This window comes from Chaetodon auriga, chromosome 16 (assembly GCF_051107435.1).
Source record: "Chaetodon auriga isolate fChaAug3 chromosome 16, fChaAug3.hap1, whole genome shotgun sequence".
NCBI classification, from domain to species: domain Eukaryota; kingdom Metazoa; phylum Chordata; class Actinopteri; order Chaetodontiformes; family Chaetodontidae; genus Chaetodon; species Chaetodon auriga.
Window position 1 is genome coordinate 5,222,182 of NC_135089.1, and position 69,529 is coordinate 5,291,710.

Below are 69,529 nucleotides of genomic sequence, written 5' to 3' on the forward strand. Positions count from 1 at the left end.
AGTTTGTGTGTGTGTTAACTTCATGTCCAAGTGATGCAGCGTGTTCCAGTCGGGCCTGTTAACAGCTCTAAAGGTGTCATCTAATTACTCAAAACAAAGTTTTGCAAGTCAGGGACAAAAAGTTCAGCAATTCAACGGTTAAAAATGTTCCCATACAAGTGGATTCGGGGAAACAGTTACAATGGCTGCCTGAGTCCAGCTCGTGGACAATCCTGTGCTCTGATTTCAACCAAACTTGTGGTTTCACATGCTGGTGCATCATCAGGTGCTTTAAAATGTGTGACTAGTTTGAGGAATGTTGCGGCACAATCAAGTGATTTGATGATTTGATATCAGACCACATGTGTGGACGGCTTAAATTCTGTCCTCTTGTCACTGGAAAAGGTAAATGGTTCAGTAAGGTTCATCCTGTTCAGCTCTCTTCTGATGGATTACTCTCTTGCTGCTGAAGGAGACGGTTTGATGTGTCAGTTTTAACTTGGGTGCACAGACAATGACCTCAGCAAACACCATATTCCTGTTAGGTGCACGGTGTACACGTGCAGCGTCTCAGTTTCTGGTGATGCTACAACCTGACTTGATGGCTGACTTAATCATGTCCATTAATCGACTGCCAGTGTTACCAGTGCTTCAGGTAAAACTGTGCCTTTGTGGAGTTGTCAGTCTGAACATGTTCTGAATATCAACAGCACAATCAGATGCGTTTTTGTGCAGCCAGTGAGAGACAGAACATTGAGTCTGACACTGCAAATGATTTTCAATTTGACAAAATGTGGCTAAAACGATGGAGGGTGACAACACTGACAAAACAATTTCCCCACAGAGAATACAGCCGCTGGATGTTCGGCTCCGTGCGTGAGCTGATCCAGGCCAGCCATGTTTCACCCAGTCACATGTCCTTTGCATGAATATTCCTCAGACTTCCATTAGCTGACATTATTGCTATATTATTTATGAAATTGACTCAAGATGGTGAAATATCACAAATTATCGAGTTACTGAATGTTGCATCACTGAGCTAACAAAGAGCTGATGCCATTCATATTGGCTGGGAAGCATTACACTCGGTGGCAGGCGGCAGGTCCAGGGCGACAGATGTTACTCACACGTGTATAGATTTAGTTTGGAATTATAGTAACTTGAACTGACTTCTCTAAATCTTGGTCGGATGGAGTATTTATGTTGCTGTGAAGGTGTGAAATAATTTGCAGGGGTGAGTCATTGCCAAGCAAATGTTGATGGACAGGGAGGAGAGAAAATTGAGTGTGGCTCCTCACTCTCACCACCTCAGTTTGACACAATGTGGGTTAATCACCTCGTTACCCCGAGGGAAGAGGACCGACGAGCAGGCTGATAAAATACATGAGGCAGTCGGATAGTATGTGTGGTGTGTAATATTCTCAATATGCAGACCTTGTAGGGCTGATGATGGTGATCCAGAGCGTCCAGATGCACCAGGTCACATGACCATGTCGGCCCTCAGCTCGGTGGGATACCCCAGCCCTCCACCTGGCGGGTACGAGACGAGGCTCAGGGTCCACTCGGTTAATAGATGGAGCCGAATTTGATTAAAATGGGTCAGAAAGTGGAAAACGAAGCTAAGTTTGAGTGTACCACGCTTATCTTGATGCAATAAGATGCGGAGGAAAAGTGAATTGAATTCTATTCAGCTTCAACACAAACTCAAATTCTTCTGCTCCGTGTGCACAAACAATCAACAATCAAATAATTTCATTATGGCGTCCCAAATTTCAAGGTTTGCTCCAGCTCACGGTTTGATTGTCTCCTTTCAAGGCGTCGACAGCGAGTTATGGGGAGTTGTATATACAGGTGTGTAACTCATATTTGTTGAATAGAACTGGAAACTATGGACTTTTCAAAACTTCTTACAGTCTGAGCTGAAACTTCAGCAGTGTAAACTCTGTAATGATCGTAGCCTTGCACTCACTAAAGCAGGGCTGTTTTTCTCCCTCACTCTGTCAGGCTCCCAGAGATCTGGTGATAATTCAAGAGAATGAGGCCGACCCGGAGGTTTACCACCACTATTACCAGCCTGCCCAGTGCCTGTCCCGCCCTGCGTGGCTCCTGCATCAGGTCACGCTGGTCTACCAACAAACCCGCCTCTCCTCCACCACCCAGGTGATCAGAGCATGTCCGCTGCATTTCATATGACAACTCATTACCTGCCAGATGAGCTAAGACGTCAAACGCACGTTCATCACTCTGAATCAAACTGAAAAATAATCCCATTTGTTCCCTTAGGAGGCAGTTTGTATCAAATCATCACCTGCTGGCAAGCTGACACGTTGTTTATAGCGGACAGGAGGATTTAATTTGGACCGACAGATCAAATCTATGAGATTTCAATTAAAAGGGAAGCGACATTTTCTATGCAGAGGCTCCGCTGTGTGAGGCAGCGTTATTTCTCCCATGAAAATCTGCTTTTACTAATTCATCACCTTGATGAAACTGACAGTGATTAGCAATCGCTCCAGAATGGAGAGTAGATGTCTGGAAAGGTTGACTTACATTAGCCGTGCCACGCCTTAATACAACTCCTATAAATCACACATTCATTGTCAGTGCGGCTCTGCAAAAGCTGAGGAGGGAGATGCATCGTGTCCTCTGGGCTGTGCTTGAAGAAGCTCTTCTCACCTTTTTAGTAGCTGTCAGTGCTATTAGAAACGCAGGAAAAGTAGCCAGTGTGCATGTAACTTTAAAAATCACTGCGATAAGCTCCTTTCTCTCTGCCCTCCAGAAAAAGGCTCCTCAAAATCTCAACAGCAGCTTTCAGAAAAGTGACAATGGATCAATAATCTATTTATTAAACCTCTATTTTTAATAAATACACTTTTTTAACATTTCTCTTTTGTACCATCTAGATAAAAACATCCCAGAGATGTAAAGCACTGATGAATATTTTTGCGCCTGGTGTGATCAGGCCTGCCGTCCCTCCTCCTCCTCCTCCATCCGCCACCAGTGGCATTGTGGGAGCCGACATCGCTGCCGCAGCAGGTAAAGCCGACCACACATTAACACCCAGCCAACAGCCGATTAACACAGTCTGCTCCCGTGGTGTCATGGGTGCCTCCGAAACAGGTTGACGAGAGGCGACAGCAGCGAAGTTCACAGCAATTAGGACGAGAAGGGTACTGATTGGAGATGCTACTAGTGATTATGGTGACGCTGATTGTGAATGGCTGAGGAGATGAGTTCATCAGATGCTTTAGATCTGTGTAATGTAGTGTAATGTTCAACCTACATTACCCAAATTATCCAGCAGGGAGCAGCAACACATGTTAAGTGGGATAGCGAACAGACCACAGGCTGTACAATAAACAGTATATATATATGTATATATACATAAGATGCATTGTATTGACAGGCGTTCAGTGACTCTTCATGCTGCAGTGCTGATAGCTCATTGAATACCACTATGGGCAACATAGCAAGAGTGTGACACCACATAAGATCAATTGTTGTGTAACACTATGTGACCTTGTCTTAAAATACACCGTGATGAGCAGTCAGAAGAATAAGAGCAGGATCATTACTCAGTCCGCAGAGGTGATGACAAAGCAAGCGATAAAATCATGAAAAGTGCACGAAAACAGTGTGATTCACGAGATGAAGTGAATATTTAGGATATGTTTAAGTAACAAGTGTTTGCCTCACCGGTTCGAACTTGGGTAAAGCGGAAAAGCATTGAGGTTAAGGTTTGTATTAACTCGTTCGCAGTAGCAGATCGGTTGAGTTTGCCAGATGAGATAATTCAGAGAGCAGCGTGTAGCAGAGACAGCTGAGGCATAGGAAAGAACTTCAATGTCAATTTACTAGATTTGTCTGCAGCAGCACACGCTGTCTCGTTTCCCACATTCCTTGGCCTCCGCTGAAAATAGTTTCAGGATTTGGGGGTTCGTTTGGAGTTTGGGAGCTGGATCGCAGCGTGGCAGCGCAGGGTGGGGAGCACAGGGTTTCAGCAGCAGTGTGGGAGGGTGGTTTCAAAGAGAGGGAGCGAAGGCGGCACCCAAAGCTCTCATAAAACATGAGGATTAAGAGCTCAAATGGGAAGAACGTGCCGATACGGCTGTCTCTCCACTGTCTCCAGGGTAATGCCAATGTTTACCCAGCTATTAATATCAAACCACCACACGCCGCCTATCATAGACCCAAGTGAGAGTGACGAAAGAGGGAGAGAGGGACGGTAGGTCAGAAGGGGTTAAAGCGAAAAATATATTCAGGAGGAAAGGGAACTAATGCAGGAGTGATAATTAATACGTTAGATTGAGTAAATTGTGGATTTAGAGAGTAAATGAGTGAGAGGGGGCCGCGCAGCGCATCCATTAAAGCCCTGCACACTAACGAGGGAACAGTGCGCTCTGTGTTGAGAGCAAACACAGGAGGTGGGACGTGAAAGATTAATGAGGGATGTAAAGTGGTGAAGTGGGGATTGTTGGAAGGGTGGAGCTCGCTGTCACACTATGTACAGTATGCTTCCAAGTGATGGGTGACAGATACCCAGCCGCTCATTTCAGCCTGCCTGGCAGCTCTTCTGTATCTACCAAAACTTTCCATATTGTTCCTTTTGCTGCTGCTGTTATTCACGTATTTTCTTCTTTCATTCATATTAATTAGATTATTATCACTTCGTATCATCCTTCAGGTTATAACCTCTTTCTGCTGACGCGATCAGCCCATTTTTTCTGTGTTGGATCCCATTTTGCTCTGTCCACAACTTAATGTCTCGAGGGAACAATAACGTCTAATCCAATCTATTAGACGGTGTTCTACAGTGATGAACCTGCCCAGAGCTGCAAGACTTAGTGTTGCCAGAGTTATAACGCTGTCCTTCCATCTTAACTCAGCTGTAACTGCCTTGTGATGATCCTTGTAAGCAAAGTTAAATGAAGCTTTGAGCGCTCACGCTCTGTCTTCATTGTTCTCCATTGACATCATTTGATTCAGCAGCCTCACTGTGCCATGAAGCCTCTTCCATCCACTGCTGAATATACTCAGAATATGAAAAAAAAACAACAGTCACAGAGGAGTGATGAGCAGCTCAGCTTTTATTAATAAAAATAATAAATATCAAGGAAAATATTCCATTATTGCACACGTTTCAAATTCATTTACAGCACTATGTATTTCCAGTTGATGCAGCGTGTGTTCTTCTATCATTTACATATATATCTTGAGCTGCCACTCAGCTCAGTTAATACTCAGTAAAGAACAGGTTATTAGTTTTTCTAAGTCCTCCTGATTAGAGGCGTCAGTCGGCACACACTCACACATAAAGAGGGACACACACGCACACGCACACACACACGTATGTACAGCTGCAGTGTGCGATTACGCCGGAGCATTCTGTACTCTTCACAGAGATCAGAGACTGTCGAGGACATGTGGAGGCCTGGAAGGTGACCAGCTCCGAGGCATGTTCCCTGACCCCTCTCCCCTCCCCTTCCCCTCGGACTCTCCCTCTTTCTCTCTGTCCCTCTTCACAGTTTAAAACCTGCCTCTTCCTTTTGCACGTCATTTCCCATCTGCCACTTTCTGCATCATTACACGCCTTCGCCGCCTCTCACATGAGCTCAAAAAAACCATCACCTCAAGAACACTTTCATTTGCTTTCCGAGGACATTTGCACTTTTAAATACAAAGTAAAGGTAAAAGAAATGGCATGCAGCGTGGTTGAGGCGCACCAGTGCGTGCGGTCGTTGGGTAGCAGTGATTCCACCGAGGGATCAGCAGGTATGGTGAGGACAGCCGGCCAGCGCAGGCAGCGATCAGCCCGTGGCACAGCTGAGAACACACACCCTGCCTCTCCATCACAATGCCTTCGCACAGCCATTTCTAGTACCGCTCACCACCAAATGCCAGCAATGACAAAGCATGACATTTACCTGGTGCTGTGCTCGCCAAGAAACACAGATAGTGCTAAAGATCTACAGTATTTAGGGATTTAGATGGATGTCACTACAGATAAATCTATATACACCTTGTCATGCTTTTTCCAGACACACTCTGTGATTAGCCTTTCCCAGCTGTCACCCTCTTTGTCTCTTCCGGGCAGCCCATTTTGTTTTTCATCCTCTCTGGGCCTCTTGGGACATGGAGCGACCCAGAGCTTTGGGTGCTTTGGCGAACTCCATGAGGGTTGGCTTGACCGGGGGGAGGTCTCTCGTGATCTCGTCCACGGTCCTCTTGCTGGGACAGGCTCCGTCCGGGGTGGGGAAGGGCTGCAGGTCCTCCTCGGTGTGTGGGGCTCCACGCCCGAGCCTGACACCCAGCTCTGCAGGGGTGAAGATGGGCAAGGGGAGGGTGTGTCGCTTCGGCAGCAGCTGGTGCTCCCTCACCCCTCTTTCCACGGTGCCCACCCTGAAGACACCAGAGGGGCAGGTCTGCACCAGCGGACGGGCCTGCCACTGCCGGGACAGAGTCTCCCTCCGAGAGCTGTCATTCATGTTCATTGCCTGCCTGTGGGCATCGGAGAAAAGTTGAAGTGAGAAGCTGCGGAGCACTACTTAATTAGACAATCGCTGCCTTCAAATATGAGAACAGCTCTACCGAGAACAACCAAGGAAATGAGCAAACAGATCTCAATCCATATCCACTGATGGTGGATATCACAGCCAGGGTGCCCCCTCCCCCCCATTCGGTGACGTACCACATTAAAGGGACCTGCATGTTTTCTGGTCGGTCTGAGAACTCTCACCTGTCCTGAGGTTGAGTCTTGAGAGTGACATTAAGCCAGTCAGCGCTGTAGCTCTCCCTCTGAGCCTTGTTCTCCTCCCGAACAGTGCAGGTCAGCTCGGCTCCCACCACCTCACCGTTGCGCTTCTCCAGGACGGTGCAGACTGGCATCATCTCTGCTGTGTGAAGATCTGTCTCAGATTTACCGTCTTGAGGTCTGGTGATGCGTCTGTGATGAGGCCGTCTGCTCAAACGGTGATGCTGCAGCTGGCTGTATCTCCTGGTGTCTGCTGTCTCTCCCTCTGGCCTCGGTTCTGTCCACGACTTTTATAGACGTCCTGTTGCTATTTCTGATCCATGTTGTCACTCTGCAATCAGTGTTCACTGACATCCGACACCAAGTGCTCCATGTCTCATTCCCAGAGAGCTGGAAGCCACTCTGAGGAGGGGTTAAGGGTAATTGGGCTGAAAATCCCCTGATTCTCAAATTGTATGCCCAGCCACCTCTTTAATCACTCAGCCGAACGCTTTCCACTTCAGGCGGGATCGCAGGGTCTTAGAGGGCAAAGGATCGTGAGGGCGCTCTGCGTGGAGATGATAGAAACATGTGACACACACAACAGGTTTAGTCCACAGAGAGGAGTCTTAAAAAGGTTTTAATCTCAATGTAGAAGAAGCAGCAGGACGCCACAGGATAACAATGATGCAGCAGTTTTCCGTGTACAGGATATTTCAGGCACGGAGGTCTAATATGTGTATGGATCAGACTACAACACATCTGTCAGCAGGAGATAAAAGGTGATCAATGAGAGAATTTCATGGAGTATCCTGAGTTTTAAATCATAATGCAGCTCAGGAGGAGTTTATACAACAGCTGTGCTTTGTGATAACATCGAACCACCTCATTAAATGCCATCGCAGTGCGCTGCTTCATGGTAGCAGTGAGAGCTCCATCCCCAGTGATTCATTACCTCAGTGACAGAGCGCCACGCAAGCCATAATCAACTCAGGTTACAGACTGTGAAGCCGGCACACACACACACGCACGCGCACACACACACACACACACACCTCCGACAGTTGTCTGCTGGTGTGATGTTACGACCGCTCCCTGTCTCTGACTCATTCATCCACATCAGGTTCTGATATCACCAGATAACAGATATCAGATATCACGCACACGCACACAGTTTTATGATCCTTATGACAGGAAGTCTGATCAATCACGCCGTCGTTAAATGTGTTTTTATTAGCTTCACATGGAATGAACAAAGTATGCAATCTGCTAAATCAAATCAGATCTACAGCTGCTCTAAATGACTGGCATTTCTTTCCACACACTACTCACGTCTTGTCTTATACAACAGTCAAATGCCATTTTCCCTCTGACTGTCAAGCGCGACAATATTTCAATTTCCTGTCGAACTTCCCAGCAGGGCGACGTTGCGTATGTAAATTATTGCTCAGAGAGAGAAGAGAGCAGGAACACCACAGGCAGCCCCGGGGTCGTGCATTCAGTCATGTTATGACACCATGGCAGCCATGAAATGCCATTTCAGAAACCCAGTAAGTCACTGTGCAGGCTCCTTCAGCGTTGAGATCATATCTTTTTAGGATTGGCTTGAAACTGAGAACACAGAGTGATGCTTTTATTGTGTTGTTTTTGTTCTAATGCGGATACTCACCTGCTAAACCTGCAAGAGGACTTCACCTATTCGCTGTTTTCAGGTGAGTCATGCCATACTAATGAAGCCAGGGGTGTGGACAGTCTGTCAGGCTGAACAGTGATGAGGTGAGCCCAGTCACAGTGAGCTCCCCCCTCTGTCCTCATCTCATCCCTCCACCTGCACCAAGCCAGGCCCAGCCAGGAGGAACTTAGTGTTGCATAACAACACTGCCACAGCTGCTGGGAAGTGACATTTAAATGAGCTGTCACCGGGAAAGAGACGGGGGAGTGGGAGGGAGAGAGGGAGGAGAAGGGCAATTGCAGGATAAAGCCTGGGCCTGTCAGGAAGAGGCAAATAAGGCAAAACATTGTCAGAGTGCAAGTTTTTGAGTTTTCTGTGGCTGAGGAACGCAAGGGAGGGCAGAGAGGAGCCTCCTACACAGGTCATCCTGCTCAGCACAGAGGAGAATCAGAGGGAAAGCTAACTTTGTATTGATTCATGCACACAATCTTCAGCTTGACTCGAGTGCTTCACCAGTGTCGGGTGTTACCAGCTATATGCGTGTGTGCCAGCGTGCCAGGAGACCGGGGCCGTGCTCGGACATGTGCCCTCAGCAGTGTCTCTCTTACATAACAATAACAACAAGGAGAAGCAGCTGACCGCCAAAACACCATCATCACCTTCCAGCTTGCAACCCGGTCCGGTCCCAGTGGGACGGCCAGACACCGGGCGGGCCAGGATTTGTGGTACGTGTGCGGATCAGAGTCCAAGCCAGCCAAGGGTACACAGCTGATGGTCCACGTGAGAGCGGGAGCAGAGACGAGAAGACCCCTTCGGCTTCACTTTGAAGGAATGTCGCTCTCGTGCTGCCGTTTCTGCAGAATCACGGCTCAGCACTCGCTTCCACACAGCAAATTCTATTTCAGATTTCCTGTCATGCAAATTCTTTTATTGTTTGTGTTATTTTTGAATCGCTGGGAAGTTGTATCACTTCACTCGAGGCGTCGCAGCAACATGTGACACTGTGCACATAACAGGCATCAGACTGGAGCTTTACTTCATCGTGAACCGGACACCAGAACACACACACACACACACACACACAAACTGCCACATGACTTTAGAAATCCCTCACATTTTCTGTAAATTCCTCAGGCATCACCTGAACGACACCTCGGTCCCACACAAACCACTTTAAAACATACAGTACAACCATTGAACTTCCAGCTGCTGTTTTTAAGATTTTTTTTTTGGGGGGGGGGGGGTATTTCTGCTTTATTTGTGATATCAACAGCCAGAGAGAGACAGAAGAGAAGAGAGAGGATGACAGGCGGCAAAGGGCCCTGGACTGGAGTCAAACCCACAGTCCACCAGGTGAGCTCCTGGGCGCCACCTTCCTGCTATTTTTCAGAATGGTTAAAGCCAAACACAGACTTTAATGGGTGTCAATTATACAAACAGGGTCTTATGAAACTCGTAAAAATATGACAGCAGTTTACTGGGCTATTTATTCAGCGCTGTGGCAGATCATGTGACTGGATGAAGTGAGTGCTGATCATCATAGGACAAAATATAAAGAGGCTCTGCTCAAAGGAACGTTGTTACCCTGAAGGTTCACAACAGCTGAACAAAGAACAGGGAAAGAACTTTGACCAGGGAAAACAGAAGGGGGGAGAAAAGATCATTTTTTCAGCCTAAAACATCCAAGAAGAAGAAGCAGCAGCAGGTGTATGAAGCAACAGACACTTGAAGGTAAGAGCAATGCATTTCTGTCATCCAGGTCTCCAGGGTTGATGACTACTGCCCCCTGCCTCATGTCTATTATCACTGCAGCCAGCAGATCTTAGGATCTGTCACTCAAGTTCCCGTCCTCTCTCTCGCTCTGGTCCTCATCGTCGTCCTCGTTGCCTCCCCCGTTCATGGCCTCTACCCTGGCCAGCAGCAGCGGCAGGTTGATGGCGAGGCCCGGTGTTTCCTCGTCAGAGTCTTCCCTCGGAGGATAGAAGCGCTTCGCCTTCGCCACGAAATCATCAGCTATATCAAGGTACAGCAGACGATCCTATGGAGAGGTGAGGAAGAGGAAGAGAGTGTAAGTATGGGGGTGTTAAAGGGGCGTGGTCTTCTGCTTTTCATGCCCAAGCTTTATAGATAAAAGTAACTGGCACTCAATGGATTTTTGAAAATATGGTGCTAGACAAGTTGCCATCACTGTGACCTGAAGCGCAGGCCCCTAAGATGACGTTTTAACCCTAAACTCCAGGTCACAGCGAGGACGCACTCAGTCAGTATGAGTTCATGATCGCTGGGATTCCCTCTGACAAAGCCCTGCTCTCACCAGGATGAATAGATATCTCTCCGGTGGCGGTTCTCTGGCGTTGAAGATGGAAGTCTCAGAGTGGAGCATGTTGAGCATGGCACGCGCCGCCGGGGCGTTTCGCATGCGGTCATGCGAGGCTCCGGCAGACACCGTCAGCAGCGACTCTGCCTCCGCCATGAAACCTAGAGGAGAAGGCGAACCATTTCTGGTCACTCTGTGTGTGTAGAAGCGACAAGTCTGCCCCACATCACATCTGCCCAGCGTTACCTAAGTTCTCCAGGATTGTCTGCCATTTGTCTCTGACTTCTCGACGGGTGTCTCTCATGGCCTCGATGTCCACACTCAGACGGCGGTAGCCCTGAACAGGAAAAGGACAAAGCTTTTAAAAACCATTTCTCTCATTGCAGAAGCTCTTCTGGTCCTCTAATTGGATAATTTCATCATTGTCCTGTTGAGCCAGAGTTAGGTTGAATAACTGACCATAATACTTGACTTATCCTTAATGCTTTCTGTCTGTTGGAAATACATTTCAGCCCATTTTTGCACCAGTTAACATCACAGTTCAGTTCAGTTCTCCTCCTGCGAAAGCTGTTATTGGTTTCTCTTTTCAGCTTTGGGTTAACATGACCAAATGAAGCCCCCAGACTCCACTGTGTGTTTGTAAAATCCCCCTCACATACCGAGGATCCCATGCGGGTCTTGTTCCTGGCCTGCAGCAGGCTGTAAAGGACCCGGTCATCATCTCTCTCCGAGTGGCTGGGGTCTCCTGGCGTACTCCACAGGTTGGTCTCCTCATCTCGACGCTTCTGGACTTCACGGTTAAAGTACTCCAACGGATCCTGACTGTGTGGTCGGCCAACACACACAAGCGCAGTTATTACACGTTCATGCAGTGTTTGCTATCGACGACTGATCAGATTAATCACTTACTGACACTGTAAAACACATTTTCTGTGCATTACATTCTTCTCGAGGTGATGTGCTAAAGTGGAAAACACCTTTTCTGTCTCTGGCCTGTGTAATTTGTACTTACGGTACTAAAGGCTGCTTTTCATCATCATCGTCGTCATCATCGGCGCAGCAGCAGCAGCAGCAGAACTGCGCGCAGAACCTCTTAAAGGCTGAACCCATCTGTTACCAACACAGTCAAATAGGAGTTCACAATGGCAGCTAATCCAGACGGAAGACGGAAGAACGTCCTCGGTTCTTCAGGCGACGGTGAAGTGGCCTCCAGCGGCGAGTCTGCTCTGATGCGTTTGACCTCTGCTGGGTTTCTTTCACTCTGCAGTGCTGCTGTTCCTGTAGATGCTCTGAGGAGATTCCTTAGAAAAAGGGTCTTAATCAAAGCCTAAATTTAAAAAAAAAAAAAAAAAAGGGGGAGAAAAGGCAGCTGTCACAACAATTATGTGGTCCACTAGAATGAATCTTAGAGGAAGAGCACCTCAGGTCGGAAAAAAAAAAAAAAAAAATGCCCAAACTCTACCTAATGTTCAGCTTCCCATTTTCAGGACCGTCCCCACATCCAGCAGAGGTCTGTCCTCCAGATCACTGGCCAGAGCCGGTCTGGAAGCTCAGGCAGATGGCGGCCCAACGACTGGTGTTTCTCATCAGCCTTACATGGAGAACAATGAGAGCAGTGAGGCGCTCGCTCTCTCATCAGCCCAGAAAAACCCTCATTCACACACCCATGGCCTCAGAAGACAGTCACAGCACAATCATGTGAGCTGCTCCGACTCCTGGCCTCAGCATTCTGTTTTGCCCCAAGGACAACACATCTCCTCTCCAACAGGAGGTTTAATTAACGCTCTGTATCCGATCCACCGTGGCTGTGTTGGATTAAGGATTATTTCACTTCATGGTATGCGGTAACTGAGAGTCTTCAACCTTGAATCTGCACAAATGTGGTTAGATAAGAATCTCTCGATGGACTGCTTTAAGTTTCTTAAGATTATCTCAGTATCTAAAAGTCCGGTGGAGACAAAGCAGAACTCTTTGTGATGCTGTGACATAATAACGGCCATGATGTGGAGGGTGACTGTCTGCCCAGAAGCCAGCCCAGTTCAGTTCCAAGTCATGTCCTTTTCTTTTACAACAGCCAGGCTGCCACACGTGACGCAGGCTCGAGTCACAGGATTGTTCATGACATAAACACCCGCAGGCAACAATGGTGGAAAATATGTGGCTGGAATTGACTGTGATAATTTAAAAGTCATCCAGTATCACCTGCTCTAATGCAGTCACAGCGGAGGGGAAACATGTGGATCGCCTCATTACCACCGATGTTAGGATAAACCGCACATACGAAGAGGACACACGGGGTATAAAAGACTCACAGCTGGTGAGTTAAAGGAAGCTGGGACAGTCATGAGTTTGTAGATTTTATTAGACATAAGACACTTGTTAAGACTCAGAAACTGTTGGTCAGTGTGATGGCTTTAAATTAACATGCTTGATGAATGATCCATAGACACATACATTCAAAAACTGTTATGAAAGAAAAGAGGAGCCGAAGCCCTCAGACAGGCTGCATCTGCATCCAGTTCACCTCCGCTGAAGGCGTCGAGCGTCGAGTTAATCGCGTAAAATAAATGCAAAGCAAAACAAAAGGCTGGCGTGTGACGCTGCGATAAAGGCACCAAATTGTTGATATCATTGATTACTTTCATTTGTCATTCCCTCTGTACAGTTTGAGGCTAAAATCCTGAAAAATGATCCAGTTAAATCTTGATAAGGACATAAGAAGGAGGAGTAATTCCAGACTGTGACGCCGGGAGCTCGTGGCCGTGCTGTGAGCGCAGTGCGGTGAATGACCACATCTTAGTCAAAACATCACGGCTGCACCCATAAACAGGCTCCTTCAGAGCTGTCAGAGGAATCAGCTCGGCGGTACTCTGACCCAACAGCGAGAGCTCGGCCCTTCACAGCCGTCATAACACTGAGGTGCAGTCACTGAAAACAAACCTAAAACCAGCTACAAGCATCGTTTCTATACTGTTAAAAACAACATGAAGCTCCACAATGCAAGAAATGACAGAGGAACCTCCATCAGTGCCACATCTTGGAGCCAGTACAGAAGTCAGCGGAAATCATATCCGCACGGTCTTCAGGTGACAAGTAATGAGTTCAGCTGTGTTACCACAAGGCCACTTGAGGTTATTGGCACAAAAGATAGCATTAGGAGGTAAATACAGCATCCTAATGGATGGACGTTATCGCCTCCTGATTTCACCTCCTGGCTGATCCCGAAGTGCAAAACAAAAGCTGTATTAAAAACTTCCAGGAACAGTAGATTAAATGTGAGCGGATGGATGTCTGCACCCGGGGACGGGGGATGATGTCCAGCCAAGAGGCCCCAGTGGGGGTCTCCCTCTAGTGGTGATCAGACAGCGAGTGACGTCAGTGTGGAAAAAGAGGATAAACTGTGTGGAAAGAGCTTTTAAGTGTTAAATATGGCTGTGAAGTGTGTTTGTTTTAGGGCATGAGCACCAGAGGACGTCTCATCTGAGATGGTGCAGTGAAAACATCCAAAAACAAACCAAAAAAACAAAGTAAAGCAGCAAATCAAAGGTGTGTGTGCGCAGTCGGATAAGGCTCAGAGACACAGCTGCTTCATGCCACTGCATTAGTTCATTTGTAACAAGAGAGGCAGACGCCCACACAAGTGAGAATCACTTACGTCCTCAGTCAGGTTTTCTGGTTTCAGTAATGTCCAGCCTGCCGCGTGACGGCAGCTTCAGGAAACACGGGTCTCATTGCACGGTGAAGGACACGGCAAAACAACTACAGGTCCACATAAAAAGATGCATGTGATCACGCTTCGGAAACAACATTGAAGTTTAAGGAGGAGCAGGACGGTCGGGTTCCTCGTCCTCTCCGGTCGCTGAAACGTGGCGGGTACGTGGTCACGTCTCCCACGCTTGGAAGTGCAGTCTCCTCAGTTCGGGTAGCACATCCCTTCAGCTTCGTCGCATCAAAAGGGTTCGCCTACGCCCGTTTTTGGGAGTTCGCTCGAGGAAAACAGCGGCGGCGCCTCTGAACCGGCCGTGTGTCCTGTTCTAAAAGTGTTGGTGGGAGCGGAGGGACGGCCGCAGCTCAGCGATCCGCTGCCGTAGGTGGGCCATGAATTCAAACATGGTGGCGGCCAGACTCTGGTGGATGAGGTAGCGGGGCAGTCGACCCTGATGAGACACAGAAAGCGAGTGTTAGCATGCTGATGTTAGCATTCAGTCCAGCTAACGTGGCTGCAGACTTAAAACCTTCTGTCTGATCTGTTTGTCAGTATTTGCAGCCCCTTTTCTAAAAGCCAATCAAATAACCAAAACTGGTCGAATAACTGCATCTTCCCACCTTTAAGTCTGTGTTGAGGACCCAGATGAAGGTGCACACGGACGGGTTACTGCTGGATTTGAGGACCACGAACCCTCCTGGACCGTTCTCCCCCCTGAGGCCGCCAATAAAGGTGGAAGACAAGACGGAGAAGTTCAAGAAGTGAAACTAACACAGCTGCACTTTCATCAAATCGATGGGATGTTCTAATTTACGGGATCAGTGACAGGCGGTCCGGCTACAGGGATGGTCTGACCTGACGTAGCGACCGCTCGGAGGTCTGGCCTCGTGGTCGGTTGCCATGCCAGCAGACAGGTAGCAGTCTCGTTTGCGCTCCACCCGCCGAACATTAACAAAGTCCCTTCAGGAAGAAAAATCAATCACTCGATCAATTCACTTTCTTTCAGTCTGCATGAGGATAAGATAAAAGGGCAGAAAATGGGAAGAATGGATGACGGATAAGCAGAAGAAGAAGAAGAGGCCCGCCGCACGCCGGCCGGTGTACCTCGCAGACACGACGCCCCCTGCTGCTCCAGAGGAGACGTCATACGACACCAGAGTGTTGTCATCAACCCTCTGAAGGATCTGAGGACAAGCAGAAAGCACAGCTCGACTTCAGCACAGCTCAAAAAAAACAAAAAAAACAAAGAGAAACAGCAAAAAGGAAAGAAAAGGCGGCGTCACCTGGCAGACGGAAACCGTTCTGTTCCACTGGACCATCTTCTCCGGTTGCAGAATCACTTCCTGATAAACGAGCTCAGCCGGACACTGCATGAAGGCCTGAGCAAGAACAACAACACACACCAGAAACGAGTGTGTCCACAGCTGTGAGCCAAGTCGGCAAGAAATGTGCCGCCATTTCAGACCTGAGCGCGGCTCACCAGGCCCCGCACAGCACGCACGAGAGAGGAAACGGCGTGAAAATGTGGACAATTTGACAAAAAAATGACACATCTCATCAGTCCTGATCATATTGACCAATCAGAGGCAACAGCAGAGTGAAACTATAAGATACATTGATGGATTTTTTTTATTTTAGGATACAAAATGTCCTCTTTGACTTATCAGCCAATCACACGCTCTCATCTTTTCCCAGCTCACTAGCTAGCTCCTGTTAGCTACAGTTAGCAAAGAAATAGACTGCATGTTTAAGCTCTTCAGACTTGTGTGTCTCTCTCTGAGGAACATTTTTACGATCAACATGTCGGATTTCTGTATTAATACACAGAGGCTTCACACCCAGGTCAATACCGGAAATATAAACCCAGCAGAAGCGTCTCACAGGAGCACAGGCTGGTTTATCATTGACAGTAAACGCTCCACAGGTCACAGCTGTGTCCACGAGCATCCTGTAAGCGCAGACTTCCTCTCTCAGAAATTACACATACTAGTGCAACAGCACCAGGAAGTCTCTGTAATATCGGATTTAATTTAACACCCCATTAGGCTCCATTATTTCACCGCTATGCCCTTCAGAGGTTGTTCAAACACACGTGTGCTGCAAAGTGTGCTTAATTCAGCTTTGGCAAGGTGTTAAAAGGATTGCGAAAGCTGAGCTGAACGGGGCAAAAATCAACAAGACTGAAGCCTTTTTTTAAGAGCTGCGTCAAACAGCTCGAGAGAGCACATCTGTGTTAATGTTTCTGATGCTTTGTAAATGTCGAACAGCTCAAATATAAATGAATAAACACGGTGGATAAACACAGGATGGTGGCTCTGAACATGACTCATCCGGATCGCTTCCACAGCACGTGTTCGGGTGAGTTTCACCATGAATGCACAAAGGGCTGCTGCTGTACCTTCAGAATGAAAGTCTTTCCATGGAAGGGAATCTCCAGAGTGTAGACAGAGTCGCCCATGTCCTGAGAAAACAGGAGACAAAACACGTCACGACGCTTTCGCTTTCGCTTCAGCCTGTCCGAGGAAAGACGTGACGCCTGTGGCATGTGTCCAACTTTGACTTTTACTTCTTCTCCACCACTGAACTGGATCAATGAGGGTTTAACAGGATTCATATCCAGCACACAGGACAGGCTGAGCAGCGCTGCATTAAATCAGTATTGTTTTTAAATCTGGCACCTGACCTGAACAAACACTCTTGATGCAGATCCCTTAGATTTGTTTATCTGTGAGCTTTCAGTGAAAATCAACCCGTCTATGACCTCAAACCTACTCTGACATTACTGCACTGAGATTTGTTGTTACTGATAGCAACACACCTGCAATGTGCTGAAAAGTCTGCTCGTCCAGCTCCAGTAGACAAATTCAAGAGTGGATTCAGATTCATTAAACTGCTGTCAAACTCCAGCCTTTCATCTGGTTTGAGGCAAAATAATCTAAAGTTTTGGATTTTGATGGCTTGAACTATTTGGGAGCAAAAGCAGGCGCAGAAAGCTGCATTAATCAAAACTACTCTGAAGAAAGAAGAGGAGACACACATGAAATCCACTGAAGCTCAATCACAAACTCACGCTGTTCTTCTCAAACTTCCAGTTGTCCTCCTGGGACAGGATCTGCTCGACCACAGACATGGCCTCACGACCCTGTCGGACGTACTCCTTCTCCTGGAAGAAGAAGAGGAAGAGAACGATCAGTCACGATCAGGTGAGGAGCGGGGCGGAGCGTGAGGACTCCTCAGACGGGTGCTGGTACCTGTGCAGTGACAGCTCTGCGTCCAAGACCCTCCTCATCCAGATCCTCTTCAGAGCCTATGCAAACAGAATCACATCCAAAACTCAGTTTGTGGCTCAAAGGAGAAGAAACACAGTGGAAAGACCTGAGACACTAAGACAGGCATGCAGACGGACGGATCAAAGGAGACAAGCGGGCGTCACCTGCGACGGACTCGGGCGGCGAGTAGAACTGCCCATCTGAAACGGCGCGGGGGTAGATCATGGGGGCTCGCTCACAGGCTGCGTTCACCGCTGCGAGGTACGCTGAGGTCCAACAGAAACATGTTACAGAAAGGGCAAACAGATTTTTGCCGAGTCGTGCTCAGGCTCGTCGGGAATGTTTCCTCTCACCTCTCTCGTCGTCGGCCTCCTGCGTGAGCACCTTGAAGTCAAGGAACCAGGTCTCCAACCAGGCCACCACGAAGGAAGTGATGGGCAACACGTAGCCAAAGGCATTCTGGGACAGGAGCTGTGTCGGGACAGAGAGCGTCACCCAGAACCGCAGTGTATTAAAAGCACTAGAGGTGCTTTTACAGTTTCCGTAAGAGGTGGCAGCTGCTTTTTATGCAAACTTAATTGAAATCCGCTGTGTTGCATAAAACTGTAAAATCAGAAAAGTCTCCACAGCTCATCGTCTGGTCAAAGAACTGGCATAAATGCAGAAGTCAAAAGTTTCAGAAGTTTCAACTGACGCACTTGCAACACACACACACACACACACACACACAAAACTGTACAAGTGCAGAGGAAGGGGACACTCACATTGGATATGATGACCTTAACGACGAGGAAGACGCTGGTCACTAGAGTGGTCACCTGTGGAGGACGGAGGGTTTACAGTGAGTTGGAATTCATGTCCACATGTGCTAACGAGAGATTATTCATTGGTTCATCCGTGTGTGTTTGACCGAGCTCACTCACCGCAATGACCCACCAATGCTTCAGCCGGAAAGCAGCGTAGCCCACTTGCAGACACAGGAAACGAAACACGGCGAGGAGCTGAGAGGAGGAGGAGGAGGAGGTGTCAATAAAGGCAGATCAGCTGTAAAAGCTCATTCTGATGCTATAAGTCAGACCATAAAACAACAGAACCATTTTATTAGTGTGTCATCAGGTGACACACTGATAAAATGCTGTTTTTCTCGCTTGAAATCAAAACGCGCACTTACAAAGATGTCAAAGAAGGAAGACCTGTAGTTATAATGGATGACCTCGTTTTCCAAGCTGTCCTTGATGGAGCTGGAGATCTGCAGGAGAACAGAGTCCACATCAGACAGAGTCTAACTCGAAACTATAAACAGCCTGTCGACCCTGAACCGCACGCTCACATTCAGCTCAATGATCCACAGCAGGGAGATGAAGAGCAGATCGAAAGTCACGAAGAGGCAGAAGGTGCGGCGGACGTCGGAGATGGCCTTGCGCTCTGCGGGCGGCACCAGCAGGTACGGGGAAGGGATGGACAGCGACGTGGAGTAGGAAGCGTTCAAGGAGGCGATGGCAGGCAGGCTGCCCCCGAGCTCCCCGTACTCTCCGCCCGGCATTCCTGCGGTGGGACAGGAAACTCCTGCTGCAGCAAGAGATAGAGCTGTTGGTCCATGTTGGTTATAATTAGAAACAGTGTCCTGTATCGACCAATGAATGACGAGGAAAAGGGCATGAATTGTTCACCAAATATGGATGGAAAAAAACTCAGAAATACTCCATTTCAATGTAGTGTGCTGCAGCAAAAACAGGGAAAAGGGTGGAAAACAGAAAACAGGGAGCATGAAGCGAACTGGAAATATATTAAACTTCTTCAGCGATAATGAAAAAACACTTTTGGCGAGGAAACATCCCGAAGAAGGCGAGAGAGCTGAACATGTCCGCTGCATAAAGCAGGTTTCACAGCACCTCTTCGACAGTAATCTGTCATTTGTTTGTCTGCATCTTGTGTGTGTGTGTGTGTGTGTGTTTGCTGAAATATTATACAGCAGATCACTGCAATAAAAACAGCAGAAGACAACCCGCTTTGCATGTCGTCTCATGGCTTTCCTGCCCTCATCACCGGCCTTTTCATCAGGCCCCAGAGCCAAAAATGATCCGTTTGTTTGGATTTTAATGTTCAGACAAACAGCTGATGACAAAGTGTTAAAGAGGTCACTGTTAGCTTATGGCCTGTGTTACATTTAAGATAAAGTTTGTCCATTTTAGAGACCAGACACTGAGACTATAATCTGGACTAACCTGAATTATTGTGAATCAGTGTAGAAAAATGCTGTGTTACTGGGCCACGCAGCAGGATTTGATCTTATATAAATTTCTACTCTCAGTGAGGCTTTTTAAAAGTACATGTTGTCTAACTACCAGCATACTTTACTATTAGAGCATTTGGTGAAATCTACTTGAACTTTGACCTCTGATTTCTGGCAGGATAATCGCTTTAAACAGGAAGTGAGTCTGTTATTCCCCAACAAGTTTGACCATTAGACCATTGTTTACCCACTGAATGACGATCAGTCACTGCTGAGTGACTTTCGATTGTGTCTTCAACTACTCACAGACAAAGAACTTCACGGTAGCACCTGTCCTGGGGCCTCTACCTACCTAGAACAACTACATTCATTACATTTAGTTGTATTGATTTCAGACCCCATGACTCCCCCGCCCCTCACTTCTGCTAAAACCAACAAACTGTCCGACGGTATTTCTGTATCTGTGAGGCCAGCTAGCAAGCTAACTATCCTCTGTCAACCAGTGTTCAAAAACGGACAGAAAATACCCTCTAGGGTCTCTTAAAGTTAACTTTGGAAAACAATCCCTGATCGAACGAATATCCGCTGGCTAACTAGCCGCCGATGCTAGCTGCTCCGGTTAGCATACAGCGCTAACTTACCTTGAAAGCAAGTTATTCTCATTTGCTAACTGCTACACCATGAAGAAAAAATGACACACACGAGCCATGTGTCAGGTGAACAGCTACAGGAAGTAACGACAGAAAACAAGGGAGTAAAGACAACTCAACCCCGTTTTCCTTTACATAAAAAACACTAATTTAAAGCACGAAACTCACTTGTTTTACCGCATCATCGCCGCCTGCCAAATCTTCCGGGCTAACCATTCAAAGACGAATTAAAGCGGCGAGATGATTCACCAACTCGCTCCCACACGCCGCAAATCACGTGACCGCCAACACGTAGCGTATCCTCACTTTCTCAAATGTATTATTTTTTGTATTCACTGGTTTTCAAAATGTTATTGCATTATATTGCAACTGCTCATCTTATGATGTATTTTATTTTATGCTTAGGGTTTTTAAATTATTATTATTAAAGTGTGCCACACAGTGGAGCAGCGGAGCTGTTGCTGTCTTAAAGTATATTTCGTAGTGTATTCAATATAGTGTTAAACCGTCAGTTACCTTTTTGCTTTGACAGTATTGTATTTGTACCTTTGTCATACGTATATTACAAATTCTGATTGTAAAAATTTAGATGATTTAATCCATCATTTCTGCCTTTGTCGTTTTATAATAGAAGATTAGTCATTTTAAGAATTTCCAGATGGCTTTAGTATTTAAATCGTGGACAGATTGCGGGACTACATCGTGCCACAGTTTATTTTTGAATGCATAACCGGAAGCATCGCTATTATATTATGACTAACTTGACACTAACAGAATGTAATTACGGAATGTGGCCGATAGAGGGCAGGAAACTCACTGTTATCAATGTAACTGAGGGGAAAGTGCAGTCAATAAACACGTTAGCTGCAGTTTTATCGAGTCAGACACTGAACGGAAGAAAGACTTTCCAAATAAAACTTAATAATTGACAGAGTTATAATTACACACTGACACCACCGGAGAGCAGAGTCACGATTCGAAACGGTTTCATGCAAAGTATTAATTTCGCCCTTCGAGTAAAGGCAGATGTAAAAACCTCACACACCAACGTCCGGTAAAGACATTCAAAATAAAGCCCTCAAACTAGACAGACTTGTGCATATGCACTGATTTACGGAAATAGAAATGTGAGCTCAGAACAGACTGCTGTGCTCGAATCAGTATCGTAATTTTAAAGCTGAAGTTCCGTAGCGAGATAAAGGCACCAAATCAACACGTGAAAAACAATTGGACCATCGCTTATACTGTCGAACACTGCGAGATACTAATCTCTGATGTACTTCCGGTTTCGTTAAAAACAGCATTTGTGTGGTGTTTACTGTTAGAAACAAAACCAGTCAATTCAGGAAAAGCTTAAAAGAAACTACATGTGAACAAATAAACGTCAAGTTCAGTATTTATTTAGATTAGCAGCTTCAGCTCGTGTCACATCAGTGAGCACAATCTTTAATGGGTTCATTTAGTTTAGTAGAACGCAATAGTGACTATATGTATGTGAGTTTACCTTCCTCTCTATCTACATCTGTAAAAATAAGGTACTTTCTGGTTTACTTTGCATCAGAAAGAGCTTTTTTCTGATTTCACATGAGAGTGAAGTGATTAACTCATAATTCATAATTCTATGAATCATTCTCAGCTTCAGTGCTGTGTTTTATGCAACTGCAAAGAAACTGAATGGAAGTTCACAATTCAGAGTCCACACACACTCCATACAGATCAGTTTAAAGGAGAAAAGGAAAAACAGTTTATTTCGATATCATATTGTTGCTCACTTCAAAACAACCACATCACATTGAGAAACAAGAGAATGGAGAAAAAAAAAAACGAAATAAAAATAAAGACAGAATAAGCGTAAGAGTTCATACATGTCTTTCCACGGTTGCTTTCTTCTGACCCGGAGGAGAGGGGAGGTGGACAGAGAGCCGAGGAGGGAGGACAGCGTCGGCTGCAGAGCCTCAACACACAACCTGCTCGTCCAGTCGTCCCACAACTTGGGCAGGTCAGAGGTTAAAAAAAGTTTCACACAGTTTTTACATACAAACCGCAGCCCAGATGATACAAACAGCAAGATTTATTCATCCTGTGGCACTACTGGAAACCCTCTTATGCGACAGATGCTGAATCTTCAGTTAAATTAAACAGATGCTGACTAAAAACACTTAAAAGCCGTTGTTGAAGCCAAGAAGTGAATATCTGTGGTAAAAAGACGACAGGAAGTCTGTGCAGTGGCTGCTTTGCGCTGCATGCTTTCTGCAGACGGATGAGCTGGATGCAGACAGTAGAAACAGGACAGAGCTGAGCTACTGGACGTTAGATTAGAAAAATAGCTCTTACAGCAGATCCATTACATACAAATCATGAGCGAACAAGTCCAAAGGTGACAATAGAAAAGTGTTAACGTACAAAAGGGAATCTGTGAGCACTGAGAAATCCCAAATGAGTCAACAGCATTGGAAAAGAGTTTAAATTATATATATATATATATATATTTTTTTTTTTTAATTCCTTAACATGGTGTCAGTTCACAATGAGTTCAAATGAGTGATGCGTTCAGGCAACGTTTGGGTTCTGCAGTTCAAACAAATCAGAGGTAGCTTTGCCCTTTAAAGATTAAATTTAAGTACTCTCATAAATGAAAAGTGTGGTATGAAGTGACCACACACACACACACACACACACACACACACACACACACACACACTTATTCGTGGATTTAATGTGATTAAAGACAAACATTTGGTGCTTTTTAGTCATGAATAAAGCGACACTCCACCCAAAATGTTTTCAGTATTTTTTCATTGTAGATTCATTGACTCTACATTGACTTTTTGGAAAATGCTACTAAGCATGTGGTGGACACAGCAGAAGTATGTCATGATACAGAAATGGGAGCGTGAAAAGCATTAATTTGATCAATGAGATGCTGCATTATTTCCCATGAATCCCACACTGGAACAGACGCTGCTGTACAGAGAGACAGTAACGCAATGCGAACGCAATGAAAAGCTAATTTCCACCATGACGAGCATTAAAACTGATTTAATTCCACGAAAATATTAAGATTATAACTTTAAGCACATGGCACAATGTTGATGATGGGTCGGAGTATCTCTTTAAACATGTCATTCAGGTTTCCACCACAAGATGGCAGTACACGCACATTTAATCACTGGGCCAAAAACATTGAACCTGCTGCAGATCAGAATAAAGACTTTCAAGTGCTGTTTGAAGGACCTATGAGAGTCTTTGTTAAAAAATGAGCCCGAGAGAGTTTATAGGTGTGTATCTTGTGATTAATGTGGTATTTATCGGCCTCTTTAAAGGAACATTTAGCTCAGTGCAGAAGCTCGAAGGTGGAGGGAGGACTGGTCTTACAGGGTATTCGGTCGTGACCTTGGCCCCTCCACTTTCATTACAAACAAAGGGACATACATTAGGGCCAAAGTGGCGTCTGTAGTCTACTCTGTCAGTCGCTCATTCCTCACCTGCTCATAAGGGCTGACTCCTAACACACAAACTGCCTCTCTGTCCTCTGTTTGAATCCACCTCACCCTTTAGAGGTGAAGCAGCGCGGAAATCTTTGCTCGCTCACGTGATTTCATTTCATGGAAGTTATCTTTCATCCCGTCGGCCCTCATCCTCACTTCGTGCACTCAGCCTCCACACACTGGCATCCTCAGAAAACAGCACACCCTCATCTCTTCTGAGTTCTTCAGATTTTAACCCCTTCACAAAAACTCTCCCCAGTTCTTCCCTCCAAACGTTTTCCCTGCTCTCCCTCTGTCTCACTTGCTCCCCCGGCTGTTCTCCTCTGTCGTTTCCTTGATTTTGTCCCCCTCCCCGTCGTCCTCCTCTTCCTCCTCTTCCTCCTGTGCCGCTTGGATCTGCTTGGCCGTCTCTCTCACGCTGGAAAACTTGTCTGACTGGCCGGTGGTCGCCGTCTCTTGGTGATCTGAGGAGACAAAGAGCGACGTGAAGAAAGCAGTGAAGCTGTGAGCTGATGTCAGTGCATCATGACTGTGTGTCTTTGCTTTGGATGAAGATGCTTGTGGGTTCATTCTGGTGAAAGAGAGGCCTTGTGGGCAGGAAAACGTTAATATTCAATTAATTATTTACTTGACAAAAGAAATAATTGATGACTATTTTGATTATCCATTAATCATTCTAAGTCACTTTTTAAGCAAAAACACGTAAATTTCTCTGCTTCACGCCTGTTATATGTGTTCTAGAAATGTAAAAAAGTTATATTTCTGGTGATTTTACATGAATTTCATGTTTATGGGTTCTTTTCTAAGCTGCAGACCCACTTCAGAAATTCAGAAACACACTGAATCAGGCTGGTTATTCATGAAAAGACTCGATTTTCATCATCCTGGGAAAAGGAAAGGAAACCGGACTGCCTCGTATCGAGGAGCTTTTTCAGTGGAGAGTCCAAGATTTTTAATCTCTGTGGAGTCTCTATCAAGGTCATTGATGCCACTTGGGTTGTTGGTGCTCCTGGCTGTGTAACAGCAGTGATCAGAGTCACCTGAAGCCAAGGACGGCACTGTGGGTGGAGGATAAGTGGTGTCGTAGACCTCCTCTTCTGCTGAGGGATGGCATCTCTGTTTGTACATAAATAACCAAACCATCTGTCCCCCCTGTACAAAACATGTAGGTTGTTGTCCTTGAATGTCCCGTATCGTTCAGATGCAGGTAGACTGCCGAGTCTTGACCTGAGGGGTTGGTCTTCCCGTCTTTAGTCTCTCTGATATGAATCCCGAGCATTCCTCCCTGCTTTTCTTGTGTTCTTACTGGATATTGCGGCTGGTATCCACAAGCTTTACGTGCACCCCTCAGATGTTTGTGCTCCTTCTCTTCGGCTTGGACGTTTATTGGTGCACTATCAGCTCCGTGTTACAGGGTTCAGACTGACTTACGCTCCAGTGGGTGTAAGACTAAGCTCAGTCCAAAAAGGCCTCTTGATGTTGAGTTAAAGTGCTCTGTGAAGGCTCGTACCTCGTGGGTTTTGATCCCGACTCCACGTGTCTGAACCCGTGGCTCGGTGCTGTTCTCCTGAGGGGCTCCACCTTCTTCTTCTTCTTCTTCCATGCAGAGATTGGCTCCATGGGAGATAGCAGTGAGCCCAATGCACAGCGACGCTTTTGTCTCTCATTTCTGTAGATTTTTGTTGTAGATTTTCATCAGATGCCAATCTTGTGATAAACAGCGAGCTGATTTAATAACTTGTTTGCTGAGATTTGTCTTGTGTCTGTGATAACACAGGCCGAGCCCAAACTGTGTCGCTCGACTGAAGGAACAGATGAACCGTAATCAAAGGACCCAATCAGGATCCTTCAACATGCTGTTTGAGGCACTTTGTGTTTCTCCAGGCTTCCACAAAGGGATTTATTGAGAGAGTCTGTCATCTGGGCTGACAGAGCAATATTTCTGAATGAAATGCCTCCGGTCTCATGTGATATAATGGAGATTAAAAACCAATAATTTAGCAGCATTAAACAAAATACTGAGAGGGTGTATCTGCAAAAAAGTTCACTTCAACTTGAGATCTGGGAACTATTTGTTTAGTTTGTTTTGCTGGAGATCAAACTATTTTGTAGCAGCACATAACTCAAACTGAATCTTTCATACTCTGCACTGATGTGCAGAATGCAGATCAGGATCGGCACAGACTGCCTGATCTCCGGGCTCATTAGTCCAGTCTGGCCTCCGGTCTGGGTTTGGTGTTGGGTCCAGATCTTTAGTCAGCTGCAGTTTAACAGATTTGGGTTGAGAGATTTGTTCTCAAATCTCAAACTGTGTGAAACGTGTGCGGACAGCATCAGGATAAATACAAAGGGAAAACTGGACCATTCACACAAACCTGAAGGGAAAACACACCTTTAGATACTCTCACAATGCAAAAATCGGCAGCCTGTGATGCCCTCTGCATGATGTCTGAGGACTGACAGTTTAGTTTTCAGTAGAACTATTTTCCTCATTATTATGTGTACATTTGTTTTTCAGCTCCACTAACTTACTGAAATGCATGAAGGCGTTTCACAAAAGCTGATTTTTCTCTAATTAAACTTGTACATCATGCATCTTATCCTCAGTTGTCCTGAGGAGATAAGCTGAAAATACACAACACCAAAGGCCTGGAAAACGAAGGCACGACGCCAGCAGTTCTGTTTTTAGCGTCGTGTTGTTGCTGCTGTTGTGGTCCCAGCCAGGCTCTGCCAGAGAGCCCCCCCCTCACCAGCAGCTTTGGTGGGAGATGTGTCCTCTCCCTCCTCTCCCTGCCAGTGGTCCTCATCCTCCTCCCCTTCACAAGGGTCTTCCAATGGGGGGTAGACACCTAGGTTCTGCATGTGTGCTTCAGCCATCTTCTGCACAGCTGCACACAGGTAAACACAACACACACACATGCACACGCACACACACAGACAGACAGGGAGACGGCCACACAAACACATGGACGCAGACATGGGGATAGAGGGATATGTTGTTTTGGTTTTACCACGCTTCAACACCGTCAGTTTCGTATCAAGCCTCGCAGGGTTTTTTTTAATGCATGCCAGTTAGGCAGGAAGCCAATTAAACACATGCGCTGACAGACAGACAGACATGCAGGCGGCTGCAGAACGGCATCCCACACTGGTTTTTACGGCAGAGCCTCCCTGTTCTCCCATCTGTTTGTTTGTACCCTCGTCTTTCCTGGACTGCCCTCCCTCCTCTCCCTTGGCAGTGCTGACTCACGCTCTCCTCTCCTTTGTGATATTACCTCCACTCCCCCCTCTCCCTTCCTCTGGGTCACCTTGGCTCCTCTCTCTTTCGCACCCTCGGATACACAATGCAGCACCGAGGCAGGTCGCTTCTTCTGGCTTGAGGTGGGTTATGTAATTAGAAAGTAGCTTTCGCTCTCTGCATCCGAGCTGATGAAGGGCAGATTTGCGATGCAGGAGCGATGCTTCCCAGCTCATTATGTCATCACTCGACATGCAACACACACCCACAAATCCCCATTAAATGAAGCCCCGCTGACAAGCTCTACACTGTAGATTTTTTGCTCCTTTAACGACCAAATGCGACACGCGAGAAGCCACATGCATAAAGACACAAAAGAAAGTACATGTTTGTGTTTATGTGTTTCTATCCTGCCTATATACGTGTGTGTTCACATCTGTGTGTGTGTGTGCCACAGCTGTATACACAACTGGCTGTAATCCTGGATGATCCAGACTTTCCTAGACTCACACTCACTGTCTCACAGCTGTCACACTAATCTCTCCCTTCCTTTCTCTCTGTCTAACACACACATATACGCTCACTGTTGTGGAGTGTACACGAAGAGCAGGAGCACACAGAAACACGCCTATGCATACCACACATGCACATGCACATAAAAGAGGAAATAAAGGCTTTTTAATGCATATCTACCCATCTGTCGCATGCATTTTTTTTTTCCCTTTGTCAGCTATCATGAAGCATTGAAAGCAAGGAGGCGATTGACTGCAGCGAAGCACGGTAGAACGAAAAGGACTTGAACACAAGGAAGAATCACAACACACAGCCACCACCTGCAGCATCAGCACTGCTCACACCTACCTTTGAGTGATGGAGGCTGATACACGTTTGGATTGACACGTTTTGGTTTGAGCACCCCGTTCTCTCCCACGACCCACTGCGAGACAAAGACAGAAGCATCACCACTGATTCTCCCCCAAAATCCCCTCCAGACATGTTTTAATTCTCTGCTGGGAATAAAAAAAAATCCAGAATCTTCTCAAGTGAAGAAAGTCACATTTCTAAAGTTAAAGTTATACATATAATTTGCATATTCTGTGCCCCAAAACTTCACAGAAGAAGGCAAATTAAAAGACGATGATGAGGTTTATGATGCAGACATTAAGAGAGATACTCAAACCTAAGCTGCCATACATCAAATAGTCTGCATGTCTTAAACTCCCTTTATTTCTATGGAATAGTCACTACATGTGGCCTGCGAGGTAATATCTGCGAGGTTTGGCCATTCAGAAACGTCAGCACATGTGCAACCTCTCCCTGAAGCCACAAATATTTATAAAAAGTTCATGAACACACGACACGTTTGTGATGATGGACACAACAGAGGATTCAGCAGGTTTACAAAGAAAACACTAGTTGGGAGCTGTTATTTATGAGGAGGACGGAGGATGGAAGAAAAACACAGCGTGATGCTGCTTAACAATGAAAAGACAAACTCCAAAATGCACTTTGTGGGAGATTTTTGTGGTTCATGAGAAAAAAAAAAAAAAAAAAACAGAACTGGAGGACGGATGAGACACTTATTAGAAAAGTGTTTCGACTTCACCTTTACCTGATGGGTGGACTGATCATCCTCAGGAGATGATTGGTCAGCTACTCTGAACAGCGTGGCGGGTGTAGGCCTCCTGCGCCGGATCTATGAACACACACACACACACACACACACACACACACACACACACACACACACACACACACATAAAGAGCCATAAACATATGAATAATTGAACTGGTCAACACTGTATAATTGATAATGCTTAGCACAAATGTTGAGTTCATGCTGCTGCAGGGCATGCTGGGGCCTCGCTGGCTTCATTAGTGCTGCTGCCCATTTTCAGGCAGCTTCAGCGCTCACTGCTGGTCGGGTCAGTGGAGCAGAGGAAGGATGTGACGTTCTGGTTTCATCAACAGATACACTGAAAGGCGTGGTTTCAAATTATAAAGCGTTTAGGAAGAGTTGAAGCTCTTGATATAGGATTTATTGGATCTGAATGACCTCTTGAAACACCACACACCGCAGTAAGTGTGTTTGATCACCTGAGTGCAAAACCTACAGTCGTCTACGGCCTCACAAACAGAGGCACCATGGAAAAGAGGGTTTTAGACTGAATGAGCAGCAGCAATGAGCCCAGACACTCCCCTCCAACCCGACACACTGTCCCCTGGAAGCTCAAGCCGGGTTGGTCTGAGAGCAGACGGCCAGACGGGCTGCAGGTCGGCGCTTCACCTCTCGTAGATGCGAGTGCATACAGTAAACTCTGTGTCTTACAGGAACAAATGCCCGGCTGTGCCCCTCCAGCTCACCAGTATCGCACCGTGCCTGTGGGACACACTTTGGTATTTCTTCTGACAACAACGCTGTTGAAGCTCACACTCAGTTTAACCCCTCGAAGGGCAAACTCCACCAAAAATCTACCAAACAGTGAGCTCTTGAGTTGAAAGGAGGTGTAAAAAGTTCAGAGCTCGCTGACGCGCTTAACAGGGTTGTGCATTAGGACTGAGACAGAGGTCCTGTTTAGTTGTGTTTTTGCAAAAATAGTGCAGAAAGTTAACTATTTTTTAGTCATTAGTGTCAAAATGCTGCTTTTCTCTGATTTCTATATTGTAGATTTTAAATATATTTTGGTTTTGGACTCTTGGAACTTGCTTTGGAAATTCTGATTGACATTTTAAAGACTAAATGGTAAAATGATTAATTGGAAAAACTGTGATGAAAATGTTTGGCTTGAGAAGTTTCTGTTGATGTTTTGTTTCTTTTTTCCGCTGTGAAAACGTCACAGTTGGACTCTGTGGCAACGAACCAAGTGTGAACCCACTGTGACGTCACCCATTGGGTTTTAAAGCTAAGAGTTTGGCACTATGGCCGTCGCCATCTTGGTTTTTTGGAGCCAAGTGACCACATTTGAATGATCAGGTAGAGCTGGGGAAGATATGCATACTCCTCTGTTCTGATTGGATCTGCTGGTCATTAGGAATAATGCAGGTTCAAGGAACTTGCAAAGATTTTACAAGCTACCTTTAAAGTAAACAGGAAGGGGCTGTTTGATGCTCAAAAGGTAAATGTAGGGTGGCATATCCCTTTGATATCCATCCTGAATTACTCTGAGGAGGCTTTTGCTCCATAAAGAAGCAGAAGAACTCAATACTTTGACTCCCTTTCCTGCAATTCTACAAAGTTAATAGCTGACATATACAAAACTAACATTTGGAAAACTGCTGGATAAAAGTGCGCTGAGAATAAAAGCAACTCAGCTAAGTGGACTTGGCAGGTCAGACAAGCAAGGTATTGAGAAGTGTCCTCTGTGGAGCATGCCAACCTTGGCCATGACATGAACCTTGGCACTGCTGTTTACGGCACCACATAACATCACAGGAAGAGAGTTAAGTAGCCTGGCTCTATTTTGTGTAAAACCGCTCCGTACGGAGAGATGTGTTTGTGTTCGGTTCCCCTCCGTCTTGTTAAGCGAGGTGTGCGTCATGGCAGCGCGGCACATGTTGCCAAAGCAGAGGCTTGCCGGGCCGTGCGGTGGAAAGATGCCACCGTCAAACACGACAACACGGAGTAATCAAGCGTGGATTTCACCCTTATTTATGACACCGGGCGGTTTAATCTCCTCACGCAACTTCCAGATTTCCTGGATCTCCACGCTATCCGTCTTCCCTCTTTCACCTTTCATTTCAGCCTCACTTGATCCTCAGCTGACAGTGACATTAGTCCCACTCCTCTGTCATCACTAGAATGAGTCATGCCTGAAATCATTTCATTATCCGTTTGCTTGTGGTCTGTCTTTCCCTTTCCTCAGCTGATGCCTCTCTATCTCTACAGACAGGGAGCATCCACAGGGCTTCCTTCAACCCCCCTCTGCCTGTCACATCTCCACCCCTGGCGAGGTGTGGAGGCCTGGGGCTCCATTCTGCTGTGAACCCTGCTGCCTCTGCCTTCCTGACACCTGCTACCAGCCTTGCAGGGCAGCCTGAGGTGGCTCATACAGAGACCCACAAGAGAGAGCAGACGCCAGATGTTGCCATGACCAAGCCTATGCCCAAGTCCTGTGGCATTAAAGCCATTAAACTGGGAAAACCTCTGGATTTAGTGTTGTGGAGAGGACGGTATAGAGGACAACCAGATGGTTAGACTGGTCATGTACCACGCCAACAGATTCTCACATTAACTCTAGAGCTGAAACAATTTGACCACAAATCAATTAGTTGATCGACAGGAAAATAATAATCATTCATTTTCAAGCAAAAATGCAAAAAAAATTGAGCTTTTCAATTATGCTTTTCTCTACCACAATAATCAATGAATCAGGACAATAATCAGAAGATGACTGATAATGAAAACAATTGTTTGCTGCAGCCCAAATTAACTGCAGTTCAAGTACAAATTTCAAAAGCGATGTATGTCATGTCCCAGGTTTTGTGCCTCTGTCTTGAATTTTTTGCCGTTTTTGTGAAATCTTTGAAAGAAAAGCAGAAAACCTGAAAGCGCTCAAAGCTTTTCCCAATAAAGCGTCATTGAAGAGACAGTTCCAGAGCGAGAGCAAGAGAAGATGAACAGCGCTTTCATTTATTCAGATGAAGATAAAAATAGGAGCGATGAGATGAGATAAATGGGAGGTGAAATGATTTTGTGGGATAATTGAGGTCACTGAGAAGCAAAATCTATTTACCTGAACCTGTGCTCGCGTCTGTGTGTGTGTGTGTGTGTGTGTGTGTGTGTGTGTGTGTGTGTGTGGATGACCGTCCTCCTAATGTCATCGCGTAATCATCAGGGTGGTCTTGTGAAATGTGACGTGACCTCATAAACCATAAAAAAAGACAAACAGTCTACCTCCCAGGTACATCGTAAAACAGGCTGTAAAGTTGACGAAATCACATGCAGACAATGAAGCAATGGAGCAACGCGCACGACACAGGAGTCTCCATCTTTACATGTTTACGCACAAAGTGATGGTGTCAGTGGCGGTGGCGGTGACGTGCTGCTGTGAGACACTTGCAACGCCAGATGACATAAACACACAGAGTAACTCTAGTAATTTTCCAGCCTTAAAACCACCCCACTCTGCCCGGGTTACATAATATGTATGTGACTTCCTCATTTGTGCCAACACTGGGGCACAGCGTGTGAGATTAATCCCCCTATGCTTTATCCTCCCCCCCCCTCCCCCCTCCACTTCTCTAAACCCCCCTGCCCCCAATCTCCCAAACCCTCTCCTTCATTGGCAGATATTGTTTTTGTACCAAGATCAGTCGAGCTGCTGTGGACTTGCACTGAGCGGCTCTAAGTAGGCTGCTGCGGTGGCCTTTCAGCGGCTCCACAGGTGAACGCCTGCAGGCTTCACCAAGAGGCAGCAGCGAGGGGTCTCACACAGAGCTTTGGACTCAATAAAACCGTTGGCAGATGGATCATAGTGCAGAAAAGAGGAGTATCAGTTCATCTAAAGCCGATGAGTGAATGTGAATAACGTGCTGACTCTGCATGGTTCAGCTGAGCTACCTTTATGTTTGTCTTTAGATCTCTTACCCTTTTACTATGTTTATGTTCTTTATTTTCACTGGTTTGTTGATGCTTTTCTGTAAACCTCCATAAAGCTCTTCAGAGGTATGTTTCATACAAATCTTATGCCCAACTTGTATTTTTATAAGTCTGTCAAGTGCAGTTTGAGGCAGGACTCCAGTACCTCAGTCTGTGTGGGGTTCATGACTCACTGGTAAACTTTGCACATGCATGTATGCGTGCACAGATATGTGCTTGTTGCAGTCTTGCGCAGCAGCCTGGGTGCAGATATGATATGGGTCTGCTCCCCAGAGGCCGTCCTCTAAGCTGGTGCTCTCGTGGTCTGGCCTATAAAAAGCAGCAGTAGGACAGCATAAACTAGATCGGAGGGGTCTCTGGGGCCTCTGTGGGATGAGACAGAAAGGCTCTAAAACTTGGCCCCGCACTAGCGCTAACAATCGAGCATCTCGAGGGGAGTCAGCGGCGCTGATCCGGCCTCAACATAAAGCCGACACACAGAGAGACGCACCTCAAATCCCTGTCAGCTTGCAGCTCTTGTGTCCAGCAGCACCGCGTTGCACCAGGCTGTCCTGTGAAGCAGCATCGCTCAGGTCCATATGAAGCTTTTCTGACCCACACTGTCTCCCTCATGGCCCGGCTGTGGCCCAGCTCCGGATGGACAGATATGGATTTGTACGAGATTGATTTACAGTTATGGCATCTGCCCACAGGCGCATGCCACTACATCACCCAGAATTAAGCATTTGTGTATGTGCATGGATTACAGGACACCACTGGGGACATACCCAAAATGTTCAGCCACGATCAGGGGGAAGGTATATGGAGTTCATTTGAAATGCAAAGAAATGCAGGATCACTCAATCAGTGCTTTCTCTCAGCTTCAGTTTTCTGTCTTTAAACAGACTCAGCTGAGGCGTCTTGGCTCAGGAGGCTTTAGGTGAGAGATGCTTGCCTCTCTCAGATCTTTAGCCCTGCCCCACCCAGCCCACTGAGCCTTTTAAAACCACGTAGCCGGGCCCCATGTGGTGCTCTCAGTGCAATCATCGCAATGAGCTCAATAACACAATAAGGTGAAAAATGATCCCTCTCAGCTGTGTGTATATTTCCAGTGCAGACACACTCTTGACAAATAAAAAGCGTGTTTTAAGGATATGTTCGCTGGATACGCATAAAGGTGTTGTTTCCTATATCTTATCTATTGGTGTGAATACGAGCGTGTCTATTTATATTTTGTCAGTGGGAGGCTAAAAGATAACACACCAAACAGATTTGAGCTCCAAGATGCAAAATATCCGCATGGTTAATTGACATCATCATCTCTGCCTTCTGTTTTGTTTGTAACTGGAATTCAAGGAATTTTATTTTAGGTTTTGCCCAAAGAACTGGACTCACTGTTGGCGGCCGACGGGATTAAACCTAAACCTAAATACCAGACCGCACTGCCCCTTCCAGACAAAGCTGGCGGACAAAATGTTTCCCTAAGTGTGACAAACACACAACCAAAGGCCAGTGATCAGATCCATGAAGTGACAAACAGCTCTGTCAGGCTGTATCCAGTCAACACAAACACACAGTGCTGCCAGGCAGCTTTAACAAGGCTTCACTGAGTAACACCCGCTCGTCGACTTTCCAGCTGTTTCAAAGAGGGTCAAGGTCGCGGCTATGCAAATTACAACCCCAACTGTAGCTCAGTGAGGTCCGAGGTCTGTCAGATATGCGTGGTGTGCTCATTCCTATTCAAATTATCAGCAGCATTGAATTCCCATAAGTCTGGGAGGCTGCTGCATGTTGCTTCTCAACATTCACATTACACTTTTGCGGTGACCTCTGACCCCACAACTGGCTAACCGAATAAACAGATGGGCAGGAGACAGCATCTGGAGGGGCTCTCCGATGACCCAAAATAGGAAATGTAATTATGCTGCACCCACGGGCAGAATGATATCATACTCAAATGACCACCCCCAACACCCCCTCCCTCTCCTCTGCCACACAGTACCCCCCAGCATTTACGTAATTAGCTGCTGGTAGCTGTTCGGCCTGTCGTTCCAGAGACTGTTGGAAGAAGGGTTTACCCTCACAACACAACAGAGGTAATGTGCCAGTAGCTGATGAGTGACAGGAAGCCACCTGCCAGGCCACAGCGCACACAGGGCGAGGCGACAACAGGGGAGGTGCCAATCAAAGCCTTCACGGAGATGATGGCACGGCTGGCGGCCCACAAACACTCGCTTAATTCTCCCTTTCTTGTCCATGCGCTCAAATTCAGCGGTGTCGCATTGTGCGGTTGACAAAGACCAGTTCCAGAGGTCAACAGTCAGGTACAAACAAAGGACAAAGTAGCTATAGTTACTCATCTGCAACGTCATGTGTACCCACGGGCGGTAAATTAAAAAAAAAGGTAACTGTTGATGGTTGCCGTGCAGCGTTCAGCCCATTGCTTGGATGCAAAAGGCATGTATGAACTCAGCAGGTGTAAAATTTCAGCATCTCTGAGGATTGTGACCAAGACTTGCTGCACTGAGTTGAAATGGCTAAAATATATTATCTGACTGCATGAATCCTGAATGTTAGCTTTGTGTCTCGGGAACAGAAATAATTTGTTTCTGTGACGTTCGTGCATCACTTGGTTTCGGCTTTGGGCCACTCCTCCCCTAAACATACTGAGGATGACCTGGTGTGCAAGCTCATTGAGTTGCAGGCAGATAAATATGAAAAAAAAAAAAAATGTCTCAACCGCTGTGATGAAAATCAGATTACAACAGGCGCAGCAGCAATAACATAATGCCATGTCTTCTCTATGTTGATGAAACGGGGATCGAGACCAATCCCATTTGCTCTGAGTCACGCCTCGGTGCTCCTCTCAATATGCCTACGTCAGTCTTTGGCGAGAGGAAGGGACCCCAGCTCCTGACCCCGACAGTGAGATCAGGAGGGGGGAAGGCAGCTGAGAGGTGCAGGTCGAGATCCAGAGATCATTTAGAAAACAGACTTAGGATCAGTCCTGATCTTAAGTATGACTCAGCAGAAATGTATGAGTAGTAATTGGTAAAACCTTACTCTGACTTTGTCAAAATGAGGCCCCGGCTCGCACTGACTCTGATGACATTTGGTGACAAGTCAGCTCCAGATCCCGTCCAGCCCTTACCCCCCCCCCACCCCCCCACCCCCATTTCTCTCCCCCGCTGTGCCACTGTTGCCTTCCTAATCCTCTCCTCTCATCACAGATATGATTGCTGCTGTTGTTGCTGTAGCCAGAGTTAAAAGATGAAGTGCTTCAGATGCACTATGATTTCTCTGCATGGTCGCAGATAGAAAAATATATGTGCGGATGTGCAGCTGGAGATGAATGAACGCACCTCGGAGGGCTGTTTCTCTCCATGCCCTGACGTCAGCCTGACTTGCTTTGATTAACGCTGATCCCTAAGTGAGTGACGGAGTGGGATAATGACACCAACTGACAACAAAGGATTTGTTGACCGCAACGTGAAAGTCTAAGAGGAGGGCGTGCTGCAGCTTTGCAGGCCTCCATGAGGTTCTGTGCAGCGCCTGTGCATGCCTGAGGCGCAGCGGGCATTATGGCACATTTTCAGCTCACTGTGTACACTGTCATCAGGTGACAAATCACTCTGCCCATGCTCAATATTTATGTTTTTTAACTGTGTACACATTACACACATCCACGCGCACAGGAGCCAGCAGAGGATGATTGATTGCTACAGTTAATATTACCATTAATGTGCTTTTTGGAATAAAATATAAACAATTAAATAGAATAAATGGGCTTTGGTGCACAGAGGCTGCACTGCTACGAAAGTAGGACATGGAAGGAAACTTTGTGCTAAACGGCTGCAGACAGACAGGCCACGAAAATGTTTCTGTAGTCATTAACAATCAAAACGCCCGAGCCGTCAAAAACAGGGCGCAGCAAACACAACTCACAGAAGACAGAGACCCCATTGAGTGTGTCCAAACCGTTATTACAATCTGTGGCTTCCAGCGAGGCAATCAATCTTTTTTAAAATGATTTCTTTCCCAATTTGTTTTGCCACTACAAACATCAACAAAGTGCAATGGCAGGCAACTTTGAAAGGAACATCGAGATTAATTTTCATGAAGCGTCACTGGGCAGACTGAGTCACACCACTACAGTGACATTCCCGACTGTCCACATGCAAGGGAAAGATCACTGCACCCTCTCGCCCAGTCCCAGCATGCTTTGTGCTATCCGACAAGATGTTCTTTCTGGGAGTGCATGTTGACAGTCCCCCAGACTGTTAATGTTTACCCACAAACACATGCTGCATCAAAGGTCGCTGTTTGACGTTTAACCCAGAGACTGAGACCGCGGAGGATGAGGGACAGGACGAGGAGAGTGGACGGGTCAGGAGAAACTAAATCATGCCCTCCAGGGCCCCGTAAGGTTTAATATAGATTAACGCGGAAGTGTTTGCCACTGGAAGGCTTTGGACCGCTGCCCTTTCCTGTCCTTTGATATTCCCTTTCATATTGCGAGTTTCCTGTCAATTCAAAGGATCAACATGAGCTGACCAGATCAGGATGAGCTGAGAGAGCGGAAACATAGAGACATGTCCACAGGGAGGCAGACTTGGAGGGAATCAGGGATGCAACGTCTGCACCATGACCCTAATCTCTGTCCATTATGCACATTACCCGACATCAGTTGCAAAGCACGCAGGATTGGTGTGTGGGTGTGTGTGGAGTGGGGGTAGGGATGGTAAACACGGCCATGTGCTTTCTCGTCGTTGTTGCGGACAACCACAACTTTTGCTCATGACCTCTCAACGTGAAGAGTGATCACCTTTTAAAGGTTCGATGTGGATTTCATGAAGGGCAGAACAAAAGTGCACATATGCTGAAAGATGGCAGGGACAGAGTCGAAAAATAAGAAAATATGGTCCTGAAAAATTCCGGTGAAAGCACTTGAAGATGACCTTTAATTGGAAGGACTCACACAGTGATCCAGCTGTGAGTCATACTGACTTCAGTTTTCAATAGCTGGAAGGAAATCTGTCAAAACTTCCCTCAGTTTTCAGAAACCAGGAATCTGCTCAGAGTGAGGTCAGTGGTTAATCTGAGGATCCTGGACATAATTAGTTGAAAATTAAACAATAGGTACATTTCAATGCTTTGTGCACCACAAACAAAATCCCATTCACGTTCAATGCGCTGAATACAATGCAAGCAACAAGACTAGCCAAATAAAACTAAGACAGGCTGCACGGCTAAATAAGAAAAATAGATTTCTTTTGTTGTTATGTGGGTCACCTCTTTCCACCGTAGACCTCGCTGACATTAAAGTAGAATACATTCCTCCAGAGTAAACACTCACAAACAGGTGAGAAATGTGCCGCATCTTACACCTTTGAGGCATGCACAAATAGCTGCTGTTTCCTCCCACAATGTGCAATATTTCACCGAGTGGGAGGCGAAGAAGCGTCTCTCGCATCAACAGCCAACCTATCAAAGAGCATTCACACATACGAGTCCGCAAACATGGAACGGCACCGACGTAAACGACCTATCAGACAGACGGAGCTGTCCATTAAAGTTGACCTTTTAGATGCCAACTGTGCGGGAGCTTTGGGCGGCATTAGTTGTGTCTCCATGGTAACAAGGCCCCGGCAGTTCGGTCGATAGCGGGTTTTGGGGTTTAAATGCCATCGGAAAGAACAGGAAGGAGTTACCGGTTGTGTAACAAGTTCGGAAGAATGGTATAGTCATTGCAACTCATTAGCAAAGACGGACTTGTGGGCGACAGTAATTGCTGTGGGAGGGGAAGGGAATGCAATGAGTGCCGTTAACCATCACCCCTGCCCACCCACACGTCCCCGGAGACTCCCATCAGCTGCATCGTAGATGCTATCTGCTTTTAAACACACATAAACACATCCTCCCCTGAGCGCCTTTCGGGTTCCCGTACTCCCCCTCGACAATCAGCATTATCCACCCGCACAAACAATCACATGCAAAACAATTGCTGAAAATAGATCATCAACAGCCAACCTGTGGCTTTAATTTGTTACGCTCGCGAAACATCTGCATAGATCTTTGAATAAAGTGGAGAAACAGAGGCGGCAAAGTGACACAGAAGCTTGAGCACACGCAACCTATCTGAAGGTAAAGGCCAGGGCCGGCCTGCTGGAGGAGCGCTAAATATAGCTGATCACTGTTTGACCATAAGGTGATTGAGCAATAAGGTCCTCCCCAAAACAGACGGAAGTGAGAGATTTTTTTGAAATGAAGGAGAAGCTCACATATGGCAGATTGATATCCTGTGGTTTCTTGGAAGAGACGATAGGGATCAGAACGTGTTGACAGGCCGCGAGAGATAGAGAAAATAAAGAGGTGAAGCCTCACGACACGTTGCAACATTTCCTTTTTAGAAAGTCTTTCAGCCTATAATTCAGTATCAGTGTCTCACGCAGGACCGTGAAATGAAAAGCAGGTCATGCAAAGCGAGAAAATCACACTTGATTCAAGAAAAGATTTGCTTTGGAAAAAGTGCAATCATCACACTTTCTTGCACAAACACACTTGTTAGTGTATGAGAAGATGGAGCATGATTGCAGGTCACTCTGGTTTATTAAAAGCCTCTTTTGTGCAAGCTGTGAAACAAGGACAGTTACTGAGGGAGCTGACCCCAGACAGGTGAGCCCAGAGTTTAGGTTGTGTGTGTTTCTCTCATATGGAGCATCTCTTTCTTGCTTTCCCGCCCCATCTCTCCTCGAGCTCTCAGGAGGGATGAGCCATTGGCCTCGATCTACCTCGGCACCAAACGGTTCCTGCTTTGGCCCACTTTCCCCTGCTCTAAAATAAGAGCCACCGGCATCTGAGCCAAAAACGAAAGATCCGAGCTGTCCGGTCGGAAATGAGCAGAAACACTACGCAGGATGGTGCGGGCCACACTGACAGTCATAAGACATTTCTGTTGCAGGATTGTACAAACAAACGTTCAGAAGACAGAGGTCACTCACATGCAGAGAGAGTGACGAGCAGCCAAAGACAAAAAAAAACTGTAATTATTAACAGTGTCAGCGACAAAAAGTCAAGGGATTGTTGTCCCTGCTGAGTTACAACATCGTCAACTGGCTTCATATGCAAGATAAAGCCTTCCGTGTCAATGTTACACTGTTGAGCAGGTCAAGATGAGATGAGGCAGCGAGGCACTAATCTCATGAGGAAACAGAGAGAGGGAAATGTCGTCAGAATTTCTCAAACGTGTGGCACACAGACCCAGCAGACCCAGCCCTGCCTCAGGAACTTGTCAAAAATTAAGCAAAACAGAGAGAAAATGTGTTGCAGGGTGCTGACATGAAGCCCAGGAACAGTAAAGCACTTCAGAGCTACACTGAGCCGACTGCAGGCAGACGGGAAATTAGTCGGTAAGATGCTGTGAAACCTTAAAATTTGAATAAAACACAAAAAGAAGTCAGAGCTGCAGCTTAAATCTTCAGAGATATGAATTTTTTTTTTTTCCCTCAGGTCAAACACCAATCTGTCCACCGCCTGCTCACCATCTCCACTTGCCGAGGGTCCAGGTTGGTGGGCGCGGAGGCCGGCACAGCAAATTGGATCTTCTTCCTCTCCTTGGGCTCCTCCTCGACCTCGGTCGACACGGAGGGATCCATGGCTCTGGATCCTGGGGGTCTGACTCCCAGTGGAAAGGAGAGGTCGCTGCTGAAGATCGCTATAACCCCCCTGGAGGAACCTCCCACTGCTGGGTAGTCCCACTCCTGAACACTTGCCTTCTCTCTCCTGGCTCACTCCTTCACAGCCTGGCTCCCTTCCTCTCGTCAAAAACAATAAACTGATAGACTGACTGTCTCTTTTTTCCCCCTCCTGTCCTCTTTCTCTCTCCTGCAGTTGCTAATATTCTCCTCTACCTCCCCTGTTCTGCCTCTTTCACTCTTTCTCCCCTCCCTCACAACCTGTGCAGCTGGAGTGAATGAGGCAAGTCCTCAGATCTGGCTGTGAGTGAGAGAAGTGGGTGGGCAGAGGGTGTAGGGGAGGGGCGAAGGTCCAAAAGAAGGTGGAGATATCAGGAGAGAGAGGAGGAGTCAGAGGAAATAGGGGTGGGGAGAAAAGAGAGGGGGTGGAGGGGGGCTGTGTTATTTTTTTCTATCTATCTAAGCTGAGGTTGATTTGTAATCAGAAAAAAAAATAATAATCTCATCACATCAGCTGAGCCTCTTTTGGCCTCTATTTGTGAATGAGAGATTTATGCTGAGAGAGGGAGGGAGCAGCGAGCGCAAGGAGGGATAAACAAGAGGAGATGTGTGGAGTGTGCGGGGGGGAATGTACATGAGGATCCAGCAGCTAAGCCCACGCTTCTGACATCACCAGATTTATTAGGCTGGGTGGTGTTGTACGTGATGCTATGACCGGTGACTTTCAATGAAAGCCCCATCCTGGTTACGGTGAAATGCTGGAGCTGTCCGTTCGTCTCGCAGCCTGCGGGGACTCGTCAATAACTGAGACAAATCCCATTAAAATGTTTATTATCCTGCAAACGGCACATATAAATCTCACGAGATGAATAATAAAACATCGGAATAACAAAAAAAGATGTCAGAGCTGTGATGACATTTGGCTCTTTGACTGAAGAACGCAGACTGTGGTGGAGGTGACGGAGGACGGAGAGAGGAGGCAGACCGTCGGTGGCGATGTGAAGGGAGCGAGAGGGGCAGTTCCAGTGCTATTTTCAGGGCCTTGCTGTTATTTCACTCACATGGCAGAGGGATTTGGACAGTGAAGAGAAGTGGATTTGGCCTCAGGGCAGAGCTGAGCTTTGGCATGGGCTGAGGAGGAGGAGGAGGAGGAGGAGGAGGAGGAGGAGGTGGAGGAAGAGTGTGCTGGCTGGAGGGGCTTGGTGGGCAGAACAGAGAAGAGGGTCAAGGTGTAGGTGGTGCTCTGGGAGTGTGTGTTGTCTAAAGAGTCCAGAAACTCATTAAATAGCCAAGTGAGTGTTTATCCCGCTGGTCAGAGCGAGCCCAACACGCCAGCACGCTATTTATTCACTGTTTCCGAGCGAGGGGGGACGAGGGGGGTCGGGGGCTTGTCTTTTAAAAGGCTGGTCTGGGTGTTTGTCTCTGCTACAGAGCCCCTCCTGTCCAAAGCACTACCGCCGCATGCCTGCAGGGGGCAACTTATTGTTGCATCTCTTCATGCACATGAAGTCTGAAAGGTTGTGGTTTAGGTCAGAACAAGCTGGACCAAATACAGACTGCGCAAGCAGTTGCTGAGGAAATTTAAGCTTTTTCTGTCACATGGTGCCATTTGATTTTGCTCAAGAGTGGTTGCACAACTTAAGAAGGAATTGTGCAATATTTCATGAGGAATGTGTAATAGGCTCTGCTAGAGAGACCAGCTCACTACGAGACACAGCATTCCTGCATTTAATGAAACCAGTGATTGAGTAATTATCATATAATGAGCTATGAAACTCTTTTTTATTTAGAAGCCTGGATCAGGGAGTGAGGTGGAGCCTTTCTCTGTGAAGTAGAGAGGCCTCGTAGAGTCTTGATGGCACTGTGTCTAAGCAGGATGTAATGAGCACAGGTGCACCCCAGTGCCTTTGTTCTCCATCTAAACAAATAAGATTTAGGATTGAGTCTCATCTGTGCAAATATGCTGAACACTTGTTTGGCTTGAGGGCAGCGCACACGGCAAAGAGCTGATTAGCTGGTCTCAGGTCAGCACTGTGGTCGTTCATGCCAGCGAGACGAAAGGCTGAATATCAGAGGAGCTGCTCTATATTCTGCCTGTAGTCACTGAGAACAGAGAAAGCTGGTTCTTAAAAGTTCGTACATATGTATGATTGCAAGGAAACCCAACAACAGGGCAGGCCGCAACCGCAAATATGACATCTATGAAGCTAAAACTAAACTGGCTGCACCTGTAACCACCCTGACAGTGATGTCATGGCGCCCTGCAGTACGTTGGTACATCACAGGAGCAAGACGAGGAGTTAAGCATGACTTTGATGAGTTGCTCTTTAAAGTAATCCTTTGTGCCATCTGCAGGCTTCCCTCTCCAAATATATTTCTATCTATTCTGCTGGCATATGCTGACCAGAATATCGCTTGTGTACTGTCTGTGTGAGCTCATGGAAAGTTTCCACATGTGAATCATTAAGTTTCTACTCTATTCTTTTCAACTTTGTTTGCGTCACAGTATCGAAAGAGTTTGCTGCGCAGCCCCAAGCGAGCGAACCTGAGAGGACGAGCCGAGAGGGAGACCGGAGAGAACATGAAAACAGTCAAACAGACTAAACAAGCAAGTGCAAGGCTGGCGCAGCAAACATAAATAAGATGACCAGCTGTGATGTGAGACTCCAATAAAAGATGAGGCTTTTAATCTCCAAAAATAATCACAATTCTCTGGCAAAATAAAATGCGTCTTTCAAGCCTTGCTTTGTGGATTTAGAGAGGAAAGTGAGTGCAGATAAACACGGAGATGTTTGCTTAGAAAAGGGGTGATGAATAAAGTGAGAACGTGATTACAGGGAAGAGAATAAAACGACTTGTCAGAAAAGAGGGTGCGACCGCTGCACTTGAATGTCAGCTTAATTTAACAGGCTGCACTCACTGTTGCTCAGAGGAAAACAGTTAACTTAAACCAAGTTTGATGCACATAAAAGGATTTATAGAGAAGGACATTAGCTCATGTGGAAAACTGACAGCATGAGCAAGTGCCTATAACCATATTTTACTAAAGGTTGACTGAGAATAGAGACTTTGTGCTGAATAATACATACTGGCTGGATTAGAGCACCAGAAAATCTAATTTACGGCACCAGTAAATCAGATTTTTTTTGTTAATTCAGACAACACATTCTGTCCTTGGACAAGTCCAACAATACTTACTCCAGGGAGCCGCTCTACCCTGTCAGCTCGCCATCTCCGGCTCCACAAGAGCAGTTGGGTTAAATTAAAATGTGAAGCTGTTTGGCTTTGTGCAGTGTGGGAAAGGTGGAAGCTTCTGCAAACATCAAGATGTCAAAGCAAATGGAAGTGGAGAAATTTGAGTAAATTGAAAATGTCTAAAATGTCGCACCGCAAACGCGAGCAGCCTCCGTCTCTGCCGTATGGACGACAACAGAGACACGTTTTCAGGTAAGCTTTCAAATCAGAGACGTGTCAGAGCAGCCAGGCATTGTAAAGCCCTGCCGCCTGTCACTTCAACAGGATAACTCCACGTTGCTGATACACTGACAAGTTGAACAAATTGCTCTAATTAGGAAACTGCATGGATATTCTTCAGTATGGACAAACAAAGGAAATCACCTGCTCTCTCAGTTTTTATGTACCTCAGCTGATCTTGATATTTCCTACATCCTGATGCTGTTGTGCTTTCACTCAGTTCTTAACATTTGATCTGTATGTTGTTGCGTAACATGTTTCCTCTCCACGTTTGTACATTTGAACACCCCTGGGAGTGTGTGTACTTGTTTGTACTTCTAATTAAGTCACCTGCTCCGCTCATGATGCTGCTGTGTGTATTCACAGACATGGGTTAAACCCATCTATGTGTAAGCTCGTGCGTGTCTGCCTCTATTCTTACTGCGCTTCGCTATGTTTATACATTTTGTGTCAGGCATGTCCTTAAATCACTGTGCTGGCAGAACCAGGGGAAAAACCTCTGGAAGACAGGTCACAGTCGCAGCCTGGGAACACCAAGCGTGACAATAACTGAAGCAACAAGCAGGGACAGGCTGTACAAAACGTGTGACATGTGCACTGTACACACACACACACACACACACACACACACACACACACACACACACACACACACACACACGCACACTGGAGACACTCCAAGCCAGCTCCAAAGACAGATTAGGAAAACTGTGTAATTCTATCTCCTAAATGGGACATCTTGTACCATGTGACAGTCAGTGGAGCAAAAGCTGACAAAAACCTCCCTGTTATGAAAGTAATTCAAAGGCCCCTCGGACCCCCTACAGATGATACCTGACCCGCTACGGAGAGCAATGCATTCTGGGTGTGCATTCTGAATGAATTAAAGCTGAAGAACAAAAGCGGCGAGCGACAGTATTGAGAAAAAAAGAGAAACAGACGGAGAGAAAAATCTAAGAAACATCATCATTACAGTCCACTTCCCTCTCTCTCGTGCTCCCTAATTCTCTCCACCTGCCAGGTGCTCCGGCGGTAATAAGCTGATACCTTCACAGGGGATTTTTGGGACAAGCATCACTGTAAAAGGTGAGATATTCCATTAATCAGGATCACAGAGAGGCTTTGTACCGTCATAGCAGCTGTCCTGGCAATTCTGTTGAGGGGCACAGAGAGACGCTGCCCGTCAGTCAACACCTCACTTGACTCGTCCCTCCTCGCCCTCCATCCGGTTATATAACATACTATCACACAATAAACAGGTCCTGTTCGCATGGAGTCAGTCACACACACCTGGGAAAGCTGCACTGCCTGCACTTTCTGTACCAGCTATTGTTGTTGTTGGTGATGAAGGATGCATGTGCACCATCTGCTGTCCTGTTGGTGTAATTACAATTTAAAATGGCTTCATCATGAAATTGTATTTATTTTGTTGTCTTTGCCTCCATCCAGAGATCAGAGGTCGGTTCTTTACACTCATTTCTCAAAGGTGTTTTATTAATGTTCCTGTTGTTTTGATGTTTCACATACTATTTCAGCAGAGTTTCACTCAAAGTCGGGATGTCTGATTGAAGGACGGCTCTTCGACCACTGTTTCCAGTCTGTGGACGACCTGGACCAAAGCGGTGCACCGCAGCGCTGAGCATGAAAATAAGAGAGAAAAGCAGAGGTACAGCGAGGGGATTACCCCCTCAGCTTGTTATCACTGCAACATCAGACACCAGGGAACCAATATCCATCTGGAATGTGTTGGGACAACACAGTGCATGATGGGATAATCCCTGAAAATTTAGGGAGAGAATCACAGGAAGAAGGAGAGAAGAGAAAGTAACTGAGAGGCACGGCGGATAAGAACCAGAAGAAAAAAGGGAAATCCGAAAATTCAAAAAAAACAAAGTTTACGCTAGTTTAACATCAATGATGAAGGTTGGACAGGAAGTGTGGTTCCCAAACTGGGGTCTAAGGACCATCAGATGACCTTGCTGGGAGTCAGTTGGGGTCACCTACAAAATGTTCACACTTTAACCATGAAGCAATTCAGTGGGAACATGCAGAACGATCCTGTTTGACGGCTTCGCTCTCTCCTCGGTTGTCTGTACACTTTGAAAAGACATCAAAAATGTGGGAGTTTGAGATGTATAACATAACATAAAAGAGGGCGTGTGTAACTCCTGCATAATTTAAATCACTTCATAACTCCTCTAATCTTACAGCAAGATGGAAAATGTTATGAAAATGATTTTGCCACCAAAGATTTTTGCTCTTCCTCTTTAGGGCACAAGACCATTGAATGCATTACCTTCCAACGATTGATTCTTCTTGGCATAATTCTATTTATTTATGTCTTTGTTTATTTTGGTCAGTCTATAGAGTTGCTGTCAAATTAAAAAGAAGTGGCATTTTTGATCTAGTGTAAGAACAGACGAAACACTGAGCGTCTATCTGATGAATGGTCGCATGGACACGATGAAGGTGATGATTAGAGATAGATTCCAGTAGATGGCAGCCTGCTGTTACATTTGGCTCTGAGAAGGACTCGTCCCCTGTTGACTGCAAAGAGTTTCCAAATGGGGGCTGAAATTGAAACTGAGGTGCTCATTTAGGATGAAAGCAAATTTAAAACGAGTCACCACCGCGGGACATTGAATAGACGTACCAATCAGCCACCGACAGCATGTGGCAGGATGCAAACAGACGTGCAAAGAGACAGAGAAAATCCTCTGATACATGACTGAGAACCAAGGAGATGAAGCACTGATGTGAGGGACCGATGGCTTGGCGAGTGGGAGACTTTTTAAACATAGATTTGGAGATTTCGGGTAGACCTGGCAGACAGAAAAACAAATACAGTCATTAAAACTGACACCAGAGTGTTTGTGTGAGTGACAATGTGTGTGTATATGTGTGGGTGGGTGTGAGGACTAAAGTGGAGTGGGGTGTTGGAGACGTAGCAGGTGGAAGACATGGTGGAGGCAGAGACAGAGGAGGACGTGGCAGTAGGGCAGTGATTTAATTAGCACCCTCTACCCCCTCCAGCCCTTCACTCATAGCATCAATAATGCATGCCCCCTTGTTTCCACTGCCATAATTAATCCTCTCTTACTATAATTAAAAGCCAAAAATCCCACAAGATGGTTCAGCTTGGCCAGGCACGGGTTGGTTTGGCACGGGAACTGATGAAAAACTCCAGAGCTTCACACACACACACACACACACCCTGTGGACCAAGAGACAGACAGACAGACAGACAGACAGACAGACGTGTTGACAGAGAGATCAATAGTCAACCCAACTCCAACACAAGCAGCGACTGAGGCGTGGAAGGAAGCTGAAAAACGTGGAAAACGCGACGCGCGGGCAGATGAAGTGAATGGATTTGACAGACCGACGACGAGAACCGCTCCTCGCAAATGTGCTTTTGTGGATCATCTTTGTGAATGAGCGAGAAAGTGAGCCAAGCACAAATCTACCAACCCCAGATCCACTCCCTAGAAAGGAGGACAGACGCACAAGTACACACACGCACCTACACACACATACTTACGCAGGCATCCTGCTCCCAGATGAGGTTCGTCTCCGCTGCAGCCAAGACAGACGAGAGGGAGAGGTGGAGCTTTCTGATGCAGCAATTAGGACCACACTGTCTGGGCGAGCAAACAAGAATGAATATTTCAGTCCGGAGATCTCCATGGGTACCTATGGTGGGGGCCTGGCACACCTACAGGCACACACACACACACATCCAGACGCCCACACACACATAGACAGATACACAACTTTCCACGGCTGCCAGAATTATTCACCTCCCAATCACAGATGCCACAATTATCACATCAGTTTCACTGCGCAAACGATGCCAACTGTTATGCTCATTGAACTATTGTACAAGGTTTACAATACCAGTATAAATATGCATCAGGAGGAGCAGTCATAGCATGTAGCTCATGGTTTCTCCTTTGTGAAAATAGGTGCAAGAGCATCCAAGCTTGGCCGCATGCCAGGAAACAGTTGGCGGAGCAGAGGTCACGTCTCACGCGCAACCTAAATTTCTCCTCCTCTCGCTCCACCTTCCTCAGACAAAGGGTGCTCACCTCGCTCACTCACCTCTTCGGGCTCTTCAGCATTTTCAAACGGTGCTTCGCCCCAGAAGCTCCGGTGTGCACGTCCTCCTCGCCGCACACTCCCAGCCACACACAGGACTTGTACAATAGGAGCACTCCCTCCGGTGCGGGTTCATTGTCGATGCTCCGTGCAGCCCTCCTCCTGCCCCGCCGTCCTCGGCCCCATCTCCACTTGATTTATCGCTCTAAAATACCACTGCACTAATTAGTCAAGTAATTAATTAATAGGCATTTGCATTTGTGCATATGCAATTAGGGGGCTGGAGAGAGGAGAGTGCAGATGGGGTCCGGGAGTCTGGTGGGGGTGGGTGGGTGGGTGGATCTGTGTGTGTGTGTGTGTGTGTGTGTGTGTGTGTGTGTGTCTGTGCTGTATTTCATATTTGTGCCAGCAGAAGTTTGCACTTCTTCCAGAAAGACAAGTGAAGTGCAGGTCATCACCTCACATGTCTGACAGTGAGAAGAGGAGGAAGGGAGGGGGAGGATGACAAAGGTAAGGAGGTGTGGCTTGATGACTTTGAAAGGCTATTGGGTGTCATTTGACCATAGAGGAAAAAGAGTGATGGAGAACTGGATATCTTAAAGGGAAAGAGCTTCTATTTTACATTTTGATTACATGCATTTAGCCCACAGCAGGTGGCCCTTACTTAAAACTAATCCATATACAAACAGGATGCAAAGTCATTCTAAAATATCATAATTCCAAACAAGCTCTCCTCCGGCGTTTCAATATCAGATCAAAGCCTCCCTGATTGGAGTCGCCTCCAGCCCGGTGCTGGCTAAAGCCACGCTGTTGACATTTAGCATTTATTTTGGCAAGGTGACCTGAAGGTTGTTTGGGACTTGTTGAGAAGCATCAGCTGCCCCCATGGCCGCAGCCCTCGCATCCCCCCCCTCCTCCTCAGTGCAGCTGAGGTAGGATAGGGCAGTGATTTGGCTAGTGGCAAAGCTAGATGCCCCTCAACTCCCCCTCCACACACACGCACGCACACACACACACACACAAACAAACACACACACTGCCACAATCACCCCACCATGGTTTGGGGTAGTGCCAGGTTACCATCCCCTCATCCCATAAGGGATGAGGCACATTAGTGAATGAGCAGCATCACGGCTCCCTAGCCACAGCTGTCACACGACTGGTGACCCCAGGGATGACCCCGCAAACCCCCAAACGCTCCCTCAGTTGAGGCTGCGGAGGAGATGTAGGGGTGATCCAGGCCCAAGGACATGATGAGCTTCTATCAGCTATTTCTCAGCCTCCGTGTCCCTGCTCCCTCAGTCCGGTGGGTGTCTTTGTGCCAAGTTGGACTTGGTGGTCATAGAGCTCATTTCTCCCACATTAACTCCACTAATGTCTGCTAAATAGAGAGATCTCGGATCTGGGATGGACACAATGCAGCGAAGCAAACACACTGAAGGGACCAGAAAACTGGTGGTGAGGAATTCTTGCATCTCTGCCGCTGATGTGCCAACATGCCTCCTCCTAAACATTGGGAACCGCTGCCAGCACCAATTCCCTGTCATCTCCAGCTACACCCCCCCTTCTTCCTCATTTTTCATACATCCCCAGTGAGCCTGCACACCTGGGTCTCACTCTCTCTCTCACGCTTCCTCTCACTGTGTCTTTATGTCTCTTTCCCCCTCTCTCTGATGCTCGCCCCTGCAGGCGCCCCTCGCTCAGAACTGAACGCTGGAAACACCAGCAGCAGCTCTGGCAAACCTCACGCATTCGGACACGGCGACCAGCGAGCATTTGATCTTCTCACTTACCCACACGAGCACCAGTCCACACATACGTACGCACACGCGCGCACATGCAGCAGAAGCCTATGTAATATTATACCTTTTAATCTGACTCATTTGCAGCTTTGGCAAGTGGGTCATCTGCGCTCGGGTTGTGCCCGCAAGAGTCAGAACAAATCACAATTGGTTTTGGTTGTCGTTCCTCTGAATACATTGAAGCATAATTTGATCCAATTAGGTAAATAAATAAACAATATGCCTTCTGTTCCACCGCCTTAATGCACTTATGATGCATCCCCATCCCCCTGCCCCCACCCTGCGTCTGAACCAGAGATGTGACGGAGGGTAAACCCTGCAACTACACCCTGTTTGCCCACCTTTCATTTGCTGAAGAGTTATAGGCTCCATACAGTATCATCTTAAACTGATATCTTCCATATGTGAGTAGATGATTTTAATAAAGAGGCCAATTAATTGATTAATTGCTTGTGTAGATGTGATTTTAAAGCAGAACTTAATTGGCTTGGGGTCACAGTGTATTTGCTGCATGTCACTTAATGCATATTAAACTGCAATATTATGGCTTAGACACATCATGGGAAACCCTGAGGAGAAACCACCATGACATTCCTGCTGGCTGTCTGCATGTATGTTTCACCTAACTGGATATTTACCTCCTTTATTATCAGCAGGCCTCTTCCTTGCGGTGAGCGCTGGGACGTCTGCAGCTCTCCTCTAAATTGCATCAAACATTGACTAGTGAGTTTGGCAGGTGAATGAGGAAAATTCACAGGTTTGATTAAAAAAAGATAGCCTGCATCCCTTGAAGCAGCAGCACAGGTCAACAATGATGAGTTTTGTTGTTCCACCATTTTATTTTCTCCCTCTCTCTTCTGTTTTTTCCTCCTTTTTTTCTGGCTGTGTGAGCTCTAGCGCGGTGACAGATGGCGGAGCCCTCCTCCTCCTCCTCCTCCACCACCTCCTACCTCCTCCTCCTCCTCCTTCTCTCTCTCTCTCTCTCCTTCTCTCTCTCCCTCTATCTCCGTGTGTCTCTCTACCCCCGCGGGCAAATCTCTCCGAATGCGGGCGCATGTCAATCACCGGGCTCTCATGTGATGGCTCTTGCCGGTGACGTGCCAGCCATATGGGCGCTGGCATCACAGCCTTAGCTGGTATGTAACCCCGTCCCCGGTAGCTCACGGTTGCCACACACACACACACGCATACACACACACACACACACACACACACACACACACACACACACATACATACATGCATGCATGCTCACTCACTCACTCACTCACGCATATACACACAGACACGCCGAGACGCACGTTCGCTCGCAAGCTCCGGTTATTCGAGTGCGCGCGCTGGGAGAGAAGCACCCCTAAACAACCCACCGGCGCCAGAGGAAGAAAGCCGCGCGCTGCCTGCACCCACACGCTGACAGGGAGCGTTGCTCGTGCGGTCCCCGAAGATGGTCTGAAACTCGAGCGCGTGTTGTTGTTGTTTTTTTTTTTTTTTTTTTTTTTTCCTCCCATCCCCTGTGAAGAGCTCGAGCCGAGGTAAGTTGGACTATAAACAACAACAGTAGCAGGGGGGGGATAAAAGCTGGATGCTGAAGTGCCCGTCCAAAATGGAGGAGAAAATTAATCTAATTGAAAGATGAACAGATGTAGATTAATGCAAGGTGTTCGTTTGTGCTTTCTGCTGCCTGCTCAGGTGAATTAAAGCTCCTCTATCGCGTCAGTCTGTGCGGTAAAAGGCTCATCGTGCCGTCAATCTGCATGGAAATCTGTTATATTTTGGCCGTTTCTGTCTGTGACTTTGCTCTGGTATGCAGCAATCGATCCAAGCTGTGTGGTCTGTTCAGATCAGGTGACGGCACACTTTGAAATCCGTCCTAACCAAAACAAATAAATAAATAAATGTCAGAAACGGATATACAAGGTATTTCCATGTTTGTCGTTTTTATTAGGTTTCCGTTTGAGCGCGCTTGCACAAACACCTCCTCACTCCCCCGCTCTCCCTGCGCGTGCCCTTCAACTTTTGACATCCGCATCTACCTGGATTACTAGAGCTAAGATCGAATACCAAGCCCGGGTCAAAAGGTAAAGCGTCTCCCGGTCCTCCGGGGTCATTTCCAGGCGCAGTGCTGAGGATTGGAGTAGCTGTAAATAAACCACATCGGACACTAATTTTAGTTCGAGATTCCTGCGTCTGGACCTTGAATCCGAGAAACAAAAGACAACGAGCGCGCAAGATTAGACTTTTTTTTGTGTGTGGAAGATCTCGATTTCAGCCCCTTTTGCCGCAGCGAAGGACGTCCTCCACATTAACGGGAGATTTATTGATGGTTTTGTCGATGGTTTTCACGTTCAGTCTCGGAGCAAATGAAAGGGTGGGACAGCGCCATTGACTGTGACAGGCGGTGTGCATCATGATTTATCTCTGTTTGTCTACTTCAACAATCTGTCTGCAACACTGTTTCGACCACAGCCGCTGTGGAGCTGCTGCGGGGCTTCGCGAGATCGGATGGGCCTAATTGTGTTTGGCGACTTGCGTTTTTTTATATTTAACGAGGGCTAAAAGGATACAAGCGATTTCCATCTGTAAGAGGTTATCTCTGACTAAAAAGTGCTTTGAAATCACGCACTCGTGCATACTGAATTATGTGTGAAATCTATTTCGTGTAAGCTGCACGGTCTGTTAATTAAACGTTGTTGTGGTTTTTTTTTTTCTTCTAATTGAGCAAACCTCCTGAGCCTGAGATTTAAAAACTAGATTTTGCCCCTGGCACACCCCCCGAGATAATTAACCAACCATCACAGCCTACCTTCCTACGGGCTGCAAGTCTATCTGCTGCTGCACTATAATAATAAATGGGAAGTGAAACGTGTTAGGGAGTAAGCCAATGGAGGCTTATTGATGCTGTCAAAGATCACCTCGTCTCTCTCTGTAGCCCTTTTTTCTGGGATGGGATTGCATTTACTAATCAAGTGGTAGGCTGATCATTTTTTGTTATTTCTTTATCATTATTTTTGTAATATTAATTAGCATGTTTGCTTGATAGTTGGTTCGTTACTGTGGTTCGTTATGGCTGAGCCTAAAATGATTTTAAGATATATTTCGAAATATTTTAGAGGCATTTTTCGCCTGAATACATTATTGTTGTTGTTGTTGTTATTATATTATTTAAGTTTTTTTTGTATTTTTTTCTTTTTATAGTTATTTTTCCACATCCATAACTGTAGGCTACCTCTCCTCTTGGTTCGTGCTTGGAGGCCAAAAAGCTCTCAAAGCCCTTTTACAGCTTGAGTTAGGATGTGTCTGTAAGCCTTAATTTAATAATCAGCGTGACTTTAAACGGAGCTACAGCCTATCAATTAAATAAAATCCCTTTTTGCCTCCTCTGAGGAGAGGTGTATGGTGTGGATGAATAGTGCTGGAATGCAGCCAGGAGTGTATATGGGCGTCAGGAGGAGTGAAAGTGGGGGCCCCCATGGGACCTGTAATGGGGCCCTGCCGCTGGGACCCGCTGCGAGAGGACGCGACAGGGCACGCGGATGACAGCAGGGAATTAAATGGGGACCCGCCTGGCTGTAACCCAGCGCAAAGCGTTGAGGGCTTATTTCTGTTTTTTTTTAATTTCCCCTAAATTTACACTATTTGCTCTTTAGGCAAAAATGACGAGTGTGCTTGAGTTTTAGTGACTTTTCACCTTGAAATCAAAATATTTTCTATGAAACTTAATACTTCTACAGGCTCAGTATTCGGATGTTTATGGTGACGTGCGCAATAGTACGTTTAACCTCTTACGTTTTTTTTTTCTCTTGCTGTAAAGTCACTGTGATAGAAATGTCTTCCTTTTCTTATCGTAAATCCACACAGACACCGTGTGCGTGCCCTGTGCCTGTGAGGCCTCATTTTCGATTTCTTTTCTCTTCTCTCCAGAGCCGCAATGTTGACGAGGCTTTTCAGTGACCCTTCACTGCTTCCTGATGTGCAGAAATACTCCGGCTGGGCGGAGGACAGCGATGGCGATGAGCCCAAGATCAAAGAGGAGGATCAGGACACCCAGGACGACATGGAGGGATCTGAACTGATGGGAGACAGCCGGACGCAATCCGAGCACGCCGGGGAAGACGACGAGGACGACGTGGTGGAGGAAGAGGACGACGGAGAGGACACGGAGGGGGACAAGCCCAAGAAGAGGGGCCCCAAGAAGCGCAAAATGACCCAGGCCCGGATTGAGCGCTCCAAGATGCGGCGGATAAAGGCCAACGCACGGGAGCGGACCCGCATGCACGACCTGAACTCTGCGCTAGACAATCTGCGTAAAGTGGTGCCCTGTTACTCCAAAACGCAAAAACTGTCAAAAATCGAGACGCTGCGGTTGGCCAAAAACTATATCTGGGCCCTGTCGGAGATATTGCGCTCTGGAAAAAGGCCCGACCTTGTGTCCTACGTCCAGACGCTGTGCAAGGGACTCTCCCAGCCCACGACCAACCTGGTGGCGGGATGCCTGCAGCTAAACTCACGTAACTTCCTAACCGAGCAGCAGTGTCAGGACGGGGGGAGGTACGGGTCCGGCTCCTTCTCCATGCATTCCTACCCTTACCAGTGTGCGCGTCTCTCCAGCCCCCACTGCCAGCCGGGCTCGAACTCGCATCCACTGAGGACGCACGGCTACTGCTCGGCTTACGATTCTCTGTACGGTGGGAGCGGATCCCCTGAGTATAACAGCCCCGAGTATGAGGGGCCCCTCAGCCCGCCCCTGTGCATCAATGGCAACTTTTCCCTGAAGCACCAAGGCTCCACGTCCCCCGAAAACGAGAAGGGGTACCACTACTCTATGCATTACTCCGGCCTGCCTGGCTCAAGATCCACCGGACCCCACAACCTGGTGTTTGGCTCCTCGGGGGCCCGGAGCGGCATTCACTCTGAAAACGTCCTGCCTTACCACGACATGCACTTACACCACGAACGGGGCCCCGTGTATGATGAACTCAACGCGTTTTTTCACAATTAAAATGAGAAACCTATCGTGCGTCCCGTTGCAATCAACAATCTATCCACGGCACACTTTTTGACGAGCTTACCTGGCGGGATTCTGGAGAGACGTTTCACCTGTTGTCATTAGTGTTTTCCTTTAATTTATTCCGTCTTAAATGTTTGTTTTGCTATAGTCAGGGATGTAGTGGAGGGTAATCCACATAACCCACAATCTTATGCCGCGCAACAGAAGTTATCCACCTTTTTGCGCGGACAGAAATCTCGAATAGGAAATTTGATGAACAAATCCTGTGATGACAAGAGGATTTCAAAATGTTAATGTTTTTTAAAGTGTGATTTGTGTTTGTATCAGTGGTTGTTTGCATTTTGATGACTGGAAGTCAAAGTTTACCCACTTCTTTATTTACCACTACATCACTGGCTACAGCTACAACCTGCAGTGGTTTTCTAATGATAAGAAATTGGGGGGAAAATCAATCAATAAGTTAATGCAAAACACATTTACTCGCCTGTTGGGGTGGGATTTGGGGAGGTTGTGGCATTTGGGAAAGGATGAAATGTAAAGAAATGCAGAGGGGAAATGCTGAACCGATAAAAAAAAAAAAAAAAAAAATGGCCTAGTTGGGTTGCTTTAGAAGAATCTGTTCTCCAGCAAATCAATCGTTTCGCATCTATGCAAAACCCAACGAGACCACAGCGCGAGGCGACAAGGCCCAGAAAGACACTGTATGTCTCATCAGCACTGCTGCTGCACGCACGAGTGCATGCAGAGTCACTCACACAAACACACACGCGCACATGCACACACACACACACACACCCACACACACACACACACACACACACACACGCACACACACACACACACACACACACTTTGGAATTGACACCCAGCGAAACTGACAGTGGCTGCGCGCTGGCCAAACGGTTTAACTTCCAAAACAATCATCAAAATACAACGAAATCAGACATTTTTCACAGTTTCTGTTTTTTTTTTACTCTTATTTATTAATATTGCCTTTATTCTTCTAATTGAGCGATTGCACTGCATTTTGATTTCAGATTCAATTTTGGTTCAATATTTTCGTTTTGATTTGCAATGTTGAATAGGTCATTATTATTATTATTATTATTATTATTATTATTATTATTATTATTATTGCACGTATTTATTGTGTTGTTTTTGTAATTAATGTTAATAGTCTATGGAAATGAAGGGATCACATGTGTTGCTGAGCATTTTTTTCATAAAATTCAAGTCTTTCAACTTTGTATTCAACCAACTGTGTGGTAAAAATAAAAAGACAATAAACGAGACTGTGCAACTCGATTTTTTTTGTACATATCGACCAACCTTGGCATCTTTAAACAGACGAAATTAAAGTAGCTTTCCAGTACGTGTTCACTCCTCACACTCAGTGGGAGACTAATAATTCTTTCTTACATTGAATTTATTTGTATTTGAAGGCGATTGGAATCATTAAAGATGCATCTTTCAGAGAAGCGCAAACCTGCGCCAGCCTGTTTTGCTTGTTGGATAATATGAGGCTGACACTGTCTGGTGCCACAACCTGCAGGAGTTCCACACAGAGCCTCAGGGCCATTATCCTCTAAACTGGGACAGGAGGAAGAGGGCAGTGTTGCCATTCCTCCCGACGACGCACGCTGCTGCCAATGCGTCATTTTTGCTTGGCAGGCAGCTCAAATTTACAAAGCAGTCTTTAAAAATTCATGGCTTGATTTAAATTGCAGACCTGAGGATGAGAAGAGATTTGGTGTGAATTTTGATTCAGTGACTGGAGAACGCAGGCTGATTGGAGTCTGGACAGCCCGGTTGACAAATGCACACAGCGCAGGTTAACTGATGCCAAACACCGCGTTCAGCGTCATCAGGATGATAATGGAGGTCTGCTTCATGTCCCCTTGACCATTAAGACGAGATGAGGAAGAAACCGTCAGCAGGGCGGAGACCTCCCGCAGTTTGATTCAGGTGGTCTGAGCCTTAAAATCTGGAGAAAAAAAAATCCCAAAAATCCAAAGATGTTTCTTTCCAATGTGAAATTATTGCAACGAACAATGGGCTTGTCATTCACATCGCGCTGCTTTGGAGGCTGGTGAACACAATTTTAGGAGTTATTTTTAGATTCTATCCCAACAACTTCCGGAACACACACGTTCTGCAGGTCTGGTGGTTTCACACCAGGTTCCGTGTGTGTGAGGAAAGACAAATCAATGTCACACGAGACAAAAAAAATAAGAACAAGAACACTCTCAGTGTTTTTCGATGGTTCATACACACCGTTTTTTTATATGCCTCATATATTCCCGGCATCAGTGCTAATTAGGCTACTTGTTGAGGAAAAAAATGTGTATTTTTTTTTATCTTTTTAATTTTGGAAATAAAACGAGGAACTTTACGGCACTGACAAAACAACGAGCGTCACTTTGACACCTCTAACAAAAAGCGAATATTCGTTCTGTTAGAATCGCCTTTATTTTTTATTTCTATCCCTTGATAATGCATTAAACATCAGGTATGAATTATGAAGTCGCCCCCCCCCGCCCCCCACCCCCCCTTCATAGTTTTAACTTTAAACACACATCTCATATTTATGTCATACATATGGCATTATGAATACATATATGGATTTATTTATCTCGGGCTGTTTAAATCATTTAAATCTGTATGTTTATTGAATATATGTAAACATCACACACACACACACACACACACACACACACACACACACACACACACACACAGTGCAAGGGGCAGCCGTTGCCACCCCGGCTGGGTTTGGAGCGCTGCCCCGGGACCCATATGTTCCCCAAAATGTCCTGGGTGCTCTCTGCCGTGGGGACACGCGCAGGCTTTGGGTGGCGACTGTTTGTGACCAATATCAATAACTGAAATAACTCAACTCAGATTGTGTCGTGCTCTTATTTAAAATAAAGCTGCGTGGTCTTCAGCGGTGGGTTTCGGCCGCGGAAGGTTTAGAATGAACCAGAAGGACACTGAGCGCAGACCTCCACCCTCCAGTCCTCCAACAGTGCGCTATATGTAAATGTGCACGCGCAAACACTCTATAGGCTAAATGTTTGGATGCATTCCCAAAACTGCACCAAGCTAAAGAAAACCGGGACAGTCGTTTTCCATAATCCTGCTCACAGACACCGAACCGAAAACATGACCTCCTCTGCGGAGATAATTCAACAAAATACAATATTAAAGTAGAAAAGAAAAAGAAAAAAACACGACAGGAGCATTTTTTGGATCCTATTATTTGCTAATTTCGTGTCAGTCATAAACGTCCACCTGCTTCTCCTCGGGTATTTAATCTGATATTAGCAGGCTTTAAAGTTTGGAGGACAGAGTAAAGGATATTTATAGCAAAAAGTCAGCTCTTGTGCTTCAGCTCAAAATTTCAACAACATTTCCAAACAATTAGAGCGCAAGAAAAGGAAGAAAAGACCGTTTTAAACAAAAGTTTAGAATATTTAATGACGTCAAAAACATAGTTTGCAGCAGGATCCTGTCTTCTAAAAGACGAATAAACTTATTTTTTTAAGACATCTTAATTTTTAATTAAAAAGAAAAGTAATTCGTGGAGGTTATGTGCACACATGGCACTTGTGGATCCATGTTGCAGCATTTTTAGCAGTTTTTTTTTCTAACTTGGAAAACGGGGCTACAATGCAAAAAAAAAAAAATCAACTAAAATATTTACATCTATTTAATATAATGCTGCACAGATGTCACGTTAAAGGGCGTGAGATATTTTTAATAATCCTTAATCAGGGAATAATGTCCGGTTTTGTGACAGTGTTTCGTTTTATTTTTTAATTTATTTTTATTTTAGTAAATGTCAGTCCCCGAGGTTCAACGTAACAGCACTACCTTAAATTTCACATGTTCCGCTCGGCAGCTCGTCTACCTGTGAGCGCACCGGGAGTCAAACGCGCTGCAGTTCTGGCTGGTTTCACTGAACAAACCACAGGCTCGTGTTACACTTTTTGTTAGTTTTAGGCCTCTATTTTCTTTTTTTGGCTTCATCAGCAAGAAGAAAAAAAAGTTGCATGCATTTCTGGCGGAGGCAGCCCAAAAGTGAAGCGAGCAGTGGGAGAGGGCATCTATCAAAATACTCCCCGACCCTCCCACACCACCACCTCCTCTTCCTCCACAGTCCGGAGAGAGTGAGAGAGAGAGAGGCTGGCAGGCTGGCGGAGGAGAGCCGTGCCAAGTCCCTTAATGTTCCCCAGCAGCAGCACCAGGAGCTCCGGAGAGGACAACCCAGTGTGTGCGCCAGTGTGCCAGTTCACCGGGCCAAAGTGGCACTGCTGGGAGGAGTCGATGTTTCTTTCCTAATTTTTGCAGCATCTGTTCATTATCCAGGACGTTTAAAAACGAGAGCGCTCATCCCGAGTAACCCTTCGCCACACGCACGCACTCCCACACAAATACACACAAATGCACGACTGAGGATGTTTTTTTGTGTTTGTGTGTGTGTGTGTGTGTGTGTGTGTGTGTGTGTGTGTGTGTGTGTGTGTGTGAAGAGTTGGCCGATGAATATGCATGTTTCCTTCTAATGTTGTGTTGTACACGAGCTCATTGAAAGAAGGCTGTGTTGCATCCAGTGCTTACATGTGGTAACCTTGCAACAAATCAGACCACACACACACACACACACACACACACACACACACACACACACACACACACAAGCCAACTTTCAGAGAAAAATGCCAGAATTTGGATTTAGTTTGATTCAAATTCTTATTATTGTTATTAAAGCAGTTTAACAATGTTTTTGTTATACAGTTTTGAAGGAAAACTTTTAGTTCAGGAGCAAAAAATAGAAAAGTTCAGGGCAATTTTGTTCATTGGACAACGTCTTGTTTGCTGATTTGCACTATTAATCATTCTTTTTATCATTCTTTGTGTGTGTGTGTTTGTGTGTGTGTGTGTGGGGGGGGGGGGGGGGGGGGGGGGGCATGCCATCACATCGTGCAAGAGTGTGTCATGCCATCAAATTGCCTAAAACTTTAATTAAGAAGATATGTCCCTCCTCGTCAGCAGAGACAAATTGAGAAAATTTCAACGATAATATCAAATATGAAGGAATTTACAGGTGTTTTTTTACATGACATCACGAGCTGAACGACTCAGATTAATCTCTTGATTTTACATCCACAAACTTTACAGACTAATTTACATTTTTCATTAATGATTCCCATAAACTTCATTTGCCAATTTTTTGCAAATCAAAGCAAGTTGCATTTGCAGTCAATCTCAGCCAGTCTTAAGAAAAAAAAAAAAAAAAAAAAAAAACTTCCAGTGACACTCTGTGCTCCACTCAGGATGAAAAGTGAGTGAATGAATCTCGCTGTTTAAATTATCATGTTCATGCCCACTCTTTTTCTCACTCAACTTGGGAGGAAAAAAAATCAAGAGTGTTTGTCCGACATAACAGTCAATAGTGCGATTATCAAAATGTCACAAGTACTATGGTGTGAATTCCAATTAACGTCTAGCTAAAATAATAACCGAGTGTTTTTGCAAAATGCAGATATCAGATCATAATATGGATGTAAAATATACGGAGATAAAGGCATTTACGATTCAATGGGGAGATAATCTGGTCAGGAGACTGTGAGCATTTGCAATCTGCCACTGATTAAAAAACAAACCACGAGGCAATGCAGTTGAAAGGGACACATATTTGATTTAAAAAAAAAAATACAACACACACACACACACACACACACACACCTGCATTTTAATAATTCATTTTGCACTTGGTACATCGTGAACTTCTCTGGCACCTGCACACACGCGCTGCAAACTGAAACGTTGCACGCGTGCAGAGGAAACAATCGCGCAGTCTTCGACCAACCTCTTTTGCCAGACTGTATGCCAGTGCCCCCGCATTGCCAGACAAGGGAGCGGGCCTGTCACTGGCAGTCCATTCAGAGGAAATTCCACAACATCTGTTTGTTATCACACAATGGGGCGCGGTGTAGCACGGGCAGTGGGGCAGAAGACCAGGCAGAAGCTAAACTGAGAGCGCGCTACCGCTGGAGGTCCTGCCAAGGGAGAAACAGGGGCTGCAGGAGGAGGAGGAGGAGGAAGTGGGGGCAGGAGGTTGGGGGTAAAGGGGGCAGGGAAGAACCGGGTAGAGGGGGGGGTGAAAAGACAGAGGTGGAGATCCGGGTGAGCGCCAGGTAGGTTTCAGGCCTTTGGCGGGTGGCCAGACAGGTTTTGTCGGGGTTTGGGTGGTGCCAGATGTTGACGTGCGCCGGGGGAGAATTGTTTGTTCACAGAGTTTGGACGGAAGAGTGCGAGCACAAAGTCTTCTTGACCGGTCCGGCCGCTCCTGTCCTCACGTAGGCCCAGTTGCAGTGTACTCCAGAGGGTCCGGCGGCGGGGCGTGGCTGGCCCCTGTTTAGGAGGTTAAGTAGGAGCGCGCACGGGGACACAACTGGATCAAGGGTGGGGGGGGTAGGGTCGTTGCTGGTCTGCACAGATGGCATGTGCGCGGGCGTGTGCGTGCGCGTGTGTTATGATAGGGTTGGATGATGCCCTGGTCACATGGGCAGCAGTAATTGGCCTCCATATTGACCAGTTTGCAGCGCTGGGGGGCGGGCAGTCTCCCAGCTGGACCTGTCAGATGGCATCGCATCCACCTCACTGATCACCCCCCGGACGACCTCCGCACCTCTCCCCTTTTCCTTTCATCTCTCGCTTCTCCTTCAGCCCTTCATCTCGCCTTCCCTCCGTCACCTTTAATCTTCCGTTGCCGGCCTCCTCTGCCGTCACAGGGCCGGCCGGCTCCGTCCATCACTTTCCTTCCACAGCTCCTCCAAACTTAAAACGCGGATGTGAGCTGAGTGTTCGCCTCGAACAAACTCGAGCTGTGTTTGCAGTGTTTCTGGTAATCAGCGTGGGCTGATTAGGATGTGAGCACTGTAATTTCCATGTTTTTGTGGATGAATACATTGAACCTTGACCTTGAACAAAGCTAGAAGATTTACCAGTAACATGTCATTATTTGGGGAGGTTTTCTTTCCCACAAAGTCTTCAAGAATTTTTATGAAACTATTTCTTTTCATACACCTGCTGCTGATGATCAAGGGGCTGATGCCCATTGTTGATGACAGGTTACTGTCACCAACTGACAGAAACTAAAACAATTAAAAGAGCATTCTGACAGATTCAGGTGGATTAACTCATCTTGGACTTGTTGGACTGACATCTTGAAGCAGATAAGTGCAGATCATTCCGACAGCATCAAGAAATTATATTCAGGAAATTTACAAAACCAGGATTTACTTTGAATCAGATGACTCACTTGCTACACTTACTTGAAGGGAAACAAGTGTAAAACAGGCCTTCTTGACTCGCTAAAAGAGACTTTTTGCAGTGTTGTGTTGAAAACAGACCTTTGTGTATCTGACTGACTTTTAGAGTGGTATCACCCTCCCACCCGGAGCAGTAATGGTGTGTGTTTTGCTGCGAGATGCCCGACTGTGAGGAGTTAGCGCTATAGAAAGGATTTCATCCCAGACTTGGCAGGGGAGGGTCTCTGGGTACGTGGAGAACAATTGTCTCTCCTTCGGTCCTGTCAGCCAGCAAACACAGAGAGCTGGCACACAGTCAGTGGGAAAAAGAGCGGGAGTGACAAGGGGGGATGGACACACACGTGCACACACACACTCACACACACACACACTCCTGTGCACTTATGCCCATCCCTTCCTCGCAGTACCAAAATGGGTTCTGATGATGCCGTTGGGGATTGTGGGATGACAGGCTGGTTCTGCGAAGTGGATGGGAGGACCTGATGAAAATAGTCTGTAAAATGACCACAGTGTTAGCCTGCTGTCAGACTAACAGAACGACAGAGAGGGAGGGAGGGAGGGAGGAGAGAGAGGGAAGTAAAGAGAGGCTGGCAAAGCAACGCGATGTCTGCCACGCATGCTCCTCCGCGAGGGAAAGCTCACATACATGTATGAGACTTTCCAAGTCTTATTATACAAGTGTCTTGATCCTGCTGCTCCTTATCTGTGTTCCTGCGTACATGTGGCTGCAGGAGTGTAACCGCATGTTGTGTGTGCATGCATGCATGTGCGCCTTTACGCGTGAGCAAGAATGAGGAGGAGGAGGAGGAGAGGTGGGAGAGGAGGGTGAAGTGTGTTTGTGTGTGTGAAGGAGGAGGAGGGGGAGGCGGGGGGGTTGTGCACGTTTAAATTCTGTGACATCTGTTCATTACAACTAGAGTGTGTTTATTTTTATACAGCCAGCCACAAGCAGAGAGCTCGACTGGCACCGCTGGTTAATGTACCAGCCCGCTACGACGGCAAAGCAAATGAAATATTTACCGGCAGACAGAAAGAATGGGGAGAGGAGCGAGGACAAAGAGAGAGAAAGAGGAAAAATGATAAGATAATATGTGACAAAAATGCGCACACACAGTGTCTCCACTCACGCACACAAAGTCCCCCTTCTGATCTAATTAAGGGGAGAGACACAATCAACAGCTCAGAGTGGAAAGGCCTGGAAACGCACTCGCTCTGCGCGTTGCTGAGAAGGAACATGAAAAATGTCCACAGCAGGCGATGCTTTACGGGGACAGATTGCCATACACGAAGATGTTTCTGCGCTGATCCTCCTCAAAATAGGAGCAGAGCATCCTGCTGCAAATTCACAACATCTAGAGCAAATTGAAAGCGATGAAATATCTGCTCAAGCTACAGAGGACGCCGTAAAGAAACCAACATCCCATATGATAAGCTCAGGAGGAGGCAGAGGGAGTTCAAACCATACTTCAGTGTGAGGGCTTAAAACGTGTTGAGTGACTGGTTCAGGATGGTCCAGACAACATTTTAAAAAGTCCTTTTTGTCCACAGCTTATAATGAAAGGTGACGTTTGACATTCATTTGTATCCTATTGGTCTTGTTTTAAGTAGAATACTCGACTGGACTTTCGGTCGTGGATCAGATGGTACTGATTCTTGTCCTCTAACTTGGCTCCTGAGCACAACATCCTCCCTGAATCTGTCTGAATTGCTTTAGTACTTTGTTTTTCCCTGTGCATGGATGACAAAGCAGTTCCTCAAAAGGGATCTATGCAGATATCTCTGAACCAACTGGGACAGGAAGTTTCTGGAAGTGTAGCCAAGATGCTCAGACTGACAACTGCCGAGGCCGAGTTCAGCTGATGCCACTCCGTCCTGCTGCAGAGCCCCAACTCCTGACCAACAGAACAGCAGCAGGCTAACTCGAGCCGAACAGCCCTCCAAACATCCTAAGCGACCAGACCTTTGCATCAACAAGCCCCCTCTCACCACCCCCCTCCCTTCCATCCCCCCAGACCCACTCCCAGGCTCCCCTGGGACGGCCTGCTCTGGAATGCCGCTCATGGGGAAGAATCTCGCTGCAGGCGTTCAATATGTCACCCGTGTCTCAGAGAAAGAGAAAGAGACAGAGAGAGGTGTGACAGGTATGGTGCGGTACTTTTCTCAGGCAATGACAGGTTGTCGATGTTTTCATGTGTTTGTGTTTGTGTGTAGCTGAGTCCCAGATTAAAGGTTTACAGGATTCAGATTAACAGGCTCAGGACGCAGTGCCCCGCTCTGAGCAAAAGGGAATTAGGATGGCATTAACGTCTCCTCTGCACCGCCACATTAGCCATTCATTACCATGTGGTTGCACAATCAGTACCAGGCCGCCCCTCATTCCCCTCTGTGTTATTGCATTCATGACGATGTTAACACGTCGGGATGCTTTGTTATTCATAGACCATTAGCAGGAGTACGGTTTAACTATCACTCATAATCAGGCAGTTGGTACTAATTTGTTCATCATTTCTAAAACATTTTTAGGAATTATCACCGTTCTTTGTCTTTACACTTTGCAGTGGTTGGATAAACAGCAGTGCCAAATTACATAATTAAATCTAAGATTTGTGATTTCTGCTGCATAACAGCATTTTTAAAGTGCTGCATGTGAGACTTTTACATCAGTCCATCATTATCATATCATATTTGCTGAAAACAAACAGTCAAAGCCAAAAAGCTTGCGAGCCACAGCTGGCTGGCATGGTCAGGTACGGTCGGTCAGGGTGGGGTTGGGTCTGGGGGTTCGAGGACCACCCGTATCGGGCTGCTCGACTTTTTTTTTTGGAGGTAGATTTTGCACAGCGACAGAACACCAGAGCCAGCAGAAAAAAATCTGTGTATGTAGCATGGTTTAAGACTTGCTTGGGCAAATATTTGTGATTATATAAATGAACACTGGAATGGAACAAGTCACCGCTGCCAATGACAAATACAGAGAGCCAAAGAAGAACTGAGTGGAAAATTAAAGAGTGGCTCTGTCTACTGTAGATATTTGTTTTCAATGAGCTCATGATTTCTTCTTCCTTCCACAATGGACGACGCAGGAGCCAAAAAGCAAAAAGGACAAGTTAAGATCCTTCCTATAAAGAAGCGCTGCGCTCTGTTAGACTGTGTGGTTGGTATTTGTGGCTTGTTCAGTTGATCAAGTGAAAGTTTATTTCCTCTCTTCACTTTGGGTTGCCACAACGGATCCTATTTGCTTATATACAGCTTAGTTTGGTTTGAAGTTGCCTTCATTCATTCACCAGCTGGACTGGACACCTTGTTGTCCAGAAGAAGCCCAAGAAACACTGGTTCTATATGGCCGTTCACCTCAGTGGCCACCATGTAGGACAGGGTAAATTCAGCTGGTTGCAAACACAACCTCACCACTAGATGTCACTAAATCACACACCCTGGTCCTTTAAGTTTGGTGGGTGGCCATAAGCATGACTCCAAAAGCTCTGAAAATGCTGGATATGAACAAGTAAAAAACTTGGTAACCGTGGGTTTAAGAATCAACTTCTGTTTGGCAAAGGAAGCAACAGGATATACTGCAAATGTGGTCCTAAATTAAAAAGTTATATCAGCACCATGGTGAGAAATACAGGCTACAAATCTTCTCCACCATTGCCTCGTTTTATAAATATACGCAGGTATCACAGTAAATTTGGCGTTGTAAGAATGTTTAAAAATGCAGCGCCTTGTTAAAAAAGATGAAAGACCTCATCCAGAATAACACGCCTGATTCATTAAAGCACGGCACAACTCTCGACTGCAAACTTTTCCAGGATTTCTGTCTGCCTCACTGTGCCAAGAGAGATGTGAAGACATGGATTGACACACCATCTCTTCTCCAAAGCCTTCCTCCTCAGCCTCGCCAGATTAAGGGATTACCAGGCAAGGCGAGCGCTAAAGCTGGCTAATTCTCACCCAAGCACAGAGAGCTAACGCTACCCAGAGCCCCGCCGAGCCCCTCTCTCCTCAGAGCAGCTGTGTGGTGGAGGGAGGGACAGAGCCGGTTCTCTCCGAGGAACCGGAGGAAAAGAGTGAGAAATCAAAGCATCACTCACACAGTTTTCTCCCTGTGGCACTGATGACTTTTTGTCAATTAGCACAGAGCGCTAATGGCTCCCGCACACCAAACTTTTCTACATTCTGCGTACATTCTTTTCCCTCCATTTCACTTTCTGTTGTTGTTTTTATAAATGCATTTTTGTGTTGTTCTCTACTTCATAATCTCAGTGTCATTACATCCAAAGATTTGCAGCATGCAGCCACTGCTATTTCTGTTTTTGCGCCTGCCTGTCAATGCAGTTATTTGTGCAAATTCCTGCTTTCTTTTTTCTTCGCTATCACTTGCTGTTACAAAGGACTCCGTTTCAAATATCCTTAAACAATCCTCAAAGTTTAACTGAGATGAATCTCACCTAATTAAACTGAACTGATAGAGCTAAATAGAACAGAATACAGAACAATCCCTACAGTAAACTCAGATGCTAAGTGATTCTGTCTTGCTGTTAGAGTGATCAGGGTCCATCTAATGTCAGAGGCAATTCCCACAAATTTATCAAATATGGCAATGTCACCTTTGAACACGAGTATATAAAGATTTTTGTGCTTTTTCTACATAATTTGTCCAGTCATGTAGAGAGAATACATCACGATATATAGTGCAGTGCTACAAATTGATGTAAAGCACTGTTGGATAATTAAAAAATCATGCATTCGTGTCTTAATCTTAAAATATACCTGATCTTGTGCTTTCTGCTATATTTCCCCTACTTCACTGTTGACGGTGTTCCAGCAAAGCGAAGCTGCGTCTGTCATGTCTTGATCTTGGGCCCTGTCTGTCAAACCGCTCACACTGTGTTTTTGCAAGATCTTGGCTGCTGTGAGAGGTCTATAATACTCTTTAATGAATCGATCATCATGGAAGTGAAGAGGAAAATGAAGGACCCAGCCAACAGATCAGTCGCTGGGGCACAGAATATATGCTCTATTCAGCCATTCGAAAGGCTGTTGGTTACTGGTTTGGGGTGTAATTTTTGGCTTTTATTTGACAGAAATCCAAGCTATCAACCATTTACACCAGCGCTTTACAACAATATTTTCAGTCGGATGAAGGCTGGAAATTTGGCGAGACACAAAGGCAGACAATGAGGTGCGGGAACAAGATTTCCCAACAGTGTTCCATCACAAACACACTCCCATTCATCTTAAGTTTCGGTGCTCTTTGGAGGCTGAAAGCGAGCGAGCGATATCCATCTCGGTTCATGTGCGTTAAACAAGTGGGAAGGCAATGAAAGGGACAGAAAGAGGGGGATAAAGAAAGAGGAAGAGAGAGGCCATGGTTTGGGCGCGTGCTCTCCAGCAGGCAGAGGACAATGCAGAGCTGGCAGAGTCGGTGCCTCGTGCCAGAGGGAATAGAGTGCCACATGGTGCCCCTTATGAGCAGGGCCAGCCTGGAGGGGGATGTGGGCCACAATGCATGTACGCGTGTGGATCCGTGTCTGCTTTTGTGCACGCACGTGTACGTACGTGTGCGTGCGTGACCGTCCATACATATGACATCTAAATGTGTAGAGACAAGAAAGATGCATCTTCAAGTTTTGGGTGTAGATTCAGGTGTGTGTTAGAGTGTAAAACTGGTTGTGTGAGTGGAACAGAGAGGTGGGGCACAGGGTGGGTGCGTGTGCATGTCGGGGGGGTGGGGGTGGGGGTGGGGAGGGGGGGGGGAGTCCCAGTTCCCTTTTGCATCTTAAATTCCTCAACATCTGTTCAACCCTTCTCTGTGGTAGCAGCGGCGGGTTGTGATGTCTATGTGTATGTGTGTGCACGTGTTTGTGTGTGTGCGTGTGTACGGGTGCGTATGTGTGTCTGCGTGTTTGGAGTGTTTGTGTCTGTCTGCATATGTGCATGCTCTGCTGAAGGTGCTGGTTGTTACCCGCACCTTAATTAGAAGGAGTCAGAGACTCATTTTCAACAATACTTGCAGGTAATGCGAAGCGCTCGCAGTGAATACAGAAAGACCCATTCACCTCCGAGAGCTGCGACGTCTCCTCTGCTTCCCGGACTGCGACCCAGATTACATCCCATGTTCAATGCCTTTGATCGGAACCATGATGCAGGTCGACCTGTCAGAGACATAACAACGCTCATCAAACACAGAGGAAAGATTAAGTACTGGGGCTGAAGCAGGGCAACATATGAACCAAGTAGGTCAACCTGAAGGGCCCAGGAGTGCGTCCCAGCTAGCGTTGTAGCGTATGCCCAAGTGCATTTAGCACAGTCTTCTAGCACAGATTTGAAGAAGTCAGCCAGAGATGTGGGTTAGCATTAGCATGCCATGTGCACTTATGAATGTGGAATGACAAAGATTTTTGAGATGAAATATTTAAGTCCTGTGTGCCATCTCCTGAGCGAGAGCGACAAGAGTTTCAAAGCACAAACATATACAGCTCCGGGACTGTCAGTGGTGGGAAGTATGTTTTCTAAAGTATGGTACAAATTTGAGGTACTTACTGCACACTTCAGCATTTTAATTCAATGCTTCTTTGCACTGTGAAACATTAAAGGGACAGAAACTGCACTTTTCGGACAGCTATAGTTAACAATTTCTTGCAGATTAAGATTTTACATAAAAAAACTTAACATTTTCTTAAAATGTGATGCTTTTGTTTCAGGCTAAATGACCCAACAGTATACAAATTAGAGTTCAAATCCAGGAGTTGTACTGAGACTTATACAAGTTTGTTAAGTTTATCTCAGTAAAGAATGTAAACACTTCATCCGCCACCGCCTGTCTGTATCAGAGGTAGGTACATGAAGTGCAGACACTGCGCACACACACACACACACACACACACACACACACACACACACACACACACACACACACACACACACGCGCGCGCGCGCGACCTCGTTGACAGACACTATCCATTCGGCACCCCTCACTAACCCAGTGCCAGTCTTACGCCACCTTGATGCCAAGCCTGCCAAACTTATGTCACATCAGAGCAGACCCTGTGTCAACTCCTCACAGTACATATGCCAACCCAATGCCCTCCACATGCCAACCTCATGCTACATCGGTGGCAATCCTCAGACAACAATATGCCAACGGTGGACCTCTGCTTGGCCCAGTGTGCTAATCCCTCGGCTGCGGGCGCTGGGAGACACTGTATGGAAGTGGAAAAGGTCAAAAGTCACCAGTGAAATGGGGTTCAAAGACAAAT

General features: G+C 46.4%; 5 protein-coding genes and 1 long non-coding RNA gene across 13 annotated transcripts; 1 reads left to right on the top strand and 5 right to left on the bottom strand.

Moving 5' to 3' along the window:
* Nucleotides 1-5,063: 5,063 nt before the first annotated feature.
* tcap (titin-cap (telethonin)) lies at nt 5,064-6,977 on the bottom strand. The gene is made up of 2 exons (XM_076752833.1): nt 6,716-6,977; nt 5,064-6,477 (listed from the first exon to the last, which is right to left on the bottom strand). Exons 1-2 carry the CDS (start codon nt 6,865-6,867, stop codon nt 6,087-6,089), a joined length of 543 nt encoding a protein of 180 aa, XP_076608948.1. The 5' UTR covers nt 6,868-6,977; the 3' UTR covers nt 5,064-6,086.
* Nucleotides 6,978-9,632: 2,655 nt separating this feature from the next.
* LOC143334192 (melanoregulin) lies at nt 9,633-12,252 on the bottom strand. Its single transcript, XM_076752832.1, has 6 exons — nt 12,161-12,252; nt 11,711-12,025; nt 11,358-11,520; nt 10,945-11,035; nt 10,696-10,859; nt 9,633-10,419 (listed from the first exon to the last, which is right to left on the bottom strand). The coding sequence occupies exons 2-6, from the start codon at nt 11,806-11,808 to the stop codon at nt 10,204-10,206; spliced, it is 732 nt and encodes a 243-aa protein (XP_076608947.1). The 5' UTR covers nt 11,809-12,025; nt 12,161-12,252; the 3' UTR covers nt 9,633-10,203.
* Nucleotides 12,253-13,042: 790 nt separating this feature from the next.
* Nucleotides 13,043-20,796, bottom strand: stard3 (StAR related lipid transfer domain containing 3). 5 transcript variants are annotated; one of them, XM_076753415.1, is made up of 15 exons: nt 20,725-20,796; nt 19,004-19,242; nt 18,845-18,922; nt 18,597-18,674; nt 18,438-18,491; nt 18,027-18,144; nt 17,838-17,939; nt 17,656-17,711; nt 17,475-17,567; nt 16,803-16,865; nt 15,688-15,783; nt 15,509-15,588; nt 15,260-15,364; nt 15,025-15,118; nt 13,043-14,855 (listed from the first exon to the last, which is right to left on the bottom strand). In XM_076753415.1, exons 2-15 carry the CDS (start codon nt 19,214-19,216, stop codon nt 14,733-14,735), a joined length of 1,353 nt encoding a protein of 450 aa, XP_076609530.1. In that variant the 5' UTR covers nt 19,217-19,242; nt 20,725-20,796; the 3' UTR covers nt 13,043-14,732. The 5 variants fall into 5 exon arrangements, with proteins under 5 accessions (XP_076609530.1, XP_076609531.1, XP_076609532.1 ...); XM_076753416.1 differs by having other exon boundaries at nt 19,004-19,239; nt 20,725-20,778; XM_076753417.1 differs by having other exon boundaries at nt 19,004-19,260; nt 20,725-20,761.
* Nucleotides 20,797-22,276: 1,480 nt separating this feature from the next.
* Nucleotides 22,277-40,863, bottom strand: ppp1r1b (protein phosphatase 1, regulatory (inhibitor) subunit 1B). Of its 2 annotated transcripts, none has more exons than XM_076752037.1 (5): nt 40,402-40,863; nt 28,895-28,978; nt 28,144-28,219; nt 26,795-26,932; nt 22,277-24,508 (listed from the first exon to the last, which is right to left on the bottom strand). In XM_076752037.1, exons 1-5 carry the CDS (start codon nt 40,513-40,515, stop codon nt 24,342-24,344), a joined length of 579 nt encoding a protein of 192 aa, XP_076608152.1. In that variant the 5' UTR covers nt 40,516-40,863; the 3' UTR covers nt 22,277-24,341. The 2 variants fall into 2 exon arrangements, with proteins under 2 accessions (XP_076608152.1, XP_076608151.1); XM_076752036.1 differs by having other exon boundaries at nt 28,889-28,978; nt 40,402-40,859.
* A 6,704-nt stretch (nt 40,864-47,567) lies between these two features.
* Nucleotides 47,568-50,824, bottom strand: LOC143333764 (uncharacterized). The gene is made up of 3 exons (XR_013078310.1): nt 50,567-50,824; nt 48,117-48,331; nt 47,568-47,669 (listed from the first exon to the last, which is right to left on the bottom strand). It is a non-coding gene; the product is annotated as an uncharacterized LOC143333764 (long non-coding RNA).
* Nucleotides 50,825-50,960: 136 nt separating this feature from the next.
* Nucleotides 50,961-55,564, top strand: LOC143334304 (neurogenic differentiation factor 2-like). 3 transcript variants are annotated; one of them, XM_076753041.1, is made up of 2 exons: nt 50,961-51,460; nt 53,850-55,564. In XM_076753041.1, the coding sequence occupies exons 1-2, from the start codon at nt 51,168-51,170 to the stop codon at nt 54,925-54,927; spliced, it is 1,371 nt and encodes a 456-aa protein (XP_076609156.1). In that variant the 5' UTR covers nt 50,961-51,167; the 3' UTR covers nt 54,928-55,564. The 3 variants fall into 3 exon arrangements, with proteins under 3 accessions (XP_076609156.1, XP_076609158.1, XP_076609157.1); XM_076753043.1 differs by lacking the exon at nt 50,961-51,460 and adding an exon at nt 51,475-52,897 and having other exon boundaries at nt 53,850-55,504; XM_076753042.1 differs by lacking the exon at nt 50,961-51,460 and adding an exon at nt 51,944-52,006 and having other exon boundaries at nt 53,850-55,504.
* Nucleotides 55,565-69,529: the final 13,965 nt, after the last annotated feature.

Excerpts from the sequence above, each read along its gene's own strand:
- ppp1r1b (XM_076752036.1), bottom strand. The coding sequence starts at position 40,515 with ATGGATCCCTCCGTGTCGACCGAGGTCGAGGAGGAGCCCAAGGAGAGG. Across the intron at positions 28,979-40,401 it reads ACCCTCGGCAAGTGGAGATG|ATCCGGCGCAGGAGGCCTAC; the intron begins GTGAGCAGGCGG and ends GTGTGTTCATAG. Across the intron at positions 28,220-28,888 it reads AGTCCACCCATCAGGTAAAG|TGGGTCGTGGGAGAGAACGG; the intron begins GTGAAGTCGAAA and ends TTTGTCTCGCAG.
- LOC143334192 (XM_076752832.1), bottom strand. The coding sequence starts at position 11,808 with ATGGGTTCAGCCTTTAAGAGGTTCTGCGCGCAGTTCTGCTGCTGCTGC. Across the intron at positions 11,036-11,357 it reads AGACCCGCATGGGATCCTCG|GGCTACCGCCGTCTGAGTGT; the intron begins GTATGTGAGGGG and ends TTTCCTGTTCAG. Across the intron at positions 10,860-10,944 it reads GACAATCCTGGAGAACTTAG|GTTTCATGGCGGAGGCAGAG; the intron begins GTAACGCTGGGC and ends CTTCTCCTCTAG.
- LOC143334304 (XM_076753041.1), top strand. The coding sequence starts at position 51,168 with ATGCATGCATGCTCACTCACTCACTCACTCACGCATATACACACAGAC. Across the intron at positions 51,461-53,849 it reads TGTGAAGAGCTCGAGCCGAG|AGCCGCAATGTTGACGAGGC; the intron begins GTAAGTTGGACT and ends TCTTCTCTCCAG.
- stard3 (XM_076753413.1), bottom strand. The coding sequence starts at position 20,569 with ATGAGAATAACTTGCTTTCAAG. Across the intron at positions 17,712-17,837 it reads GCCGCCCGAGTCCGTCGCAG|GCTCTGAAGAGGATCTGGAT; the intron begins GTGACGCCCGCT and ends CTGTTTGCATAG. Across the intron at positions 15,365-15,508 it reads GGGGGCGTCGTGTCTGCGAG|GGACTTTGTTAATGTTCGGC; the intron begins GTACACCGGCCG and ends TTCTTCCTGAAG.
- tcap (XM_076752833.1), bottom strand. The coding sequence starts at position 6,867 with ATGATGCCAGTCTGCACCGTCCTGGAGAAGCGCAACGGTGAGGTGGTG. Across the intron at positions 6,478-6,715 it reads AAGACTCAACCTCAGGACAG|GCAGGCAATGAACATGAATG; the intron begins GTGAGAGTTCTC and ends CGATGCCCACAG.